The 72,089-nt window shown below is 40.5% G+C and overlaps 2 protein-coding genes and 1 long non-coding RNA gene across 3 annotated transcripts in view; 2 read left to right on the forward strand and 1 right to left on the reverse strand.

Annotated features, from left to right (window-relative positions):
• The first annotated feature begins 3,699 nt into the window (after positions 1-3,699).
• Positions 3,700-9,779, forward strand: LOC110074604 (lymphotactin). Its single transcript, XM_020784938.3, has 3 exons — positions 3,700-3,844; positions 6,026-6,146; positions 9,228-9,779. Exons 1-3 carry the CDS (start codon positions 3,775-3,777, stop codon positions 9,334-9,336), a joined length of 300 nt encoding a protein of 99 aa, XP_020640597.3. The 5' UTR covers positions 3,700-3,774; the 3' UTR covers positions 9,337-9,779.
• Positions 9,780-13,074: 3,295 nt separating this feature from the next.
• On the forward strand, positions 13,075-20,183 carry LOC110074599 (lymphotactin). Its single transcript, XM_020784921.3, has 3 exons — positions 13,075-13,377; positions 15,560-15,677; positions 19,538-20,183. The coding sequence occupies exons 1-3, from the start codon at positions 13,308-13,310 to the stop codon at positions 19,668-19,670; spliced, it is 321 nt and encodes a 106-aa protein (XP_020640580.2). The 5' UTR covers positions 13,075-13,307; the 3' UTR covers positions 19,671-20,183.
• Positions 20,184-64,226: 44,043 nt separating this feature from the next.
• LOC140705399 (uncharacterized) overlaps positions 64,227-72,089 on the reverse strand; it is an 8,060-nt gene continuing 197 nt past the window's right edge. Inside the window, exons 1-2 of the long non-coding RNA XR_013544016.1 lie at positions 70,286-72,089; positions 64,227-64,303 (exon numbers count right to left, since the gene is read on the reverse strand). The exon at positions 70,286-72,089 is cut by the window's right edge and continues 197 nt beyond it. This is a non-coding gene — a long non-coding RNA (uncharacterized LOC140705399). The remainder of the gene's footprint in view (positions 64,304-70,285) is intronic.

The raw sequence follows: 72,089 nt of genomic DNA on the forward strand, positions 1-72,089 counted from the left end.
GCAGTGCTCCATATACCCTAATTAGCCATCTGCCACTAATCTTACATGGTAGGAATGGACATTGAGCCACTAGTTCATCTGGTCATGCTCATAAGAGCAGGAATTTATTTATTTGGTCAATATGACCACTCTAGGCGGCTAGATTTCTAGGCGGTTATCTCTCTGTAGGAATGCCTACAGAGATATAATAAGTTGACCTCATCAGATTCTCCACCCACCCCAATGAGATTCTGCCCAGAAGAGCTGTTATTTTGCCCAGCACAGTGTAGATATCTCTAGACAACTACAACTACAACCAGCATCCCTGCAGTCTCCAATGCCTCATGGCATCAATGAGCTGAAGATAGGGGGATGATAGTTAAGGTCCTCCTTATGTAAATTGTTTTTAATTATATTGTTGTTGCTTATGCTGCTGTAAGCTGCCTAGAGTAATCTTAATTGATTAGATAGGTGGGATATAAAATAAATAAACAAAAAACAAAAACAAACAAACAAACAAATAAATAAATAAATAAATAAATAAATAAGGTGGGCACATGTTCTTTATGGTTTAGAAAGGGCAATCTTCTACTTGAAGGGCTGGCAGGGAACAAACCCCCTTCTGAAGGTGTTCTCTGTTTGAAGGGCTGGCCAGTCAGAGTCTTATTTAACAATAAACCAAGAGGCTGGAGCTTAAGGATCTTGAAAATTGTGTATATACAGTGAGCACCTAGACAGCAGACTCAGCAGTCACACAGATCACCTGGTCACTCTTGTTGCCAGTTGAATGAAATGTATGGCAGTTCTGTTTAAATTGTAAAAATCACTTCTGGTTTTGCACATGTAAGTATACATCAGCATATGCAATTTTATGCAAAGCAAGACCATCTTTAGTTCTCCCTTTCTGGGATTCAGAGTCTCTTTTTCTGATGGCATGGAAATGGCCAGGCTAACAAGGGTGGAAGTTCCAGCCACCTTATTCTGTGCTTGCCTCTATAGCAGCAGCTGAAACTATTCTTATGTCCTTTCTATGTCATCTTTCCAAGTCTTATTCTTGCCGGGCACCTTGTAGAACCGAGCTTAGAGGTATCATAGATAAAGAAGATGCGGGTAGTGCTGACAGCTGCAGCCACCACTATCCTTTGGACCTCCATTACCTCTGGGTTCTCCTCCCCTCCAGGCTGCATAAATTAGGAAGACAGCAGCAATCCAGATCCCATTCCAAAAGGGAGACAAGGAGGTCGCTAACCCCTGCAAAGGCGGCTGACAGAGAAGCAGGAGAAATAAGGGGAAAAGTAGATCTGGTGCAGAGTCTCCATTCCGCACTTGATGTTTCCAGTACCCACCACCAGCATCTTCATAGCTCCAATGACAAAGGCCTTTGAGTTGCACACCCTGATGTTGAGGGCCAGGCCTCAAGACACTAGACATAAGGGTGTCAGGTGCAAGTCGCTTGTTTTAAAGATTAGCACAAAACAAGACAGGAGCAATTGCTGCGATCATCCTCTTGAGGGCTCCAGGCCTTGGCCCAAATCCACAGATCCAAGGGTGAGTGTGAGGGAGGTGGCTGTTGTTTGTTTAGTCGTTTAGTCGTGTCCGACTCTTCGTGATCCCCCCCATGGACCAGAGCATGCCAAGCCCCCCTGTCCTCCACTGCCTCCCGGAGTTTGGTCAAGTTCATGTTGGTCGCTTCAACGACAGCGGTGGCTGTAGCTATATCGCTCAGGGCTGGTCTTGACTGGACCAGGCAGCAGAACTGAACATGGCTCTAATAGCATGAACGCGAAATGCATCACATGCACAATATGCCTCATTTCCATGGGGCATGCTTATGCATCCATATACCACACTGGTGACCCATGATTTATTCTTTCAGAACTTGGAAATGTCATATCTTTGACAGACAATTTTAGCATGTCCCGGGCAGGTGGAGTAGCTACATGATGGAGGGTTTCTTTGAAGGATTCATTCAAAACAGGAGCTGGTTTGAGTTCTGGTTTATTCTTACAGTGTTAAACACCCACATGCAATCTGTTCTAGGTTTTTAGGGGCTACTATTGTAGTGGTCATTTTAATTGTCTGCAATAGCCTTTCCCACCCAGGCAGATGTCTGATGAGTTGAACTACAGCTCCCATAACCCACAGCCACCAAAGCTTATAGCTGATATACAACATCCATCATCTCTTGCTTGCCAGTGGGTACAAGCTACTGTTTAATGCAACACTCTATGTAGACAGCAAATGTCAACATTTTATACACGAATGCTTCTTTGCACTTCCACCTTGAGGATTTTCATCTCAAATTCTTTCTATTCACAATATGAAGGCATTCAAGATTTTTTGAAACTTATTTTAACGAACTGAAATGAAGAATTTCCCCCTTTGTAATGTATAGTCTTGGTTAAAGTTGAAAACTGAGAGCTAGGAACATTTGGCCTTCTGTTGATGAACTGTAGCTCCCATCATCCCACATCATTAGCAAAACTGGGTGAGACTGCTGAGAGTTTGTTTGTTTATCTACTTATTTAATATACCACCTAATTAGTGGGTTCGTACTACTCTGGGCAGAGTTGGAGTTCAGCAACATCTGGAGGATTGCAGATTCCCCAGCCCTTGTAGTAAATTGTATGGACAAGCATCATCTGATACGGCAACACAGTGTCTAGTCTATTGATTTCAAAGGGTCTACTCTAGGTATGGCTTAGGCTGCAATCTTAAGTAGCCAAGATGACTGAGGGCTAGATGAGCTGACGCTAAGCCAGCTGAGGCTGTCTTGAATCCAAACACTTCTCAGCCTAAGGGTACTAGAAATTATTTAGGACTATTTTTTCTCTGACTTACGTTTATGCCAGTGTAGTGCCTGTGAGTCCAGGCAGAGAATGATTTAGATCTGGAGAAACTGTTCCTATCTCATTCCTCCCCTGCTTCCCCACTTTTTGGTTCTTCTGCTAGCTGATCTCAGCCAGCACACAGCAATGCCACCAGATCCAATTGCTCCATCAGATCTGAAATCAGCAAACTGGTTATGCCACCACAAGAGGTTTCTGGCCATTCTAAGCCTTCTGCACTTGGCATAATGTTGAGTTTGGATTATGTTGCTCTTCTGAAGCCAACTAAAGGCAATCATATTTAGCTTTAAGGAAATAAGCACCATTAAAAGCAAGGATATTGAGTTTTGTATGTACTGTCCAGAACACTCTGTTCTAGACCCCTCAAGTCCTTTGTACATGTTACCAACTGTTAGAGATTGCCATGACCCAATGCATGACGTAAGAAAGGCAGAATCAATGCAGAACATACTAAGTATGTGTCAGGCCAGGAGTGTATTGCGCAAACAGCACCTTGAAGGATGTTGTTAGTCAACTGGATTTGTTTTTTAATGTTTCTTTCAGGATAGCAAATTTTCTCTCAGTAATGAATGTCTCAATTAATGACATCTGAAGTCTACAGAGGTCCTTTATTTTTCTAAATTGCATTATCTGATTTGTGTAGTGGAATGTGACACACACCCTAGAGATGGCACATTGCTGGTTTTGTGCCAAAAATAAAAATTACTTGTGAATTTTTTTTCTAAGTGACCATATTGTGGCAGGAAACTCATGCTGAGGGACTAGCATAGAAGTGGATTTTCCTCATACGTCTTCTTTTATGCTTTAAACCTTCTACTTCTCATCCTTACCATTACACTCTTTGGTACAGGAAGTGCCCACGAACTGTCCACTGGACAATAAAAGTTCTGGTAAAGAGAACCTTGAACCATTTCTCTGCTTCCCTCTCGTAAGGAAAAGACCCACCATGAAACTTTTTGCAGCAGTCATTCTCGTTATGGTTTTGCTTCAGAACTTCGATGTGTTCATGGTCAGAGGTATGTTGTTGTTTGCTGTTGTTGTTTTCTATTTCCACTGTAGCATAACAACTGCTGTTCAAAGTTTGGAGTACAATTCACACTTTCCTTTTTGCCAGTAACAAAATTTGCTTTATTCGGGTGGAAACCTCTCTCCAGATCCTTGGTCCATTTTGTTCTGTACCCTGTTTCTAGGGGTAGTTAATATATGACACAAAACCCTCTTTAATAAATGCTTATAAAAGGAGGAGGAAGAAATTTCCTTATGTTTGGTTGCACCCCTAAAATATTTAGATTTGATATGAAGATATTGTTCTGAACCACAGATATTATTATCCAAATAGTTGTCGTGATTATTAGCCGTGTGGCCTTTAGATATTGTGCAGAACACTTAATAATATTTGGATTCAGTCCAATGATCTTCCATTTGCAAACAAAGAGAATTCTGGAGATCACTGTTGCTGAGCAAAGTATTTCCATAAGTATAGGAATTGTCCCTCTGTGCCTTAAGTGTACAGATGCTAACCCTAAAAGCAATACCCAGCATGGTGTAGTGCAGTGGTCCCCAACCTTGGGCCTCCAGATATTCTTGGGCTACAACTCCCAGAAGCCTTCAACACCACCTCTTTTGGCCAGGATTTCTGGGAGTTGAAGTCCAAGAACATCTGGAGGCCCAAGGTTGGGGACCACTGGTGTAGTGGATAGAGTGATGGATTATGACTTGAGGGTCATGGGTTTGAATCCTGATCCATCCATAGAAACCCATGAGTGGGGAATGGAACTGGTAAAATCGCTCAAATATCTCACCCCAAAAGGAAGCTAAACCTCATGATTGAAGGAAGCCTGTTTACAGAGGCAAGATACGGGCAGTTTTGTTCTCTCCATGTTCTCAGCTTACTTCCATGTATAAGATGCCCCTCAATTTCTAGTGTAATGATTTTAGGAAAAAGTAGTGTCTTATACATGGAAAAATATGGTACTTGTCCACGAGGTCTGGTATCCAGTTGCTAATACTAAATGAGGAATTTCAAGGGAGTTTATTTGCCTTCTTGTGATCCCTTCTTGACGAGGAAGACTGCAAAACAAAGGTCAATGATTTGAAATGTAATTTTACTTTTAATATGTTGAACTTAAATTCTGTGATGCACCCAAAGGGCAAATTATCACTTATTATATATGTATATGCATATGCATCTATGTGGGTCCAGATGACAATTTTTAGAGTATCTATTTTAATTGTATTTTAATTGTTTTATATTTTAATTATATTTTAATTGTTGTAAGCTGCCCAGAGACCTTTGGGTAGAGTGGGCGGCATAGGTTAAATAAATAAATAAATAATGCATGTATATGTATATGTGTATGTGTATATATATGTATGGCGTAATTGATAGAATGACGGAGTAGGACTTGGAAGCCCTGTGTTTGAATCCCTACTTAGCCATAGAAGCTTACTGGGGGTGAAGAACTGGAAAACTATTCCTTAAATATTTCACTTACCTTGAAAGTCCTATTGGGTTACCATAAATTGGTTCCAACTTGCAGGCACATAACATTACATACATATATGCATATGTGTATGCATATTATTTATACACTGGGATAGGAACTGAGCCCTGTGTTCTTCATGCAGTTAGGGAAACCTTTTTTGATATTCTCAAACAGGATTGAGTCAGTTATGAGAGCAGGAAAATTTCATGTCCCCTGAAGTTGATGGGCAAATCTATGAAAGTTGTGGGGTTTTGCTTTTTTTTTCTTTTTCTTTTTGCCGAACTTCTAATTTCTCTGCATCCAAATGTGTTTAGGCCTGTGTCCATAGCAGCTGGTCAATGCATCAAAATCTGAAGTTTACAAATGAAGCAGATTCCCAAAAAGTCTGCACACAAAAAATTGTTTTTGCCCAGATTTTTCCTAGTGTCTTTTCTTCGTGTGTATTCCTTTACATGTGTTTTTTTTCTCACGTGCGTGTAATTTCCCCTAATATGTCAATTTTGGGGGTATAAATTTCCAAAGAATACTTTCTTGTGCATTTTATGGGTTGACCTCCAGACAGGATTTGGGCACACAAATAAGTTTTCTGACATTCCCATCTGAAATGAAACTGCTGCCCTGAGAAAAGGTGTCTGGAACAAAAACCTTGTTAATAAGGAATGATTCTGTTTATTGGTGTTATATTGATCTTATTTTGCATTCTTGTTTTAGGAGCCCTTGGTTCCCGAACGATGCCATCCAGCTATTGTGAAAGCCTACGCACAAAAGAAATAAAATGCCAGAGAATTAAGAGCTATTCAATGCTGCAAAATGAACCTAAAAACAAAGTATTGTGAGTATAGTGTGTTATCTTTAACTACAAACTAACCCACATGCTCAGAAAACAAAAACTAAATCTCACACAGATCTCACTCATATTTAATCAGAAGTAAACTTCATTGACTTCCATGGGGCTTGCTCCCAAGTAAGCATGCCAAAGAGTCCATAAAATGATTTGGAAAAATGGTGGAAAAGGGATCATTTCCTCAGAGAATTGTTCTTAAATTATCCAGTCAACCCTACAGTTTTTAGAAATGATTCCTTCTTTCTCCTCCAACTTGGAATGTGACTACATTGGAAAGTACTTTGCAAATTGCTCCAGAATTTGCACAGGTGAATTTGAAATATTTCTCAATGATCGCATGACATGAAGGTCAATGAAAATCAGACCATCGCTTTTTATTTCCAATCTGAACTCCCACCAAGCCCACCACTGGGGCTTCTACTTTTTTCTAACCACAATTCAAATGGTGTTTTGCCTGTTTGAGCATCTGTTTCATTCCACAAAAAGGACTGCCGTGTGTGAATTTACGTGGTTTTCTAGTGATGTAGTAAGTTGCAACATGATTTTTTGGGATGACAGGAACGCCTGCCCTGCAATCATTTTCCCTAGTTACCCCAAGGTATTTATTTTGTTTACTTTTTAAAAATGAGTGATTGACTCTAGTCCTAGATCATCTTATTACTGCATTGCTACATTGCTACTAAAAGGGACGTGGTGGCGCTGCAGGCTAAACCGCAGAACCCTTTGTGTGCTGCAGGGTCAGAAGACCAGCAGTCGTAAGATCGAATCCACGCGACGGAGTGAGCTCCTGTCGCTTTGTCCCAGCTCCTTGCCAACCTAGCAGTTCGAAAGCATATAAATGCAAGTAGATAAATAGGTACCACCTCTGTGGGAAGGTAAACAGCGTTCCGTGTCTAAGTCGCGCTGGCCACGTGACAACGGAAACTATCTTCGGACAAACGCTGGCTCTACGGCTTGGAAACGGAGATGAGCACCGCCCCCTAGAGTCGAACACGACTGACTAAAATGTCAAGGGGAACCTTTACCTTTACCTTACATTAGTTTAGCACTTGGTCACCTCTGCATAGACAGAAAATAAGGATAAAAATTCATATAAAATCAAAACAACTCCCACAAACTCCAACAGACTACAGTGTTCCCATGATATCCATATGTATTTTTGTATGTGTGTATGAAGAATTTTGGGAAATTGTCTCCTTTTCCCTACTGATGTGCAACCCTTTAAGCAGTCTCAGTGGCTTCATGAGAAACCATAAAAAGAGAGCTGGGGATCATCAGAAGTGGTATCAGAGGAAGTGGGCCTGTGGGTGCAGATTTTGGATTGAGGGGCCAGTATAGACACTGGCACTGAAACAACCAGGGGTTTTCATGTGGTCACCTAAACTGAATGCAATTGCAAAAGAGACTGTGAGTGAAACCAATGGAAGGCCAAATTGCTCTGATTCGGCTTGACGATGTAGTCACACCCTATTATAATAGGCAATATGTAACAGCAGATACAAGTATGCTATGGAAGTGTGTCACCACTGCCAGTTTTGTTTGCTCCTTTGTACAGGCCGTTTGCTGGTTTGGAATTCTGGAGTATTTTGGAGCTGGATTGAGAGGTCTAAGTTCTAGCCCCATTGAAATACAGACTTCACAAATGCAACCTTATGCCTGTTATTCTTTCTCAGTCTGACCTACCTTACAGCAGAGGTGGCTGATTCTCATGCTGGCTAGTGAGGTGGAAGGCAGAGGAGCCCATGGTAGGGAGAGTAAAGGGCAAAAGTGGTTATTCAGAAACACAAAAACAAGTCAAGCAAGCATCCACACATCCACATGTCGGCAAACAGGCAGGCAGGCAAGGACACTGCCTCACATCAACCCTTCCCTTCCATCCCACATGCCTGTTGAGATGCAGAGAATATACCTTTTCTCCAAATTAGGAATGCCCCACATGCTGGTGATTCTCCTGGTGAGGGGTTTCAAAGCTGGGCATTTGAATTATCACACCATGAATGCCCCAAATCCTATTACAAAATACCATGTGTGGGGAATTGTGCAAGTAGTTTCTGCAATTTTCTGACCATTCATCATGGTTTGTGGCTACATTTGTGGCCAAATGTGCAACCAAGTGTGCAATGTAGATATGGACAGGCACACAATGGACAGCAGAGATGAATGTGCATATCAGCTAGATATGCTATGTCATTTCGAGAGGATTCTGACTGATGAAAATCCCAGCTGATGTATAAGAATTACAGTGGAAAATAGATAGCCAAGGAAAGGATTAAGCACTAGACTTAATCTCCCTTTCCTCATAAAGGACTCCCTTTAAGGTAGATCCAAAAATTTAGGGAGATGGATTGTTGTATTTCAGCAAGCAAAGAGCAGGTCTTTTGTAAACTCAATGGCTCTAACTGCCCACTCAAGACAAAACTAGCTTGAAATACTCTGCATTACAACAGGGGTAGATTGCAATATACTGTTCCTGGAAATGGCAGCTACGTGTAACACTCTCTGGTTTGTTCATTCGTTCGTTCGTTCGTTCGTTCTTTCTTTCTTTCTTTCTTTCTACCGACCTACCGACCTACCTACCTACTGACCTACCTATTTATCTGTCTGTCTGTCTGTCTGTCTCTGTCTGTCTTTAAAATGAGTATTGCTAACACAAATGTTGCAAAATGTACGTATGCATGAATGTATATGTGCATTTACAAACACATACAACAAAATCAATAGTGAAATAAAAAACTTGAATGCTACAATTAGTACACCCAGACTTTTCTATTCTATTATAAATCCCACAGTCCTTACTCTGCCACGTTCTAGTAGTGATCTATATATCCTAGAACTGAACCGACCATCATGCGTCAAGCAATAAAGTTTGGCTTTCACATGCGTCAGCTCTTATAGAGAGGAGGTCTTTTATGGTAAACAACATCCACCATTTTACACTTCAAGATACAAGTGATACCACCTTACCTGTGCCAGGAAGATGTTCACAATTCAAAAATAGAAGTATGAGCCACATCACTTTGTTGATCTGAAGAATACAATCTTGGTAACTTCTATTTTATTCTCTTGTAGATTAATCCTGAAGAAGAAGAATACCAAGGTCTGTGTGCCAGCTGAACTTTCATGGGTGAAGAAAATCATCCTCTGCTTAGATAAAAAAAATGGTACCTACAAATCCTAACAGAATTATGACTCGTTTGAAGTTTTGACCAGTTAAACTGCAACACGTCAAACCATTCTCCACTCATCCCTGAAAACCAGGCTAATTGAAGCAGGGTCTTTTATATATTTAACCTTAGTTGCTTTGGAATTCTATATATATATATTTATTGATAAAAGCCAGCTTTTTAAATAATTTTATTTGTAGCTAATATTACATAATGTGCACAAAATATCCAATGGAAAAACTGATTTTTTTTTATTTTTTTGACTCTTCTGTCTTTCGCTGTTGTAAAAATTCTGGTCTGGTTCCTCTGGCACCCTTTTTTGGGTACCTGAGAGGGTACCATTTCCAGTTCATCATTTCTCCCAACCATTATCTCTGATCCTTTATGTCTTTTCTGTAATTTATACTGGAATGAGTTTTGAACTCACAATAAATGATACTGTGGAGATCCCCTCCAATCTTGTGATTCTCTGATTGTGTGAAGGGAAGGGTTAATGATTTGAAGTCGGTCAAATGTTGGCCAAAGCTACTGTAAAGCAAAAGTCTGAATTGGATACCACGTGGGGGGGGGGTTACAAATGGTCTGTCCACAGGTGAGTTCACTTTGTTGGGTGGAGCTTCTTTGCCCTTCCTCCCGGAATAGCGCGAGACAATCAAATCTTGCAAATGTGAGCCAGGAGGGGAGGGGGAAAGAAGTGGCTTATTTACCATATACAGTATTTCATTGTATAATATACCCCGATGTATAAGATCCCTCCACTTTGATGATTCCTGCTTTCCCACTCCACTTTTTACAAAGAAAGTGGAGAAGGACAGCACTTTCCTCATGAGAAACTGTAGGGGGAAAGCAGGGATCGAAGCGCTTTGATCCCTCCCCCCTCCTTACTTCCGATTATAAGATGAAACTCAATTTTTAATCTAAATATTTTAGACAAACATCTTATACACGGAAAACTATGGTAAATGCACTCCTCTCTCTTTTCAGCCTCTTTCAAGGCTCGCAGCTGAGGAGGAAGGATGTGCCCTTTGGTATGACAGTGCTGACACACTTTCAGTTTGGAGCAGGGGATAGCATCGGCACCCCCACCACACACACACACACACACACACACACACACACACACACACACACACACACACACACACACACACACACACAGATTGAGAGTCAGGGGAACATCTTGGTGTTCACCCCAATTTAATTCTATTTTTAAAGAAAGGAAGATTTTTTTGAAAAAAAAAAAGAGAGAGAAGGGAGTGGGCAAAGGAAAGAGTGTGTGGCAGGGGAAGGCTGGCTGTTAGGGCCAAGCCACAAGTCCCTACACTAATTGCCATTAGAGGAGAGTAAAAGGGGTCTATTGCCCCCCTGCCCCTACCCCAGCATACATTTTTGTTTGGGAGTAGGGTGGTCAGTAACAACAACAACAACAACAACAACAACAACAACAACAACAACAACAACAACAATAACAATAACAATAACAATAACAATAACAATAATAATAATAATAATAATAATAATAATAATAATAATAATAATAATAATAATAATAATAATAATAATAATAATAATAATAATAATAATAATAATAATAATAATAATAATAATAATAATAATAATAATAATAATAATAATAGAGGCAAGTAAAGGCTGTGAAAAATTGGAGTTCACCTGGTCCAGATGAGCTGCACGGATTTTGGTTAAAGCATCTAACAAGTCTCCATCAACATATAGCAATGCAATTTAACCACTTCAAAATTCTACAACTGAAGATTGGATGACAACAGATGGCACATTTCTGATAATAAAAGATCATCAAAAGGGCAATGAACCTAGTAATTATCAACCAATTGCATGCTTTCCAACAATGTTCAAGCTCCTTACAGGAGTACCTGCAAGAGCAGTATCTAAATACTTAACTGAAAACTCCCTATACCCAACTGAACAGAAAGGGAACTTTAAAAAGTCAAAAGGCACGAAAGATCATCTGCTTATTGATAAAATGATACTGAATAATGCAAAAAGATGAAAAACAAAGTTTAACATGGCCTGAATAGACTATAAAAAGGCATTGCCTCACAGCTGGATTAACAGCTGCCTAAAATGTTTGGGATTAGTAAAAACATCCAGAAAGTTCCCAGCTCGCACTAGGCAGGAATGGGAAGCTTGGCCAGAATTTGGCCTAACTAAACCTCCAAGAGCACAGAGTGCTGTCCTCTGAAGATGCCGGCCACAGAGAATGGCAAAATGTTAGGAAGAACAACCTTCAGAACACGGCCAAAGAGCCCGAAAAACTCACAACAACCACTAAACCTCCAAGCTTTCTAATGTAGGCCTTTCTCCCAGTAAGCCACATTCAGATACTTATATGGTGATTGCAAGGCAGGTAGAACTCTCAGGATTATGATATATGTAATCCAGAAAATCCAAAAATCCCATATCCAATAATTAGCATCTTGGGAGTCTTGTTCCTGTGTTAATGACATGTTGTCAGCTTGTCTCTTCTTTATATCCTCACTGGGTCATAACCCCTCTCATCAAGGAGATTAAATATACATACAGAGTATTTGCAGTCTTTGTGTCTGAAGAAGTCAACTTTGATCCATGAATAGATTGTGATCTTCCTATCTCCCTTTCCCCCTTTTAGTTTTGCCAACTTGAATCCAGAATTTCTCCAGCTCTGCTTGGAGCTGTCCGTGGTTCTGCTTCCCAGTCAGAAGAATTCCTTCTCCCTTCCCAGCTCCATCTATTCAATTATTAGGGAACAGAGTATTGTGGCTTGTCACGATCCTGTTTTGTATAGCATATTAATTGAACACTGCCAGAAAGAAACAAATAGATTGCAACTTTGACAAGTTGAAATACCACTGAGGTGTAAAAACAGATTCCTACTTTGAACACATGCCATCTTGTTGGATTTTCATGGTTAGTACTTGGATGGGAGACAACTAGGGGATGCCAAAAATTTCCAAGTGGGTAAGGAAGTGATCTTTGCTGACGTTATTTTGACCACATTCTATCGGCAGTTAGTCAAACCACAGAAGAGCAAATTGTGGTCAGTTCTCCCTCCCACGTAGTACATGCAGGAGGTAGCAATTTGCAGTGCTACAAGGCTGTGATGGACTTTTGTCGTGGAAGATGGCAATAGATTACTGTAAAATAGTTATATTTTCTATTATTAACTTAATGAAAGATGAATATGGGATAAGCAGAAGATATTACAGAAGCAAACCTATACCCACTTGCAAATCCCACTTAATTCAATGGGAAGGGATTATCATCATGGGTTATGACACACTTTGTGTGTAGAAGGTACAGGTTCCATCCTTAGCATCTCCTGTCTGAGACCCTGGCCAGTCACGGCCAACAACACTGAGCTAGATGGTCAATTGCCTAATTCAGTGCAAGGGATCTTCCTATTTTTTCACTCATGCCTGCTATCTTGGAGCTGTTAATTCTCTTGTTCAATTAAAGAGCTTTAATCATTAGAGGTTCTTAAGAAAAGTTTGTCTGGATTCAGCAATAACAACATTTACAGGGCTAGAATAATTAAACTTTGAAATATATCCTTCCTCCATCCTCTATTAAGAACAGACTTTCTGAATCATCTTCTGAATGATTTGCAGGGTGCACTGTGGCTCCACTCAGAGGTTAAACCATAGATACTTTACTGGTTTCCACTGTGGAGAAAAAAAACTTTCTTTTGTGCCTAAAATAAAACTGACTTGTGAACTGCTCAAGTAGCAACCACATTGTGGCAGGAAAGTGCGATTGCTGAGGGGCTCAGGTAGAAGATGGGGATTTTTTCCCTCCCCCCTCTTAAAAACCAAGTTCATGGGTTTTTCTTAGATTTTCCACCTCTCATCAACACCATTACACCCCATTGCACCGGAAGGGTCCCAGAAAAGTCCAGTGGCCTATAAAAGTTCTGTTGAAGGAACTTTAAATCATTTCTACTCTAATCAGTCTAACGAACATATCAGTCATGAAATTCTACATGGCAGCTATTCTTGCTATTGCTTTTTTGGAGAACTTCAAGGTACATATTATCAGAGGTATGTTGATGCTTTTCTTATTCTACAGTAGGATGAAACTATAATTTGTAGTTTGTGACTAAAATTGGTACTTCATTTCTGACCAGAGGTAACTTCAGCTTCCAGGTAATCTGAACTTCGCTTCAGATTCTAATTGTTTTACTTTATACCTTGTTTGTTGCAACTATTGATGTGAGATGTAAGTTTTAAACCACCGCCAACAATAACAAAACCACCACAAATATAATTATAAGTGGGGAATGGAGAAATTATAATGAAGGGGGAGGAAGAACTTCCCTTCTGATTCTTTGAACCCCTGAAGCCTTTAGATTTTTTAGAAAGACATGGTCCTGAGTAACAGATGTTTTTATTATGCAAATGCTGTGATTCTTAGCTTTATGTTGTGTTCTGTGCTAACAAATCATTTCCAAGTTATGACAACCCTATGTACTAATGTCTTTTGAAAAGTCCTGTCATTAACAGTCCTGCTCAGATCTTGCAAACTCAAGACTGTTACTTCCTTTATTGAATCAATCCATCTCATGTCAAGTCTTCCTCTTTTTAATACCATCTTCAAGTTTTCCTAACATTACTGTAGAGGAGATATTGATTTGACTTTCAAGAGGTCTCTTCTTCCAACTGAAAAATCTTCCTCTGACTCTTTTCCATCAAACAATGAACCGAATCTGTTGGTCACTACCAGCATCAACCTCCTCAGTCTATTGGGAGTTTTTGTAACTTGTACTGATTTCACAAATTTTACTTTAATTCAAATGAACAATTATATTTAGCCTTTTGGATCTAACCACAGACATAAACAGATACAAACATAATCTATTCAGTTCATATGTAAGTGTAACATCCTAGTGGATCCTTATGATGCCATAAGCAATATCTTTAGAATTATCATGGGAAAGTGCATGATTACTGGCATCAAATTAGTTCAGTAGAACATGAGGTTAATCTTTTCTGATTATGATTCTGGTCTTGACCTCTGTGGGTCAATCTGACAATTGTACTCGTTGGTTTTGTGGGAAGTATTTCCATTTCTTAAAGTTCTCATATATGTAGATTTTTATTTTATAAAACATTTCTAGGACAAAGTATAGTGGACTCTATGAATGATTCATAAACAACTAGCTTTCCAGAATGTTTCATAAACAAAAAGTAACCTTTTCAGCTCTGCAAAGACCTGCATTGATTGTAAACTACCTTGAGCGCCTAACTGGTGGAATACAGTATGTCACTGATGAGTACTTTAAATGCATCCTTCAGACATAATGCATATGAATAGTGGGTGAGATGTGCCCTCCAATAAGAGCAGGCAGCTCACCAGATTTGGAGAAAGGTGGTTATTTAAGAGACTGCACAAGGTTCTGTTACATACCTGCAGTAGATTTTAGAGATGTCCTTCAGCTGTCACCTCCAGGCATAGGAAAGCCATTTTAATATAAGGTGCTCCATAGTGGCTCGATCTGACTGAAACACACACTCTCTCTCTCTCTGTGTGTGTGTGTGTGTGTGTGTGTGTGTGTGTGATCTGCACATGTACCAGTGTTCTGTCCAGCTGACAATGCATGTATGCAAACACCCACACCTTTTCTGTACACATAAACTAAAACAACATAACTGCATTTGAAGGAATTATGAAACCTGTAAAATTTCAGGTGGCAAAGATTCCAGGATCTCTCCTCACATCCCAAGAGTAAAAATTGTGGTTGATTCCATTATGAATTAGACCACCTTCAGGAGTGAGATTCAACTTAGAGATGGGGACAAACTGGAGTTCTAATTAAACACACATACTTCTGCGATGAATGTTGTTAAACTGGTGTTTTTATACAGCGCACTGCTAAACTGTGTAAAATGCTGCCACCAGAGTGATTCCCATCAATATGGATTGTTCTATGATTCTTTGTCCTTAAAAGAGAGTTAAACAAGCTCATAGTGGATATGGCTGCCAATGCCCATCAATCATGATGGCAACAGATTGCTTCTACTATCAGAGGCAATAGTACTCTGAATAAAAAGCATGAGGGAGTGTGACACAGGGGACCATTCAGTTCATGTCCTGCATTGCTGGTTTCCCAGAAGCACCCTGGTTGGCCGATGTGAGAACAGAATGTCTCTGATCCAGTACAACCCAGTTCTAGCACTGTTTCTATGTTCACAATAAACAGATTATTTTATATCTCTGTTTTAGAAACTGTTGGATCTCAAACGATGGCACTGAGCTCCTGTGTAGACTTGCGTCCAACCGAAATAAACATCAGAAGAATTTCTGGTTATGAAAAACAAAACAGGCCTATAAAAGCTGTCATGTGAGTATCTAACCTTCAAGTATAATGTAGATTACAAGTCTGGAAACAATTACTTCATCCCACCAGCAAAAAATAAAAGGACATAAGCAAATGTATTTTGTTATGTGAGGTTTGCGGGATTTGAAGTTTTAACCTGTATGTAAACCATCCAGAATAGTGCTTACAGACAGACAGACAGACAGACAGACAGACAGACATTCACGAAGGGTTTCACGGCCGAGATCTAATGGTTGTTGTAGGTTTCTCGGGCTCAGACATGGCCAAAGTGCCCAAAAAAACCTACAACAACCAGACAGACAGACAGACAGACAGACAGACAGACAGACAGACAGACAGACAGGCAGGCAGGCAGGCAGGCAGGGAGACAGACAGACAGACAGACAAATGGATAGATGGATAGATGGATAGATGGATAGATGGATAGATAGATAGATAGATAGATAGATAGATAGATAGATAGATAGATAGATAGATAGATAGATAGATAGATAGATAGATAGATAGATAGATAGATAGATTAGCATTCTTTTAGGATGGAATGTGTGTACATATGCATGTGTACTTGTGCACACATGTGTATGTATGTATATGTGTGCATGCAATAGACAATACCCAATTTCCCCTAATAGATGAAAGTATTGACATTTGCTGTTGCATAAACCATGCATAAATCATGTCTTCGGGTAATCAGGCATCATAGCTCTCAGTCAGTCCTCACACAGAGCCTATGAATTGATTTAGGAGTTCACCATTCCTGTTGGATGTGATGTGATTCACATTCCAGCCTATAACCCCCCCTTTCTTTCTTTCTTTCTTTCTTTCTTTCTTTCTTTCTTTCTTTCTTTCTTTCTTTCTTTCTTTCTTTCTTTCTTTCTTTCTTTCTTTCTTTCTTTCTTTCTTTCTTTCTTTCTTTCTTTCTTTCTTTCTTTCTTTCTTTCTTTCTTCCTTTCTCTAGTCCCACTTCTGCCAGTCCTTCCTTCTTCTGGTCCCACCTCTCTCAGTCCGATGAGGAATTGACCAGGGGTGCTGGTGTTAATATGGGAAATAATAACAATGACCTAATAGTAAGGTGATAGGGTGATCTAGCATTAATCTCATATATGTAAGAATATTTTTTTTAAATGAAAAATTTGGAAGATGATCAGAGGAGAGGAAAGAATGTGGGGCATGTTCCCCTGATCCTGAACATCATGTCCCAATTGTCTACGTCACTGAAACACCACCTACAGACCCCATCTTTACAAGAATGTATCACAACTAACCACATGTGGAAAAGCCGATTTAAATGGTTCCAGATTGAAAAAGTAGAAGCCTCCAGTGGCAGTGGAATAAAAGGTACATTGATTGATTTGAATCAGCCTTTGCATCATGTGGTCAGTAAAAAAATTGTTTGAATTCAACTGTTTTATAAGCAGAGCAGATCCCATGGTATTTGGCCATGTAGTTTCAGCCTAATATAGTAATAGAGGTCTGACATTCTTCTTCTATATCAGTGACCATCCATTGGCTTTTTAGAAGCTTGTAAGCAGGCCCTGAGCAGAACAGGCCTCTGCTGGATTTCATATTCAATGTCTATGTTCAAAGCCACGAATCCCATTGCCTACTGTCAAGGTTATGCACAATCTAAGTAAACTTTAATTTAGAATTCCAGATTAGGAGCAGTCCCAGATTTTCAACTAAACTACTGAAATGTAAGTCTTATAATTGGTTAAACATATTGCGATATGTGTTTCAACTTGATCGTTAGTTTTTAGTGCCATCCATACTTCTCTTGGCATATACACAAACCATTATGGCTTTTATTTTCATTATTCTTTCTATTTAAAAAATAAACATTTGTAGTAGTGCCATAGGGCCTATGAAACTTGGCATGGTCTAGGTAATCAACATACTGTATATTACTCCCATCAAGCCTTTGGCCTAAAATAAAGGAGAGAGGGAGAGAGGGTGGCAGGATGAATGGTAGGCAAGGTTTGTAGAATAATATATATTGAAAAGTTCCCAAGTTCCAAATGCATGTAAAAATGAGTTAAAAATAATTGTTCACCAGACTTATTATAGGTTTTCCAAATTCCAGATTCTGATGTCAGGTTTTTATATTATAGCTTGAGCTGTTGGGACACTGATATCTACTTGTCATGAACAGCTACGGGATTGTCCACAGATAGCAGGAATGTTCACAAATCTTTGGGTCTGAGTCCTAAGTCCAAGTCCAAATCTTTGGTACCAAGTCCCAAGTCCCAAGTCCCAAGTCCCAAGCCCCAAGTCCCAAGTCCCCTATTCAAAACAAGTGTGTGTACCCCCTTGCTAGAAAAAAGGGGTGGATGGGTGGGTTCCACGTCATGAGTCGGGTCTGAGTCATTGGAAGAAAAATCTGAATCAAGTTGGAATCAAAACACCAGTGCAACTTAAGTCTGACTTGGCAGCAAATTCTATGACTCGAGTCCCCATTCATGACAAATAGGGGCCACAAGAACCTGCCTGATCCCAGATCATTGGTTCATCTAGCCTGCTACTAGATGAGCCGCAATGGTTCAGGATTTCACCAGGACTTTTCATGGCCCTACCTGAAAATGACAAGGATTAGACATAAGATGTTCACCATGCAAAGCATACGCTGTGCTGTGATTTTGACCCTTCATAAGACAGTACCTGAACTTGATAGTTAATCCGTTGTTTTGCTTGATGCCTTAAAATTACGGATGGGTGGCATAGGAAGAGGGGGAATGGAATCAAAGTGAGGGTCACTTTGATCCCTTTCCCCCTCTTCCTATGCCACCACTGGGGCACAGAAAGAGGGGGAAAGCCCAACCGAAGCCATTCTCCAGCCACACTGGCTTTGCAAAGGCAGCACAGCAGGGAGATCACTGTGGGGCATAGAAAGAGGGGAAAAGTTTGATCCAAGCCATCCCCCAGCCCCTGAGGTGGGTTTCCCTTCTGGCGGGCTTTAGCAAGCTACCAGAAGGGAAAATCCCTCTCTGCTTATGCCCCTGAGGAACAGCTGATCCACGGGGGCATAAGTAGATAGGGAACAAAAGGATAAATATTAAAGGGTTATTTTCATTGCTTCATATTCATCAGGATCTCTGAACTCTGAGAATACAAAGCAATGACTATCTGACAAATCGTTGTCATATTCGTTGAATATCCTGATTCATTTTTATATTTGTCCCTATGTCTACTTATAATTCAAAATATTAAACACTTTACAAATGCAAACAACCTTAGGGAATGGATCTGAAAGGTGTTATAAAACAAAAATAATACAACAATATACTAAAGAAGAGAAAAACATAAGAAAGAGAGAATATGTAGTTCTTCCATCGACAAAAGCCATAATAACAAAGCTGTTAGTGGAATTTGATCTCTGGTGGGTGGTTGTCTCAGGCATGTGATTCTCATCTTGTGATATCCCAGTTCAGGTGTACTTGTAGGTCTGAACTCCTCCCAAAGTGAAGGTCACAACTATACTAACAGAGTTACAGAACTGAGATACACCATAATTACATAACTATCTGAAAGCATTTCAGATAGAAGTAGCAGTGCCACCTTGTACATTGTTCTGCATAGTTCATTTACCATTTTGATAACCCTCCTACTAAATTGATCAGTAAATTACATATCAACTCTAGCTTTCCTATGTATTAAATAATATAAAAGGTTTATCACAATGAGCAGCATTCATTATTTGACCATCAAAGGGAGTAACTATATTCTGTATATTACCTATCATCCCCCACTGGTGCCAGAAGGGATGTTAAAATACTGTGTTGACATATGTCATATTTCACCATGGAAAGAGAAACCCAGAAACTATTAATTTAAGGAAAAATAACAATTAGCCTTTTATTCTCCTGCAGATTCATCACCAAAACTGGTGTCAAGGTCTGTGTGCCACACAATCTTCCATGGGTCAAGAGAACGATCAACAAGCTGGATCAAAAGAAGGCCAGAAAGCAAACAAGACTTACAGTCACCCCCAGGGCCAGCTAACCTGCAACAGATCAACTCATCAGCAGTTTGAAAATTGTTGACTGGAAATAAAGTTTCTGAACAAATGTCCAGTTTCGCTGGAATCTATATGTCTATTAAGACAGAGCCAAGTGAAAAATGGATATTTAATGCTGCTTTTAGTTTTTATTAATTTAGCTTTAAAAATTTATATTTATCACAAGAAGCCAGATTTATTTCAATGTTTTCTGTTGTAAATGTTATAAACCAGCAGCTGTAGAAGTCCATTTTGACTTATGGCCACTCTTTCCGGGGTTTTTCCAGGTAGAAAATACTCAGAAGTGGTTTACCATTCCCTCCTTCAAGGGCTGCCCTGCGATTGTGCAGCTTGCCCAAGACTATTCACCCTGGCTGCTCACCCTGGAGGAACAGTGAGGAATGGGACTCCTAACGTCTGGCCCTGCAATCAGATGCTTAAACCACTGAGCTATTCAGTCAGCACAAGTGTTATGAGAATACTGGGAAATCTTTATTAAACATTTTCCTTTTCACTTTTTTCTGATCTCATATTTCTGACTGGTGACATCCTACAAACAGATATACTGTGTTCTGTGATTGTGCAGAATGTAGATGAAGAGTTATCAAAGTAGTTCTCAAAGTAGAAATGTAAGCATGACATTAATCTTGAGTTTCAGGTACTATCATAAGTAACCTGAGAAACCAGGAACAAGACAGGATGAAATAACCTTCTCCTAATGTGTACCTTTACTTAAACAAAACGGTCAAATCTACAATATATCCCACATAGCTGTGTGCCCATGTAATTGTCATGTACCTGCTATAGAGGTATAGATCTCCTTATTAAAGGATTACCTACGTCATCATGATAAATATGACTGCAAGTAGTTTGTTATTGTTCAAATATGTGAGGAAACAACTGGGGGAAGAAAGCAGTATCTAGAGAGAAACTGAGTACAGGAGCATTTTTCCAATGCCCAGGATGTCTTTCAATTAGGTTTGTCTCCAATTAAAAAAAAGAACCTAAAACTGATTTAAGTTCTTACCAACTGATGCAATCACTGGTTAAAATAATATTATATTCCATGTTGATGATGCGGTAACGTTATTTAAACAAGGCTTCATGGAGGACAAAAATTCATCAGCTCGAGTCCTATTGCTATTTGCATAAGGTCTTTATAACTTATTATAACTAATTGATGAGATATCAGTGTGTGTCTCTGTTGCAGAATCAGATATATCACAAGGCATACAACCAGGACAAACCTTGACACCTTGTTAGCAGAAATTAGCTGGGGCAAAGTACACAAACTGTACAGGAATAGCAGTAGGATTCTGGCCATGATTCTGAAGACCATTTTCAATGTCTTGTGGGAAATAAAAGATTTCCTGGAATTAATTAGGAGATATTGATTTGAGTCCTGCATTTTATTCAGCTGCTGTTTAAAACACATGATAAAATAATTTCTACAATGCAGTTAGCAAATCTATTATTTTATATATACAGAACTATAATATATATTTAGTTTTTATTCAATATGGATAGGGAACAAAGCAAAGCACTAGTGAAATGAATAGAAAGTTCACACCAGCAGAGTGATTGTTTTACCACATCAGTGCTTAGACTGGAAAAGAGGAGAAACTATAGACCATAAAATCTTGATCTTTCCTAAGACTACACTCAGTACTACAGCACAACACACCATCACTTACCCTTCTCACAAATAGAGTAGCTGGCCATAGCCCACCCTTCGCTTAGCATGCCATTGCAGCAACAGTCCTGATTTTGAATGGATTGATGAATTTCTATAAATCAATGAAATTATTTCAATGAAATGATGCAAATGGAAGTTGAGTTGGAGGTTCTTCTCTCGCCGGTTTCCAGATTTTCTCACCTTTCTGGTCCAGACTTATTGACCTTGCCATGGACCATGAGTGAAATGTAGGACCAGCCTAGTTCTGTAAACCTGACCTGTTAGTCTCAAACCATTGCCCCGAGTCCCTTCGTTGGGAGAAAAACAGGTAATAGATAAAGTAAACAAATAAATATTGTAAGTAGATAAATGAACCCAGCACAAGAAATGGAGGTCTGCTATTTATGCCATTTCTCGCAGATTTTCTAAGGAGTGCATTTTAACTTCTTGATAACAGTTTTAACTTTTCCTCATATCTTTTCATTATAAACTATATAGCCTAAATCCAATGCAATTCTGGCTGAGTGAATTTGTTTCTGTCTATGGAGTTTTCTTGGCAAAGATACCGGAGTGGCTTGCCTGTTCCTGCTCCTGAAACTGACGCTCCAATACTTTGGCCATCTCATGAGAAGACTCCCTGGGAAAGACCCTGATGTTGGGAAAGAGCAAAGGCAAGAGGAGAAGGGGATGACAGAGGACAAGATGGATGGACAGTGTCACCAAAGCTACAAACATGAATCTGACCCAACTCTGGGAGGCAGTGGAAGACAGGAGGGCCTGGCGTGCTCTGGTCCATGGGGTCACGAAGAGTCGGACACGACTTAATGACTAAACAACAAAAGGGTTGCTCTGGGTTACGCTGCTGTTCGCATGCCTGCAAGTTTTGTAAGCAGCTGCTTGACCAATTGTTTGTTCTAAGTTGCCAGGTCATCAAAATCTCCTTCTTTGAAAAGTCAGGGCTAAAACTGGAGACTGGAGGGAAGATCCTTGTGACGTCATAGAGGATTGGCAGGCAAAATTTGGGAGGGAAACAAATAGTACATTTTCACACTGAGTCTGTAAGCCATGGTGTGAACTCAGAATAGGTTGAGAAGGTTGCCCAGAGTTTAAAGCCATCTCATGCACCTCAGGCACTGTCCTACACGTGCTGACGCTCACTCTGAGAGTTAGGGCCCTGGTGAAGCACACTGATTTAGCAAAGCTTCCTTCCCTGGCTTGTTTCTAGACTTCCTGTTCCCTTTTAAAAAAACACTTTTTCTAAAAAAAGAAAAAGGATTTTGTGTTTTGGCAGAATCTAGAGTTCCACATCCTTGCTAATAATGTTCACTTGTGTAGACTCACCATCAATTATCAGAAGCAGAAAAAATGAGAATGAGACTTGGCCGTGGGAAAACCAGGCATATTTTTCATGTCCTCTTTACTGTTCCTATAAACTGCTTTAAATCTCTTCCCTCCAATGTCTCAAGGCATAGATTAATCCTGTTTACTACTCTTGATGTGCACAGCTTCTGAAAATCATCTAAGCCTGCCTAATCCTAGGTGTTTTGTTTTTTAGGTTTTCCACAGAATGTTAGAAAAATCTGCTGTAGTATTTTGTATTGGCTATAGCTGGACAAACAGAAAATAGATTCAATTTCATTCTCAGTTCCTTCTCATTTAGACTGACATGGCACAGCAATCAGAAGAGTCTCACTATGAAATCACACCATCTACTTTACTGAATTTCATTATCTCAATATAGCAGTTCAGCAGTTTGCACAATACAGAGTCTCTGTCTTAAAGCTCAACAGAGTTTTCTGCAGCCTTTGAATCTCTAATTTCAGTGTGAAAGTTCCAGCACATTCACTGCTAAGATTGCAATGGATTCTGGTTTTATCTACCTCCAGACAGGTTTAGTTGACCTTACACAATTACCTTGGGTTTTTTTTTAAAGGAAGTTGTGGAAAGGAGAATCAAGTTCAAACAAGTAGGATGCCAAAGTCCTATGCCTGCCATGATGGCACTGTTTTAAATTGTGCCTTGGAGGTATTCCATGTTCTGATGCCTGTGCGAAGCTAGTTCAGTCCAGACAGGGAATTGCTGAACCAGACAAGAACTGATTACATCTCTCCATTATGCCCCAGTTAGTGATGTACAAGAAATCAGTCTATATCTGCTCCATATGAGTTTCACATGTATGAAATCAGAACTCTGTTTTGTTCAATTTTCACATCATCGTACAACTTAAAAAACACACACTCATTCAAATTCACATACATTTTTATATGCATCTTCCTCTTACATTTATTTTGCACACATCTTGCCTCTAAACTATTCATTTTTTGCAGATGTTTCTGTAAAAAAAATAGATCTATGTATCTCACTGTAGCTTTTTGGAGGTAAAGTGGAATATCAATACCACAAATAAAGAAAGAGGCAAACAAGCACATAATGCACAGCTTTTTTTGTACAACGTTTTAGCAGAGAATTGCATCATAAAATTTAGAAACATGTAGAATTCTGAGGACAAGTGTTCTGACCTACATATTATTTAGGACATGTGAATTAGGTTGGTTTGCTTAAAAATGTGGACTAAATGAAATCCTGCAGTATCTCTTGTGCTAATTTAATATCTTCAGCTGAAAACACAGCTTCAGATGACAAACACAGAGAAAATTTAAAATGTAACATGTCAATAAATCCTCTTTTTCTAGCAGTACTTGCCTTCCTTGGAAGAAGTGAGGCAGTTGACCAAAATGTGGAAAATTAATTTTTTTGGACTGCAACACTCGGAGTCCCTCACACAAAATAGACAGTGGCCATGTTGGCCTAGAGGGTCTGGGACCTGTATTCAGAGAGAGAGAGAGAGAGAGAGAGAGAGAGAGAGAATTTTCCAGGCTCTGCAGATTATAAATGGAATGAGGGTTCATATTGTACCCACTGAAAAGAGAGTTTCCTGATCATGCCACCTTTCCATTTGACATGAAATTTCAACTTGAAATGCAAATTACCCTAGAATGTACTGCTAGAAAAAGAGGATTTATTGACATGTTATATTTTTAATTTTCTCTGTGTTTGTCATCTGAAGCTGTGTTTTCAGCTGAAGATATTAAGATATTCCAGCCTTTATATTTCTGCTCTTGTTATTTTAATTCTAGAAATTGTTTTACATATTTACTGTTTCAATTTCATTCCCTACAGCATCCTATTTTGTTTTATTTTGTTTTACAGGTGGGTAGCACAGAAATCATCAAAATTAGTTGTTCTGTGGGCAGATCATGAGAATTACCCCAAACTTCAGTGGGATCATCCCTATTGATAATGAGCCATCATGAGTTGATCAAATAAAAAAAAATAGAATGGTTGTTAGAATAACTTCTCTGTAGATTTCACTTCCAGATCAATGGCTGGCACAAATAAATCAACCAAAAACCATTTCATTGGATGGGTGAAGTTAAAATGTTTTTGTATGTGAGAGATGGGGTTCCCGATTTAAATAAGAACACAAAATGGCTCCTCAATCTCAGCATGTCCTTTATCATTTCACAGCTGCATATATGGCTATGCTGTATGGTACACACCATTATTGTTACATCAAGGCCCTTGCATTGACTATTAAAAGCTCTTCCTTTTCTGTTCTGCATTAAGATTCTGCCCCTGATTCATCTTGGTCAATGCTGGCTAGACTGATTAGCCAGAGCCCTCCACCTGGCTGGGGAATTCTGAGAGCTGTAGCCCAAAAAAGTAACTTTTTAGAAGAAAGGATGGATGGCCAGAGGTCAGAATTCTGGAGGGTGTGTGTGTGTGTGTGTGTGTGTGTGTGTGTGTGTGTGTGTGTGTGTGTGTGTGTGTGTGTGTGTGTGTGTGTGTGTGTGTGTGTGTGTGTGTGTGTGTGTGTGTGTGTGTGTGTGTGTGTGTGTGTGTGTGTGTGTGTGTGTGTGTCCAGTGTGCCATGCTTAGGTCAAACTTTAATGGATGAGTTTCAATTGTTGAGACCCGAGGATGTGGACAGGGTGCTTGGATCTGTCTGTTCTACCACCACGCCACTCGACCCTTGCCCATCTTGGCTAATTGGAAGATCTGCCAGAGGGGTTCACACTTGGGTCCAGGAGGCCGTGAATGCCTCTTTGAGAGAGGGAGTGGTCCCTACCGCCTTGAAAGAGGCAGTAATTCGACCATTCCTTAAAAAGCCTAACCTGGACCCAAGGCTGGTGGTTAACTACCAACCAGTAGCGAACCTCCCTTATTTCGGCAAAGTGTTGGAGCGGATTGTGGCCGGGCAACTCCAGGCGCTGCTGGATGAAACAGATTTTCTGGATCCATTTTAATCAGGTTTCAGGCCGGTACAGAGACTGCCTTGGTCGCCCTGTACGATGACCTTTGCTGGGAGAGAGACAGGTGGAGTGTGACCCTGTTGATACTCCTGGACCTCTCAGTGGCTTTCGACACCATCGACCATGGTGTCCTTCTGGATAGGCTGGCTGGGTTGGGAGTTGGGGGCACTGTTTTACGGTGGTTCCGCTCCTTCCTGGCTGACCGTGTCCAGAGGGTGGTGCTGGGGGACAGTTGCTCTGCCCCATGGCATTTATGTCACGGAGTTCCTCAGAGCTCGATACTGTCCCCCATGCTGTTTAACATCTACATGAAACCGCTGGGAGAGGTCATCAGGAGGTTTGGGCTGAGGAGTCAGCAATATGCTGACGACACTCAGCTCTACCTCTCGTTTTCCATCAATCCAGGTGAGGCGGTTCCTGTGCTGAACTTGTGTCTGGACCTGATAATGGACTGGATGAGGGTTAATAAATTGAAACTCAATCCAGACAAGATGGAAGTGCTGTTGGTGGGTGCTTCGCCGGACAGGTTGGAGGGCCATTTCCCTGCCCTGAATGGGGTTACACTCCCCCTAAGGGACAGGGTCTGCAGCCTGGGGGTGCTCCTGGACCCCAGTCTAACTTTGGAAGACCAGGTGGACTCGGTGGCCAGGGGTGTCTTCCTTCAGCTGCGGAAATTATACCAGCTATGGCCCTACCTGGACGAGCGGAGTCTCATGACAGTTACACACGCGCTGGTAACATCTCGTATTGATTATTGCAATGCGCTCTACGTGGGGCTGCCTTTGAAGACGGTCCGGCAACTGCAACTGGTCCAGAATTGAGCTGCGTGGATGGTGACTGGTGGGGCCGCTAGAGAGCACATCAAGCCGATTCTGTTTAATTTACATTGGTTACCAGTTGCTGCTTGTTTTGACATATAAAGCCCTAAACGGCTTGGGCCCTGGATACTTGAAGGACCACCTCCTTCCATATGAGCCTACCCGGCCATTAAGATCTAGCCAGGGGGCCCTTTTGAAAGAGCCATCCCTCAAGGAGGTAAGAGGGATGGCTTGCAGACAAAGGGCCTTCTCGGCAGCTGCCCCCAGACTATGGAACACCCTCCCGACTGAAATTCGTCTGGCGCTGACACTGATAATATTTCGGCGCCAGGTCAAAACCTTCCTGTTCCAGAAGGCTTTTAATTGAAATAACATCAACTGTGGGTCTTGATGATGGCAATTTTAATTGTATTTTAATTGTATTTTAATCATTTTATATTTTATTGTATTGAATTTTAATTGTTGTAAGCCGCCCAGAGACCTTTGGGTAGAGTGGGCGGCATATAAATTAAATAAAATACATAAATAAATAAATAAATTTGAGGGGGATCATATGTGTTTTTTGATATTTTGTTGAACATGCTTCCAACACGAAGGGGCAGGGTTTCAAAACCAGAGGTTGTTGGTTTCACTGAACTGCAGAACCTCCTCTTTAAAAAATTAATCAAGGAACTTGGCATGTCATCATTGTTTTAGTATTTGAAGCTGCTTATATGGAACTATTGTACAAGAGGGCGAAACCCTAGTGGTTCAGAGCTGACATTTACTCATGCTTGGAACTTACCTTTGCACTTTGCCTGAGTGTTCTTTGCCGGCTTTTCCTTTTCTTTCTTTCTGTTTTGCAATTAATACTTAAGCTCTTGAGCACATTAGTAATGCTTCACTGCGGTAACTGGGCTTTGCATTTTCCCCCAAGCCTTTTCTACCCCCAGAAGGACTAAGAATGTCCTTGGTCTATAATATACCCATGAAAAAGGACACCTGGGTTAATATTTCTAGCTGACCCATGATTGTTTGGTGTCCTTTGCTTGAAAACCAAAGCATTAGGCCCATATATGGGCAAACCAGCAAGCCTACTGCTAGTTATTCAGGACTGAAAATAGATAGATTTTATTGTTGTGGTGCTGGAGGAGGCTCTTGAGACTCCCCTGGACTGCAAGGACAACAAACCTATCCATTCTGAAGGAAATCAACCCTGAGTGCTCACTGAAAGGACAGATCCTGAAGCCGAGGCTCCAATACTTTGGCCATCTCATGGGAAGAGAAGACTCCCTGGAAAAGACCCTGATGTTAGGAAAGTGTGACGGCAAGAGGAGACGGGGATGACAGAGGATGAGATGGTTGGACAGAAGCTCTGGGAGGCAGTGGAAGACAGGAGGGCCTGGCGTGATCTGGTCCATGGGGTCACGAAGAGTCAGACATGACTTAAGGACTAAACAACAACATTGTTAGGAACTGCAAATTACTGCTTGGAAATGACTAGCAGTGGACCTAATCCAGAAGGAAGAGATTTGTTCCTGAAGCATTATGTTACATTGTTCGGGGGAAAATAGACAACTCTGGAAAAGCAGAAAGGGATCTGCATGACAGAGGTTAAAACTCTTCTCCTTTTAACTGGCACAGAATTATAAAGAAGCATCTATGGGCATGTAACCTTTCCCCCTCTGTAATCAATCTGCTGATTAAAATAAGGAGGCAGTGAGTTCTTTGGCCACCAGGGGGCGTACAGCTCCTTACGTAGTACTTGCTTATCAAGTAAGACATCTGTATCCAGAATTACTTTAGTTAAATTCACAGGACATGCAAGTGCTGTAATATGTCTCTATGTGCATTTCCTCCGAACGTTCTGAATTCCCATCAAATAATAGTTTTCTCTAATGTGCAAATTTAAAAAAACAAACAAGAAGGCATTTTCTTTGTGAAAGACAAGATACAGAACCTTAAAAAGCTAGATCACATGGGAGAAAACATAAAGGCTTATAAAATTTATACTGTAGTACACTAATATACACATGAGCACTTCCAGTGTTGTGGATCATCACACAGAGTGCTTCTTTCACCCCTGGGTTCACAATAACTTTATTTCAAGGATGAAGGCCAGTTTTTACTGGTCTGAAATTTCTCAGATGTTTGTGGCATCTCCATACAGTGGCACTCTTTTCAAATCATTTATTCTGCAAGGAACTCGGCACACGCTCTGAAACCCCAAATTTTACTGAAGCATGTGAAATATAACTAGCTAGGTTAGATGGATTTTTAAAAAATATATTTGAAAGTCTGTGGTTTTTAATCTTTCCTTCCCTTTTTCAAATAAATTTCTTTATACACATAAAGTTGGGGGTTGGTCCAATGTTGCAGCCTATCAAGGTCATAATTCTGCCTCCTGTGTCTTTAGTCATCCCTCCCAACCTCATGTGATCTGTATCCAGATATCATTATAACCCTTGCTATTATTGTACTGGTTAGTTATATCAGCATTAACTGCAGTGCTGCATTGCTACTAATTCACAGGTTGCTGCTTACGTCTCTCACTGAGCATCAGTCATGTCAGTTGGTGCTTAATGAGGGGTACTAGTGGCAATTGATTAACTCACAGCAATTTTCCATCACAGTTTATGACACTGCATTTAACTGTTGGCATAATTATTCAATGGGATTCTGGTAGGTGCTGAACAGCATGGAGCCTGGTCAACAACACAGGTACCTGCAACTTCCTTCCAGTCTGAGACAATGCCATTTCTAAAGTATTGGGTACTGTGGTTCAACCCACAGCCTAAAAGTGGCATCATCCAGCCAACATTTTACCATCTCATCAGCAAGCACAGCATGGGAGACTTTGCCACTGTTCTTCCTTGATGTAAGGACTGCTGAACTAAAACAACTTGGAAAATATTAACAAATAAATGAGAAAAGGATTGCAAGGCACTGGAATTGAACATATCTGTCAAACAATGAGCTAGTTAGTCAGCAACCACCACCCCTTCCACTTCACCCCACCTCCGCCTCCCTAGTGAATCAGAACAGTAGAATCAGCAGCACCTCCATGTGGGCATTGACTCAGAGTTTGGAAAAGTTCCTCTTCTTGAACTACAACTCCCAGGAAGCATGCTGGCTAGGGGATTCTGTTAGTCATTATTCCCTGCCCTACCAAAAAGCATTTCTAAGCTCTGGATCAATTACATAGGTACTTTGATTTCCATATGTGTAGTAGATTATAAAACATGCCGCTGGGACAGTTCTGTTTTTAGTGGCTTATATACAGTATGTAGTTACTGCTTCGGCACAGACAGTTCCTTGATGCAGGAACTGTCTATCCTGGATGATTGTGACCTGAAGACCACATTATGCACTCTCCTGAGGAACAGATGCAGTGACTTGCCCGTCCAGCCGTAATGTGGCACTCCATACACACCAAGCAAACTGGGTTTAATCCACTCTGCCATCCTTACTTATCTGGTTCCTTTTCCTAGGTTTGCATTCCTAGATTTCTTTTCTGGACATATGATGCACTTAGAATCCCATGGCCCTGGATTTGGGGATTCTGGCTTTTATTTGTAAACAACCCAGAGTAATGTCTTCACTAAAGGGGCAATATAAAAATCAAAGAAATGAATACATTTAAAGCAACAGAACATGCAGTTTTTCATCCTAATGGGAAAAAAACACTGTTAAAATTGGTTCCTTGACAGCTCTTGACAGCACAGAGTTACTTGACAGCTCTGAATGGTAAATAAAGCTCACGTCTTGGGAAAAGAAGGGTCTTAAGCCTTCAGTTCTTCCTAAGCCACCACAATGATATAATGCTGCCACCGCCATTGTGCCAGTGCTGCTGCTACTTCTGTCACTGCTCCTGCATCAGCCCTCCTCTTCAGACTGCGCGCGCGCGCGCGCGCGCGCGCGCGCGTGCGCACACACACACACACACACACACACACACACACACACACACACACACACACACACACACACACACACACACACACATTGGTTCAGCAAAGTGAAATATAACCCTTGCAGAGTGGATCCTTTCTATATATAGAGCTACAAAAGCCACAGCTCAGCACATACCTCCATCAAACTATTAACATTTCCATGATTCAGGGCTCAGTAATAGAGAACAATCACGAAGAAAGCAAGCTAATGTTCCATTCGCACGAGTGCAAGCACCAATGAGACTGGAAGGGCAATGCCAGGGCCTGGACTTAACTCCCTCCTACACACACCACTGCCTCCCCTCATCATGGGAGGGTGCTGACCTGGCAGAGTGCAGCGAAACATCTCCCTGAGGTGAGAGGATTCCCAGTTTTACAGCATAGGGGATGGTCTTTAAGCTTCCAGAGTGTCAAAAGTCCAGAGCAAACACAGAAGCAATCTATACAATGCCCTCAGGAAGTCTGGTTTCTGTGCATAACAAAATGCATGGTTCTAATAGGGTTCTGGCAGGTACCTTTCGAAACCTCACGCTTCCCTTTTAAAAACCTGTTAGTATGCTTTGTCCAGAGGCGCTGCCCTGCTGCTATGCCACACTAAAAAACCCCTTCAGATGTTACAACAATTAGAGATGTGGGGTTTGGGGAAAACCTACAGATTTATTTGGAAGCACTCCTACACAGCAGGTACCTCATGTGGCAAGTTAATGCCACTATCCTGTAGTTTGAGCAACAGCCAAAAAAAAGAGAGAGTCTCTCATAGAATCAAAAGCAAGGTTTAATTTTTATATGAGCATCTTAATCATCATCCTCATCATATGCCATTAAGCCGATTCTGACTTAAGGCAACCCTTTTCAGGATTTTCCGGCTAAGGAATACTCAGAAGTGGTTTACTTATGGGGGCATCGTGGGACTGTGCAGGTTGCCTAAGGTTGGCCCTCCCCATGGGAGGCACAGCAGGGGAATCAAACTCTCAACGTCTGGTTCCACAGCCAGATGCCTAAACTGAGGTTTCCAGCCAGCCGAATATGGTCATGGAGAATGTGGTTTCGTTTTAGTGCTATCCTTTCCTTTTGCTTGAGCTGTCTTAGGCTGTCTGCCTGCCTGGAGATCATTTTTTTTTAAAAAAATTATAATTTATTTATTTTTTTCTAAACAATGAAGAGACAATCGACCATATTGCAAATAGTAAATACAAAGCTATTTCCCACATTTCTCCAACTCACATATATACCATTCCCCGTCATCATTTAAAGAAATATTGACCAACAATCTAAATTTCTTTTCAAACCACATGTCTCAAAGTCTATTTTGTCGGCATATTTTAATAATGGCTTCCAATTTTCCATGAATTTACTATGGCTTATTTCTCCTCTATGTAATCTAACTTTATTGGTCATTTTTTTCCATCAGCAATGTATGCCATATTTTACTTTTAAATGCTTGCAATGAGAGATCTTGGGCTTTTTTCCAATTTTTAGCTATTTCAGATCTTGTGGTGCCTATAAGATTTGCAACTAATTCTTTATATTGTAGTTTCTCATTTTCCCCCATGAATAATGAAAATAACATTAATGTTTCGTTAATATCTATTTTTTGATTAGTCAGTGTTTCTATCCATCTAACTACCTCCTGCCAAAAAGTTTCTGTTTTGGGGCAAGAGATCCACATATGTTCCAGAGTTCCTTTTTGCCAACAGTACCTCCAAAATTATCAGATATATCTTTATTAATTCTATGTAGTTTTGTAGGGTATAGATGCCACCGATGCACTACCTTTAGAACTGTTTCTTTTGCACTTGTTGATATAGATTTATATGGGTATTTTTTCCAGATTCCTGTCCAAATTTCCTCAGGTATATTAATATTTAAATTTTTTCCCCACACTGTTTTAGATCCTCCACCTTTTCCATATTCTTTCTCAATAATGCTTTTATATATTAGTGAGGTTAGTCCTCTCTTTTTATTTTTATCTTTTTGTATACAATATTCTTCAAATTCAGTTAATGTTCTTAGAAAGCCAGTTTTTTGTTGTAAGTGAGTAGCGAAACTTCTTATTTGTTTTATTTGTAGCCAATTGGTTTTTATTTGCTTTGTTTTCTCTTCTATTTGTCTGATAGTAAATAGTTCCCCTGAATCGAATAAGTCATTAATTCTATATATTCCAATTTGCTTCCATTCCTTAATTTGTGCATATTTCTCTTTAGACTTAAAATCTGGGTGATCCATGAGGGGATACTGGAGGGGCCAATGTTTTACTATATTTTCTCCATATCCTTAATGTTTCAGAAATGAATGGGTTCTGTATTTGTTCTCCTTTCCCAATTTTTTAGTAGTGTAAATATACTTGTTTACTATGTCCATTTTCATTTCACTTTCCATTTTAACCCAATCAGAATTTTTACAAGTCTCGTCAATTTGTATAAATTTAATAATTTGGTTTATTTGTAAAGCTTCATAATATTTTTGAAGCTGTGGTATCCTTAATCTCCCCCTTTTGACCCTGTCTATATTTGACACTATTTATGAATCTTATCTTCTTTCCCTTTCCTGCAATAAAATTTTCTAGCTTTCCTTGCCATAGTTTTACTTTTTTTGTATCTGGCTGTAATGGAATATTTTGGAATAGAAATTGAAATTCTGGTAATATATAAGACTTAATCAAAGCGATTCTTCCCCAGCATTGATAGGTTCAAATTGACCCACTTTGTCATTTTTCTTTTGCGAATTTAAATAGATTTTTATAATTTCTGTAGATTAACTGATTAAGATTTTTTGTTACCCATATTCCTAAGTATTTAAAACTTGAATAACATAACTCCTGCCTGGAGATCATGGAGGAAGTCTTGAGGAGAATTCCTCCAGACTTCAGCTGGTACCTTCAGACATGGCAACCGTACAAATGATTTATCTTTGTGAATGGATATTTTTGTTGCTCTGGGAGTATTAATATTAGGAAATGAACCAAGAGGAAACTGACCATATTTCCTACTTCGAATAGCATAGGCCTGTAAAGCCATCCTTTATTTGAAGGTCTAGCCAAACTGGATCATTTAAAAAACCATTTAAAAAACTATAACAAAGAGAGAACATGAGAACTGAAGTTGCCAATCAACAGTTAGCACCCAGACAGCAGCCTCTCCAAGCATCCTGGTCACTACTTTCCTCCCTATGATGACGTGCATTGAATTTTGGCTTAAATTATAGCAATTATTTCCTAAGAATTCCTCAGGTCAAGGTGGCCACCCAAAAATTATGAAAGCCAATTAATAGAAATGGGAAAATTATTAAATGCATAAAATTTAGAAATCCTTTTTTTTATTTTGGTCATCCAAGGTAAAATAAGCAGGAAAGGAACTGCAGGAAGAAGAACCTACAGGAGGCTAGTCTGGCTTCACTAGAATCCCATGGTTTTTTAGAGCTTCTGCATCCAAACTCAGAATAGCCATGATGATGTCTCTGGCAGGGGGAGGAGGAGGAGGACTTGTTCCCAGTTTGTGTCAGGTGACTCAGTTTGTAAATACATGTAAATTAATACATGCTTTAAAAAAATCAGACCTCTTGTCTCCTTTGTCCTCTTCTTTAGGTGATCCGTTTCCCCCTTATTTTGGCATTACAGTGGTGCCTCGCTTAGCGATGTTAATTCGTTCCGAAAAATTGCTGCTAAGCGATTTCATTGCTAAGTGAAACGCAGTTTCCCATTGAAATGCATTGAAAACCAGATAATCCGTTCCAATAGAAACGAATTGCTATCCTTAAGAGAAAATCGCCATAGGAAACATCGCTAAGCGAAACGTGGTTCCCCAACTGAAATGCATTGAAACCTATTCAATGCATCTCAATGGGGGCAAAAAATACAACAACAAATTAAAAAAGAGTCAGAACAAAGTCAAATTTGGTTAACAAAGGACTTATGTCATAATAGATGTCATAGGATTGCACTGTTTCCCAGCTGGCTTCTTTGTTGATGATGAATGGGGGAAATAATCCAAATAAAAATCATGTGCATGGTATTTGACAGGATACAAAGGTCAATCCAGATTAACTCTATTATGAAACAAGGCCTGAAGTGTCAATATTAATATTAAGAAAGTTCTGAAGGGATATGTAATCCTTTTCTGCATTAACAGACTGAATGTGGTGTTTTAGTGATTTGGAGTCTTTTTCATTCGTTACAACTTTCTGATGTTCTATCAGGTGACTCAGTACATCTTCTCAAAGGCAAAGATAATGATCCTCATGAGAAGCAGCAGGAGCAGCAATATATATGAGGCTCTTCTATATAATGAAAGAAAGACAAATTACAATTAAGTGCAGCCTGAAAAGTCAACCTTATCACACAAGTCATCATCTGTTGAAACAATGCATGTTGAGGTAAGAATAAAAATATATAAAAAAGCAACCTCTTCCCTAAGCATGGTTGCATTCTGTGCATCAAGCACTTAGGATTTTTCCATCTGCAACTTCAGGAGGGGAAGAGTTTCATAACATTTGAAAATTGTGTGTAACAGCCTGTGTGTTTTTTGTGAAGCCCCAGATCTCAGGATGATGTGCTGAGTGTCATATGGGGTGTGGGATGTATTTATTATCACAGTTGTGTCCTTTTTCTCTTAGAAGGCTTAGGCTGTTGCTGCACAAGCAGTTCAGTCTGATGAGAGTGCAACAACTACATAGAGATATTGTGGCATAAGCATTTGCAGATGAAAAAAGAGCTTGGAAGAGCTACCATTTTGGATTACAACTTCTCTAAGTAAGCCTTGCATAATACAAGTTGTAGTTGCCCCTGAGTACTTTTTCCAAGCTAGAGCCCACTTCATCCTAGGCATTAAGGCTTCCCCACATTTGTTGCTCTCTCACACATACATATATGCATATGCACCAACCTTGATGGTGGGGTTCAGATGTCATACACCCCATATGTTACAAAAACACAGGAAAGTAGGTCACCAGAAGGGTGCATGCTTGAAGGAAACACACATTTGTCATTTGTGGTTGCTCAGAGCAGTGGGGTGACTTTACAACTGCCCAGTGGTGCACCTATTATTTTGGGCCCCTGAAACGTGTACTGTTATGGGAGGGGGGGCTTTGCAACCAGCAACAGTGGTCTGAGTAACCACTGTTATGTTCTTCAATGGGATTGTTCCACAACAGATCACCACAATTTTTTTTAATGTGGACTAGTTGCTTTGGGGGCTTCTCTGGGATTAGGAGCCCTCACATTTACGTTCCATTAGTTTCATAGTAGATCTGCCTCTGCCACTTCCCACTTGCTTTTTCATATGCACAGGGGTGCAGAGGTAAAAAAATGTAATCAGTGTAGGTCAAAGGTCAAAAAATGCAAAGAACAGAAGTTAAGTCTGTCAGATTTTTACACAGAATACCAAACCACAGAAAACAAAAGAGAGAGACTTACAGGACCAAGATATTTTCTCCCTAAGATGAAAGACAAGAGATCGCCCCTGCATTCAATGCACATAAGCTAATTAGACTGCCAGTTAAATCCTACTTCAAAGTGCTGGTGATACTAGGGGATTCTGGGCACTATAGTTGAAAAATGTAAGGTTGGAAAGTTAATTTTTAAAAGTTAGTAGTAAAAATTCCAAAGCCCAGGAAAGCAAGCAGTCAGTGATAGTTTCTTTACAAATTGTTACTTATAATTTTAATAAGAATACTTTTGTGTCTATCCATGACAGAGAAAGAAGTGGATAGCTTATTTGAGTAAAATAATGACGAGCATATGCGGATTAAAATTTAGAACTGGGAAGTGAGAGTCCTATGTACTATTATTCCGCAACTTACAGGCTGATTTTTTTCAATATGGTCAGGTTAGCAAGATTTTACATCCCAAAGAGGATTAGATTCATGCTAAAATCCATGCTAGAAAAAAGTGAGGCTGGTCTTGGCCCTAAACAGGTTCAACTGGCTGAATGGCAAGGCAGTTGTTTTAAAGTTTTGTCTTATAGCCAGTTTTTTCACTAAGCTATCATGACTCATAATGTTTCACTTTCTCTTTGTAGCGTTAGCTAAAAATTGATTTGGGCATCAGGTAGAACAATCAGATGGCTGCTTGGCTGGATGGCTAACTGTAATGAGCTTTAAATTTGCCTTATGTTTAGAGCCAATTTTGCCACATCATCTGAGTCGGTTTTGGCTAGCAGCATCTGTGAAGGAAGGGTAGCCAACTCATTCATTTTTCTAAAACACTGTTGTGAGCTTCGGATGAAATTTCCAAAGTGTAATATAGGGTTCAAATAACTACTACTAGCATCAGCAAAGGAACATTTCTCTTGAACTTCTATGCCTTTTTGTAGAGAGTTAGCTCAGGGGTTAACTAGATCAGTGGTTCGTAACCTTTGTTACTCGGATGCTTTTAAACTGCAGCTCCCAGAAACCCCAGCCAGCACAGCTGGTGGTGAAGGCTTCTGGGAGTTGCAGTCCAAAACTCCTGAGTAACCCAAGGTTAAGAACCAGTGAACTAGATGACACATTGATTCCATATCTAGAAGCAGTGGACTATTAAGAGGAAAATACTGCCTATTTTTATTCATAACTGCATCTGTGTTTGATGAATTACCGTAGCTTGCTTTTGCTTTGTAAGTGTTCAGTTAGGAGACATCACCTTTTATTTGCACGTTTGTTGCCTCGGGTAGGCAACACTAAAAGATTAATGTTGCCCAGAGGAATGATGTTGGAGGAATTATGTGTGTCCCTTAAATGTGTGATCTGCCCCTAAGTAGTACTGCACATGCTTTGCATGTAGAATGCTCCAAACTCAGTCTTTGACATCTCTGGATTGAAAGAAACATCCTGCTTGCAAGTAATGAGGAAGACTTCTGCCTGGTGTGGTCATGAGAAGGATAAGGTTTTGAAAGTCCCTTTTTTCAAGGTAAAAACATTCACCAAGTAGAATACAGCCTCATTTAAAATACTGTACAGGTCTAGGTAAAGGTAAAGGTAAAGGTTCCCCTTGACAATTTTTGTCCAGTCGTGTTTGACTCTAGGGGGCGGTGCTCATCCCCGTTTCCAAGCCATAGAGCCAGCATTTTGTCCGAAGACAATCTTCCATGGTCACATGGTCAATGCGACTTAGACACGGAACGCTGTTACCTTCCCACCGAGGTGGTCCCTATTGATCTACTTGCATTTGCATGCTTTCGAACCGCTAGGTTGGCGGGAGCTGGGACAAGCGACAGGCACTCACTCCGTCACGTGGATTTGATCTTACGACTGCTTGGTCTTCTGACCCTGCAGCACAGGCTTCTGTGGTTTAGCCCGCAGCACCACCACATCCCCCCCCCCAAAAATACAGGTCTACAAACCTTCCAAACCTTTTAGACATCACCGTATTATGCTATCTCTGTTAAATTACACTGTTGAAGTTATACAGCTTTGATTCTAGTTGCTTCTCTCTCCACGGCATACTACCCTGTTTCCCCAAAAATAAGACAGGGTATTATATTAATTTTTGTTCCAAAAATGCATTAGAGCTTATTTTCAGGGGATGTTTTATTTTTTTCCATGTACAACAATCTACATTTATTCAAATACAGTCATGTCATCTTCTTCTGGTTGCTTCACAGTGGTGGAGGGTGGGGTTTCACTTAACTGGGGATGATTTTTGGGGTAGGGCTTATATTACAAGCATCCTGAAAAATCGTACTAGGGCTTATTTTCAGGTTAGGGTTTATTTTAGGGGAAACAGGGTAGTTCTTGTTGATCATTTTTCAAGGAACTTACACTTCGGAGAATGTGTGTATTAGTTGTGCCTGATGTATAGGTAGGCTTTCCCAACAGATAATCCCTGATGATTTTTCTTTTATATTCTTTGATTTTTATTTTTGTCTATTTGTAATGTTTTTAAAAATTTTATTGTTGCTCCGATTGTAAGCCGCCTAGAGTGGTCTAGTATGACCAGATAAGCGGGATAGAAATAAATAAATAAATAAATAAATAAATAAATAAATAAATAAATAAATAAATAAATAAATAAATAAATAAAAACAATGACTGAAATCTAGTAGTAAACTGCAAGTAAAGTAGGCCCATTAAATCAGAGGGGATTTTGGGAGTCAACAATTATGGAAGTTCCATTGATTCAATGGGCTTACTCCAGTTGCAATTTAGTACTGGATTTTCACCAGTGTGTAATTCATAATTAATTAAAATACCACATGAGATTTTAAAAACATATAAATCCAGGGGGCTTCAAAGTAGCCATCTCCTGATCTAAGCTGCTTCAGGTATGCTCTGCAGCAACAGTCATGATGATCATCAGCCGGTATAGCTGCCATGGCTGGGAAATGTGGTTTGCCATCAGATACATTTAACAGGGTGAATGACTGTCCTGGAAAAGATGGTGTCGGTCAGTGTATACATCAATGGGGGAAAAACTGAGCTAGATAGGAAAAAGAGGCAGCATCTAATGAGAGTCCCCTGGACTGCAAGGAGAACAAACCTATCCATTCTAAAGAAAATCAAGCCTGAGTGCTCCCTGGAAGGACAGATCCTGAAGCTGAGGCTCCAGTACTTTGGCCATCTCATGGGAAGAGAAGACTCCCTGGAAAAGATGCCGATGTTAGGAAAGTGTGAAGGCAAGAGGAGAAGGGGACGACAGAGGACAAGATGGTTGGACAGTGTCACTGAAGCTACCAACATGAATTTGACTCAACTCCAGGAGGCAGTGGAAGACAGGAGGGCCTGGCGTGCGCTGGTGCATGGGGTCACAAAGAGTCAGACATGACTAAACGACTAAACAACAATCAATGACAGTGGCCAACAGTTATCATGCAAGCTGTCCCTGATGAAATCCCTCCTCCACACACCTGTTAAAGGTACAGTACTCTTTTTCATGTAGCTGCTATATCACCCTAACTATTACAAACGCACTGAGATACAATCTGTATAGTGGAGAACTTTGAAAAAAACAACAACAGCAACCACCTATTTATGCATACAGTTGCTTAGGTACAGTGCAAATGCTCCCCTTTACTGTTGAAATGAGAAAATCTCTGAGTGCATTCCATTTGGAGCTATTAGTCTTCACGCCTACACAAACTAGCTGAGGGGACTTTCCCTCACAGAGCACCCCTCCACACCTCAACTCTTAACTCTCGCCTCAGATTTTCCATAGCTTCCTCTGCATATTGGCACTCATTTCTTTTCCTGTGTCATGAGTTAAAAATACCACCCCTAATCAGAAGACTTCAGTGGCACCACTGGCACCCATTTAAAACACCCACTTTGCAGAAGTGTGTGACTCCGCCGTGCCCAAGGCAGTGCTTAGTCAGATTCTGTCTCTAGGTAAACACTGCACTGGGTGATATCTGTTGACTGATTTCAGGAGAAAGACTGACAAATTATGCAGGGCAATATTTGGGGAGCAAAGTAATAAACAATTTTGGAACATAATGCATTTTTCACAAAGAAAATGTGAAACAAATAAATGAAGCTGTAAACAATTTAAAAGATATTCAGTATGGTGTAGTGGATAGAGTTATGGACTAGGACTCAGGAGGCCTGGGTTCGAATCCCTTCTCAGCCATGAAGACTCACGGGTAAAACCAGTTCTTAAATACAGTATTTCACCTTGAAAATCCTATTGGGGTCAGTATAAGTTGGTTCTGACTTGATGGCACATAAAAACAAATAAGCATTTTTAAAACCGTACTCTTTAGGGGAAAATGTTTCCAAAGCAGCTTACAATGATGAACAGAACAAGAGTCTCCACAGGACGTTTTGGGGATAAGTGGTCAAAGTTAATTATGCAGACACATAGTAGTGTGTTTGCTTGATTCGTATGCATAGTTTATGCCACCACAACATGGCTCACTTGTCTGCGTCTCTTAAAAATATATATCAGTGTAGATTTCTGGGATTCTTACCTACCCATCAACACTCATGACTAGGAAGATACTCCTACAACTCCCACAGTTCTTTATCATTGGCAATACAGGCTGGGGATTCTGGAAATAGCAGTCCAAAAATTCTGGAATGCCAAATGTTCACTACCCCTAAACTTTACAGTCTAAAAGACACATTGCTGTTACATGCCACTGAGTTGCTTTTGACTTATGGTGACCCTAATAAGGTTTTCGAGCATCTGAAATATTCACAGAGTGTTTACCATTGCCACTCATGGGGATTCAAGCCCAGGACTCGTCATGAGTCCTAGTGCAACACTCTAAAAGACTTGACACATGAAAAGAAATCAAGTCATAATGCCAATTCTTTTCAAGTTCCATTGCTGATCATAAGCAGTTGGAATTAAAACAGTTGAGGTAGGCTAATGGAATTGCTACCAATAGGTTACAGCGAGGGATAAGGAACATGGTGTCTCAGCACACATTGTGATCACATTCTCTTCTTTCCTTCTAAATTCTAGCTTTATGCAATGGCTACTGAGGGGCTAACGTTTTTGGAGAGAACGAGCCACTAAAATCATATTCCATGGACATTCCTGGTGTGTATCAGAGGTCTAACTGATTACAAAAAGGCTTCAAGAACACCTCATGTTCTTTCACTGTGGTACCCAATTGGGGAGGGGGGCTACCACCTGTTCTTCCAAGATTACACATTCAAGACTTAATGCATCTTTGCTCAATATAAATTTCTAAAAAAGAGATTACAAGAGCAGAAGTGGATTTCCATCTGTTTGTTTGTTTATTGTAGCTTGTGTGGCCCCTGTAAAGGCTTCAGGAGTTAACCTAGAGGCAAAATCCAGATCTGGACTCCCGGAGGCAGTTTGTGTCGTTCTGTCAACTCCTGCGACGTTGCTGGAACCAGTTGTATTGGCTCTTGCCTTTCCATTGGACCATTTCAGCAACGTAGAGAGGGGGGATCTGCTGCTTGAGTAACAGTCTATCCTCCATATTCCTTTACCCAGGCTTCATGCTCTGGAGAGGACACTCCTTGATACAGAGCACATTACCATGGTCTCTCAAGACTGAAGGATGTCTATGATAGGCCCCTGTCTATTCCTTGGGGTTGAAAATTGTTCTCTGAACCTCTCAAGCTTGCCTACCTCTCGAGCTTGCACTGAAATGGTAAAGGAACAATCGTCCATTCCCTTTCTCTCTCCCCCCCCCCATGTAGCTTCTGGCAAGCTCTTTTTCCACGCACGTTGCTTTTTCCATGTCCCTCTTTTGTCTCTGTAACTAGTTTGACTGCCTAGTTGCTGCTCCTGAGTGCATAAAAATATTGTGGCGCTGCAGACACAAGCAAATCTCTTCAAGGGAATGCTAAATTTTCATTTTAGGACTGGTGCAAGGACCCAGAGGTCAAATAAAAGGAATCCTGTTGGTAGAGACACGCCTGGCTCTCTGTGATGAGTCAGCTCTTCTTGTCCTAGCCGTTTCCCCCCCGTTGGTCTAATAAAAGATATCGCTTTACTGATTTTATATCTTTTTATTTGCTGGGAAGGGCATAGCAATGGCAACTGTCAGTAGCAGTTCAGGCAGGAAGAACAAAGGAGGGGTGAGAGGGGAAGCCCTGTAGCCTCACCTCCCCCATGTGAGCATTGCTGTCCTCGCCAGACACCAGCTGCCAAATGTGAAAGATTCATGATCTGAGTGTCGACATTGAAAGAGGCCGAGAGGCTGAGAAATTCCCTGACAGCACCAAGCAGCTTGGCATGCCTGTCCTCGGCCCAACCTTTTCCTCCTCTCCTGTAACATCCATTGCCTGCACCCAGGCAGGTCTATGACTCATCCCAAGGTTAGTAGTGGTGACTCACGTTTTCAGTTACAGCATTAACTGTGCCAAGCAAGAGTGGCAACTGTGGGCTTACAGGAGCCCCTCCTCCTCTCCCTCCCTCTCTCTTCCTCTGTTTTCATTGGTATAAAGATAGAAAGGTCACAGTTGGTGTTCCAGCTACTAATGCTTTATGCAACCTTATGGTGTACATGTCCCGATTCTCATTTCCAGGTCTCAAGGAACTGCCATATTTCTTTAGTTTTCTAGGCAAGGAGACAAACCTCAGTGGAAAAAACTGGTGCAGGATGTTTTTGTGTGTGTGTGCTGAAAAGTCACATGTGTCTTATAGCAACCTGATAAGGTTTTAAAAGTAAGTGAAATATTTTTGAGCTGGCTAGAGAGCCCAGTGGTTTAGGTACTGTATCTTATTTAAGAGCCAGAAGGCAGGAGTTTGATTGCCTATTTTGCCTCCAGGGAGAAGAGCCAGCCTGTATAGTCACTGCACAGTCCTATGATGCCTCCAGATACTGTATATTTATGGATTGGTTTTGCTACTGCCACACACACCCAGTGAGCTTCCCTGGTGAAGTGAGGATTTGAATCCAAGTCTCCTGAGCTCTAGCCTGTCGTTCTATCCACTGCACTACCCTGGGGATTTTGTGTATGAGGTGGCTTTAAAGCATGGGCACCCCATCCACTCACTGCCAGGCTTCACTAGCCAAGACATTGTTTCAGTATCTCAAAGCAATTTTACCTTCTAGAGGAAAAGACTGTCTTTATTGTAACATCATCTTGATTCAATATGCATTTGGCAAAGTGGCTTGCTTTCACTTTTATAATTGGCCAATTGGGCGTGTTGTGAGCCATCAAATCATATCCAGTGATGACCCTCATAGAGTTTTCAAGGCAGGTGAGATATTTAAGGAGCGGTTTTACTAGTGGCAACACACCCACCCACTGAGTTTCCATGGCTGTGGGAATTTGAATCCAGATCTCCTGAATTATAATCTGTCACTCTAATCATTACATCACATTGTGTATAATTGGGAGATAGCATGACTTTATTTGCATGTCTGATGTCTCAGGCATCCAGCAGTGAAAGATTTGCCTTGTACAGAAAGATAATGTACAAGGATGAAATACACATCTGTCTTAATGCAGGATGTGCCCTCCAGATGGGCCTTTGCACTGACTCAGCATCAAGGGGTTTGTATGTGTGTTGCTCCAGATGGCAGGATGGGCCTGGGTCCGTGCACCCACTGGCTCTCTCCAGTTTCCTTCCTCACCCCTGAAGTTTTGTGCAGCAACTGTGGGCCCATTGTACCATTTGGAGCAAGGCAGAGAGTAATGCACCAGTATTATAACTTCTGAGTCTTATTTCTGCACAATAATTGGCGATGCCAACACAAAGCATTGAAAAAAGCTCACTCTTCCCTGCCCAACCTCTGTGACATCACAACAGTCTGCCCTCTTAGTCTCAGGTTTTGGTTCTGAAATCTCAGGGCATGGGGTGCTGCTGACCTGTCATCCCTGGTTGTACAAGTAAACATGCCATCAGGCTGTCTGATATGAATTCAGGCCAAAGCATACAGAGCCTACAGCCTGCCTCTTAGGACTACACTGAGCATGACAAAGGAGAGGCACTAATTGACTCTCTCTGGGTCAGTCCAAGACAGTTTTTTGACCGATGAGATGGACAACATTGTTCTCCCCCTATCCCCCATGCATACAATCTGAGAAAGCTGGCAGTGTATCTTACTCAAACACTGCCGTCGGGCTGCAACCTTTGCCACACATGGAGTCAGAAGTTCAACTAAAGCAGTGGTTCCCAACCTAGAATCCCCAGAAGTTCTTGGACTACAACTCCTAGAAATCCTGGCCAGCACAGCTAGTGGTAAAGGCTTCTGGGAGTTTTAGTTCAAGGATTTCTGGGGAACCAAAGTTGGCAAAGCTCAGAGCAGATACAGTTTTGAACTGTCACTTCCCAAAGACCTGTGGCTGTGGTGACGGGAGTATCCTGTAAGTTGTAGTTCAACTAATCTTCTGAAGCTCTGAGGGGAACTCAGGGCATCCCATGTAATACAATTCTGTCCTAAAATACGTTTCCACTGTACTGTATCCCAGGAACCTCTTTCTTAAGATGAGATCCCCTGCACTCTGTTTAGGCATGTGCAGTAGGTTTTGATCTGTTTGTCTATTTTGTTTGCTTGTTTTTAAAGTCTCTAGTGGCTGGCAAGAAAAAACATCTCAAATCAGGACTAATGCTGCCAAGAAGTGTGCATTAAGCTATTTTTCATGCCAAGCCTCCAATTAAAATCTACTCAATGTTATTATAATCCTCTGGGGTAAAATATGCAGATGGCCTACAGGTAACAGTCTATCATGCCTAGCAGCTTCATGGGGCTCAGTTTTGTTTACGGAAATGGTGCTGATGGTGAAAAAAATTGGAAAAGTTACTCCTCTAGACTGCAGCATTTGGAATTTGCTGTAAACAAAAAAAAATTAGTATTGTTTACAAGCTCCAAGGTAAGTATTAATAATTCTTCTTTTTCAGTGGTGTAATCCAAGTTTGATGAAATTCTTGTGGCAGGGATCCCACTATCATGTTCTCTTTCTTGGCTGTTCCCCAGTCCATCTGCTGCAAACTGGGAGTGGAAGAAAGCTATTTGTATAAATGAACCCTCTCTAGAGGGAAAAGGACTGAGAACTGGCCCTGGTCCAAGAGAAATTGGAAATATGGAAGTCTGGAGCATAATGAAGATACATGCTATATGGATCTAGAAGAGAAACAGTTCCAGCTCAGTCTGGAAGCTGCCAGGAGCCAATATTCTGTGCAGTTTAGAAGAAAAGCGGCAGAGACAACAACATGTCACCTATCCGGAAGAGCAGCTGGCTGAAAAAGGTCAATCTTTGTGACAACTTAAACATTCAAGACTGATCTGGAGATTAAAATGTCTTTATTTAAATAGTAGGTGGCAGAAATGGAAACTGTGCAAAGCCCTCTTGCTTCTGCTCCAAAGAAAGCTCTTATGACCTCAGAAGTACAAGAACTTATATCTGTGTCAGTGAACATAGGCCCTGAGAATGTGTCCTTCCTAGGCTTGTGCTGGTCTGGTTGGTGGAATGGAATCAGTTGAATGAAAGCTGTGTTTGGAGGAGAGATCAGGAGAGAAGAAGGAGCCAGTCTTGATTTTCCTGCCTCAGGTGCCAAACCTCTCTAAGGGGAATGCTCCAAAGAATCTACAATTCAAAGGATGATACAGAGGAGAATGTCTCATTATCTTTCCTTGCTGTTGTATCATCTGCATATTCAGAAGAGGTTCAGTGGGAGGTACAGTGGTGCCTCACTTGACAACGTTAATTCGTTCCAGCGAAATCGCTGTAGAGTGAAAACGTCATCAAATGAAATTAAAAAACCCATTGAAACACATTGAAAACCACTCAATCCATTCCAGTGGGCTGAATACCTGCTCGTCCAGCGAAGATCCTCCATACGGAGGCCATTTTTCGGTGCCTGAATAGCGAGGTATCCATCCTAGAAAACAGCGGCGGGCCATTTTGAAAGCCATTTTGAAACCCAATGATCAGCTGCTTGCTGATCGTTGTAAAGCGAAAAATCGGTTCCCAAAACAGGGAACCGATCAATGTGAAACGAAAAAATCCAATCTAAACATCATTTTGCAATTGTTTTTGCGTTTGCAAAGCTTCAACGTTAAGCGGATTCACCATTAAACGGGGTAATCGTCCAGCAGGGCACAACTGTATTCCATGGTCCTTGCAGATGTATTTCTTGGTCGGGGAGGAAGAGGTTTTAATTCTGTTTTGATGACACCACCACCCTTTAGTGAGATCATTCTCAAACTGGGGGAGCCATATCCTTCCAACCCTAGATACCTATTGATCAGAACAAGCACCCACCCACCCCAACTTGGCAGAAAAGGTATTCTCCCTCCTCTGTTCATGAGCTAGCTCTGCCTCACCCCACATAGAGGAGCAAGGGAAGGATACCCCTAACTCCAAGTTGAGAGGTTGTTTATATCTGGCATCCTGAAAAAAGGCAGCTGTGAGATATGCTTGTCAGAACCTAATAGGGGTGCCTGACTCCCTCAGGTGTTGTACAGGAATCTATAGACCTCCTAGGAAGCCTATGATTCATCATAGCTGACATTAACCCAGTAAAGGGTTAATCCCGGAATTACCAGACAATCAGTGACAAGCTTTGCTAAATTCATCTGGGTATCTGATGTAAAGTGTCTTATTCATTGTTGCAACAATTTCAAGCATTGCCAAAACTTGTCTATTACTACAAATCCATTTATTTATCTACATATACTAGGTTCCATATGAAAAATATAAAACCCAAAATTATTAAAAACATGTGACTTTTAAGAAGTCAAAGTCATGTCACTTTATCTTGTAAAATCATCCTTCCAGCTGTGAACAAAGTTGTGGGTACAAATGCTTAAAATATGAAAAGTGAACCTAAGTTGTATTTGAATAAAAAACATAGGAATATTGAAATATAGGAGCTAAATACAGTCAAAAAGATCAGAGCTTAAGTACAATAAAATATCAAAACGAACGTTTTAAGTTACATTCTGAAATAGAGGAGTATTTCCATCAAAATACAGACACTTTCAAGAGGAAAAATGAACAATATGGGCTTATAGCCTAATAAGGCAGAGAACACATCTTTAGAATACATCAGTATTCTTAAGGATAAAATTATCAAAAGCAAAAAGTCTTATAACTTTCAGTGGAAGGCATTAAAAGTATTTAAGTTTTAAAAGTAAAAATATACAGAGTAAAAAAGCACTATTTAGTTCCACGCATGTTGTTTACACACAATGAAAAACATTTTCTCATCCAGCCTTATGTAAAATCCCTGGCTGTCTTTGCCACACTGTTATCTTTCTGCTGCTCTGAAGATGTTCACCTGGCATCAGTTCCATGCTTTACATGCACTTTGGATAAAATATCTCTCCATTCAATAACAGTGTGTGTCTCTCATTGTATCTCATTCAATAATACTCTTATGTGATTTCATCCTGGATTTATACTTTAAGCAAACCAAAACAACCTGCCTTATCAGCAAGACTGATATTGCTAGTATAGGCCATTGCATTGTTCCTCCTGCAAGGGCAATTGGTACCCCAGTGGTCCGACAGAAAACCAATCCACTAAGGTGGCACCAAGAGTGTGGGTCATGGTAATGTCAACAGATGGTGTTACAGGATAACATATAATTTTATACTCCTTTTTAAAACACTTTATTATTAGTTATGAGGCTAAAACCTTATAAAACAAATGGCAGCTTTTTTCTCTTCTTGACTTGCTTATCATTTTACAAACAGCTTAAAGTAACATTAATCTTCCTCCCCCCTTTTATAATACTGTATTGTGTAAAAGCTTCTATTGTACAATATGTTATTATTTTCATTTGCCCAATACAGGTTTCTACCGGTATTTGTGGCATCTCGTTGTTAATTAACACTTTAGGTAAAACACACACAAGAAGCATCTTAAAATACAGCTCACTTTTCTTGTTCATATTAGATCACTGTTCTGTTCTTTACAATTTCTCCCAGAAACTGACACAAAATGGAATGAGCCACTTCTTCCTTATTATCCTATCAATAGCTTTGTACCAAAACAAACTGTGTTGTAATGTAAACTATCTCCCCAGGTGTCGTTTTTTCAATAGTACTTTCACTTTTAATGCACCTCAAAAGCACCTTTTGAAAAGCAGTTTTCATTTTTAGGGCAACACCTCTGCACCCTATAAACTCAAATTTCCTGAATTATTGACATTCTGAGAAGATGCATGTTTATTCACCTTTCCATTCCCCCCCAGTCTGCCTGCTTGGTGTTGTTTTGAGGATCTTTTTCTCCTTTCAGCAAAGTCCCTGACTTTGTGTATTCATAGTTCCATAGACACAATGCAGTGGCAGTGGGGCTTCATGTTCCATGTGAGATGCATATATATGCTGGGACTGATATTTTCCTGGTGTGGGTGGATGAAAGGATACAGGTAAACTTTACTAGCTAGTCCTGTCATTCTGGGATAGAGCAAGATAGATGCTTTGAGAGATCCCTGACAGCTCTTTTCCTGTAACAACCTACTGCCAAGAGGCCAGACTGGCCCAGGGCATTTTTTTTTTTTTGCCTGAGGCCCAGGATGGAAAAGTACTACCATGAACAGATGCCTGCTGGAATGACAGATTCACAATATACAAGCCACACTGATATAAAATTATGATGACAGAACCATGTTTCTATGTCATCTTCATGACTCAGAATGTGGAGTTCTGCCAATGTAGGGCATTTTGCTGTAAATCGTGCTTTGTCTAATTGGGATAACTGACAGAACGGATGGCTCAGGGAGTAAGATGTTCCCCCAGACCCGCAAACAACAGCTAACTTAGTGCTGCTAACTATCTCTGCATAACAGATTGGGCTCAGCAGGCCGTGGAAGGCAAGCTTGCTTCAGAAAAGAACCTTTCTCTTTACGAATTCAAAATAGTACTTTGGCTGGCTGTGTACTACCACACTGATATTGTACACCAAGAGAACTCAGCCATCAAGAGAAGGCTGGCTTTTATGCTTGCCAATTGAAGGGCGTGTGAATTATTTCAGTGGGTAGGTTTGTTTGTTTAGATTTAAGATACCCACTTTTCTAATGCCTAGGAAGTAGTAACAGCTGCTTGCAACCTTTTAAAAATTACAGTGCCATGAAACAAAGTCCAAGAAAAGCAGAGTCTGAAGATAAAGCATAAACCATATAAAACAGCAAATTATAGGCAAAGGTCTGTGACGATAAGCATGATGGCAAAACACAAATCAAAGGGAGAGCATCTGTACCTCATGGATTAAGATGCCTCATGAGATTGGTGCTGCCACTGAGAAGACCCTAGTACTTGTCTTACCATCAAATATGATTCCCTGCAATTCAGGATGAGCCATAGAGATAGGTCCCTCCTTTTAACATTTGGGCATGGACAGAAAGGTATGGAAGGAGGTAATTAAAGAATGGTCTTTGGTTAGATGGTCGGTATATTCAATCATTCAGTCAATCAATCAATCCTTTAAAATTTTTATTGTTGCATTTCAATTTTTGTAAAAGAAACAGTAAGTCATCTCAAGAATGCTGGTTTTTAACTTACAAGCTTTTAGATGTTTTTGGATTTTTTTTCAAACTTGATTTTTAATCTTAATATACATTTGTTTTTTAAATTTTATATTTATAAAGTGTTTTTAAATTTGTAGTTTTATCTGTTGTAAGCCGCCTTATGGTCCCCTATGGGACCGTAGCATATAAAATAAAATAATTATTGTAAGTTGCTTTGAGCATAGGGAAAAGAGGGGTATATGAATATTTTAAGAAAACCAAGATATAATCTCTTATATTTATGAGGTTTCTTAGGGAGATGTAATAATGGTTAAGCCACAAGTTTTAAGGCTGTAAAGTATGTACGCCTCACAAGTACATCTGAGACATTTGAAAGATGAGCACAGTTCATGGTGACTAACTGGAGCAGCTGGCATGCTAAGGAATTACTCGTTCCTTCCTTCATCCTTCTGTCAACGTGTATTTTTAAAGTGGCAGGATCAGAAAGAAGATGAAGTAGAAAAGGCCCTGAACAACCCAGTGCATTCTCCTTCTCAGCTTGGTCAGCTCGGAACCTCCAGGCAATTCTGAGCTGACTCTCCTTCTGGGAGAACTGGATGTGGCTCACTTTGTTATGATGCAGCACAAAAACAATTTTCCTGTTCCTGCAGAGGTTGAGGGAGGCTAAGGATAACCGTGTAAACACCTGAAAGAAGCCAGGTGTCCAGGTGTCCTATCTTCCTGACAGGAGACAGAGAACACTCCCCAGTTGAAAGGCATGTGAAAATCTTTCAGTCCTAGTCTCTTTATAATTCTTTAAATCTCACCTGCATCTCTTTCCCCTCATCTTCAGACAGGGTTATGACACTTGGAGGAAGGGAACTCTCCATGGAAATGAGTGCATTTTTGTATACTGTTTCTCTAACACACACATTTTATATTTTATTCATGGTGTGCATATTTGTATGCATTTTTCCATTAGGTAAAGGTAAAGGTTCCCCTTGACAATTTCTACAGTAGTGCCCGACTCTAGGGGGCAGTGCTCATCCCCGTTTCCAAACCATAGAGCCAGTGTTTGTCCATAGACAGTTTCCATGGTCATGTGGCCAGCGGGACTAGACACGGAATGCCGTTACCTTCCCACTGAGGTGGTACCTATTTATTTACTTGCATTTTACATGCTTTCAAACAGCTAGGTTGGCAGCAGCTGGGACCAGCGACGAGAGCTCACTCCATCACGTTGATTCAACCTTATGACTGCTGATCTTTCAACCTTGCAGCCCAGAGGCTTTAGGCTTTAACCCGCAGCGCCACCACATTAGCTAAAGCCTATTCTTTTGCAGGTTAAGCCAAGCAAGGAGGCATATTGACTTGTGCATAGCTCCTGTATAAAATCTAACATGGGCATACCTTCACCAGTCAACTTAGACCACTAACTTCAGTTAGTGTAAACTTATTTTTCATCCTCTGTTGGTTGAACTGGCCATTGAATTTTATTTCAGCCCTGGTAACAGGACCTTCTCCAGTGAACCAGAAGACTACAGGTAAACGTAGGTGGCATTGGTTGGTTGGTTGGTTGGTTGGTTGGTTGGTTGGTTGGTTGGTTGGTTGGTTGGTTGGTTGGTTGGTTGGTTGGTTGGTTGGTTGGTTGGTTGGTTGGTTGGTTGGTTGGTTGGTTGGTTGGTTGGTTGGTTGGTTGGTTGGTTGGTTGGTTGGTTGGTTGGTTGACTTGACTTGACTTGATTTGATTTGATTTGATTTGATTTGATTTGATTTGATTTGATTTTTAAACTGCCCACTTGGCCAAAGGCTACTCTGAGCAGTTTACAACATGATAATAATAACAACATTCATAAGAAATAAGGCATAAAAACACTGCATAGGACACATAGCTGTGTCCTTCTACAGAATAGGAAGTCTAGACAGCTGAGAAGGAGCATTTGAAAGTATATTTGCTGTCCTGAGGCAGCTTCCACACTATGCTTAATTGTAGGGATGGCCCTAAGTTCAAAATTGGAGCAGATTTAAAACCATTTATTGGCTTCTAAAAATGCCTAAGCAAATAAAAAGTTCTTCACCTGGAGCCAAAAATAGTAATAATGTTTGCAGGAGACGAGCTTCCGTGGGAAGGGCATATCAAAGAGATTGCATCATTACTGAAGAATGGCCTACCTTGAATGGAGGTAAGAGTAAAACAAGGCTTGACAAATCACACGGTTCAAGTAAGAAAGGTATGTGAGGCCTAAATCTTCCTTCCAAAAGGGAACTTTTCAAGTACAGTAGTATGATTGGGTGATAGTATGTTTTGGGGCTATGATTCTTAGACTCTGAAGCTAGCACAAGTCATAGCAATGTCCTCTAGGACATTACAATAATTGGAGCCCAAAGAAGTAATGCTTCCTACCTTTGGTTAAAATGCAGCCATTTCTGCTGTATATTATTTATGTAGACCCACCCATTGTTTTGCACCGTACCCACAAAATTGGTATAATAAACCAAAGGTTTGTGGCAATTGGATTCTTCCTTGTAGCTGTTAGTATCACCTCACCCTGATCTGTGACATCACATTGCTATCTTGTGACTAGAGCATTAGAGTAATGGCAAAGCTGTTAAAAATAAATGCTGCAATATTGATATCCAAGTAATGGATGGGATAAATTTGATAGAGAGATGGGCTTAGATATTAGCTTTTCTTGAACTTTCTTGTGAATTGCTTTCTTTTTAGTCTATCCACCTCCCCAGTATCGATAAAGGATATGATGTTATTATTTGTTCTCTCTTCTTTCCTGCTGAAACAGAAGGTGAACCATGATGGCTACTCTATGCTGCTCTCCACCACACCACACACATAGAAGCCATCAGTTCTAGTGTTTACACTGCTTTATCTTGGATGTTTGTTTGTTTGTTTGTTTATTATGCCGCCCACTCTACACAAAGGTCTCTGGTTTATTATAGCAATAAAGGTGTGTGGTTTCTTTGTACAGGTACTTACCATGGGTATCCAGAGTGATTACTCCTCATTAGAAATGGTCATAAACCACAGTTCATCCCAGTTGGGTGCTGCGCTCCCACAGGTGTTCCAGGGGTGCAGCACACTCCCCTCTCCAACCTCCTTTGCAACCTCACCCTTTCCCCAGGCAATGTGCACTTCCCTCCCCACCTCCTCACTGCGACTGCCCACTCACTCATCACAGCGTGTGCATCCCTCCTTTGCATCCTCTGGCGATCACCCACTCTGATGAGGAGGCAGGGCAGGGAAGACTGCTATGCAGTCTTTGAGCAAACAGCCACTGAAGGAGGTGGAGGAATCAAGCATGCACTGTGATGGGTGAATGAGCAGTCACACTTAGGAGGTGGGGAGGGAGAAGCACATTGCCTGGGGGACGGGTGACCTCACAGAGGAGGCAGGAGAGGGGAGTGCTCCATGCCCGTGGAAAACCTGTGTGGATGCGGTGCCAAACTGGGCTGAACTGCCAAATTGTGGTTTATGCCCATTTCTTGTTGCTGTTGTTAGTTGTTAAGTCATGTCCGACTCTTTGTGACCCCATGGACCAGAGCACCACAGGCCCTCCTGCCTTCCACTGCCTCCCGTAGTTGTGTCAAATTCATGTTGGTTGCTTTGCAGACACTGTCCAGCCATCTCATTCTCTGTCGTCCCCTTCTCCTCTTGCCTTCACACTTTCCCAACATCAGGGTCTTTTCCAGGGAGTCTTCTCTTCTCATGAGATGGCCAGAGTATTGGAGCCTCAGCTTCAGGATCTCTCCTTCCAGTATGCCCATACCTACTCTTAATGAATAGCTGTCAGGTCACCACACTAGCCTGCTATATTCTACCATTGTCTTAAAATAAGTAGCACAAACGCTCTGCAAAAGTACACTAAAAAATTGGCAAGAATCTACTCCTTTTCTTTGGTAGGCTTCAATGGGCTGCACTTCTAAGGAGTTGCGCCTGGGTAGCAAGGCACCAGTCAACATGTTGAAGAAAGATAACCCAGTACAGCTAAAGTCCTTTTTAAGAGGTAAGTCTGACTGCTGTTCATGTGTTTCCTAAGAAACACTGCTAGCATCAAGTGTCCTCCAAAAATTCTGGATAGTTACAATGGTTTTACTGCCAAATGCTCACGAGGCTGCCAAAAGTCTTGCATTTCCTGGCATCTCTGCAATGGACCGAAATAGCTTGGAGACCTTTCCATAGCCAGAAGAAAGCAAGATGAGAAAAGTCCCTGCTTCTAAATTTGAAAAGAAAGCTGTAAACAACAAGCAAACAGTCCAAACATATACGGGAAGATGGTTTCTTTGATCCCGTTCACTAGGGAGGGATCTTTTGGCAAGGGTTAAAAAATTAACTCTTGCAAACCTGTAATACATGATGCTTAGGCTTATTCAGGCCTAAGCATCATCTAGATATCACTTATTTCTCATAATTAATTGGAGCAATTTCAAAAGGAGGACACCTGGACTTCAGACTATGGACATTAGAAGTCTTGTGTTATGCAAAGTGTTTTGGGATATCTTGGGCTTCGACAGGAGATTAAGATCCATTAGCTTTACAAAAGATCTGCTCCTGGTGGAGACTAAAACGGCTAGAATGAGTTCATTTGTATGAATCAACACAGCTACCTAATTCAAAAAGGAAGGGGACATTTTTATCATCATTATCATCTTAGAAGTGCAGTTATCAGAACCGTCACATGGAGAATATGTATATAAGATGCATTGTTCCAGGACTTCCTATGCTCTTTTTTAAAAAAGCATCCCCCCCCCCAGCTTCTGCACACCTCCAGGAACCTTTTTACTGTGGAATTCACCCCATTCTGCTGCAGTAAGATACCAACATACTTTGATATCTTGCAAATAATTTCATGTTCAATGAAGTTACGGTTGTCAAGTAAGATTGCCTTTTTCTATATTTAGTAGTTGAAGATCCTTCTTTAGTAACTGTTGCAAATAGTTTAGGAAATGCCTGAAATGAGCATCACAACTGAGTAACAGCTGATAGCTATTAGCTGCAGAATGCACTCCATTAGCTGCTGGTCGCTCTGAGCTAGTGACAACTGCTAGTTGCTATCTATAGACTGTTGTTATTTTTGTTGTTGTTGTTATGTTCTGTCAACTCACCTCCAGCTTTTGCAAACCCTATGAATGAGTGACCTCCAAAATGCTATTGTAAACTCACAACCGTGGCTTTCTTTATGGAGTCAATCCATTTTATATTACTATTCCTGACTTCTCAAGTGGATTTTGGCATCTCATGATGTGCCCAGAGCAGGAGAGCTTTGTCATTTTGCTTCTGGAGAAAACATGGGCTTGATTTTATCTAGGACCCACTAGCTCATCTTTCTGGTGACTCAAGTTATCTACAAAGTTCTCCTCCAGCACCATATTTCAAATGAGATATTTCACCCCTTATTGGCTTTCTTCACCATCCAGTTTTTACAACAGTGCATAGTAATCAGGAATACAAGAGTGTGGATGATCTTGGCCTTGATCTCCAGTGAAACATCCTTACACCTAATTACCCCTCCTAGTTCCTTCATTGACTGCCCTTCTGATACTGCAGCTACATTGACAAACACTTTATGATTTATATTCACGAAGGCGAATGATTTGCTCCTCAATTAGCACAAGTGAATATGATGTATTTTTTAAAATTATCACATGACTCAAAGGTCAGTGCAAGTAGCCATGGTCTAGATGGGTGGGGTAAAAATCAAATCAATCAATCAATAAATAAATAATGTCAGCCTGGCCCCTTTTGCATCTGATTCAGAGTTGTTTTTCCCCCCTATCACTGGGGCTTCTACTTTTTAAAAATCAGAAAAATTCGAACAGTGTTTCCACTATGTGATCATGACTTTCTACAAAAGGACAGGGTAGTATGACTGGATGGTTTTATGGTGATGTGTTAAGCTGGGGCCTGTTGATTTGGGACAGTGTGATCACCCATCCCTGCCACGTTTTTTCCTAACTATCCTTATTTTAAAAGAAATTAAAACAAACTGCCAAGTTCAGTTCTAGATAGCTCTTTACAGGGAAAGAAAAGATAAGAAAGAAGATCTGGAATTATCAAAGGAAGGAGGACTTGGGTTGTGGGCATGTGTCAAATTGCATCAAATTGAGGATGAAATCTGTGTGGATAACTGCCACTGAAGCAATCTGAGGGCTTTGTGTAATCACTCAAATCAAATACAGCCATCAATGAGACTGCAAACCAAGCAACAGCAAAGCTGAATCACTCCAATTCAGCTTGTCAGTGTAGTCTCACCTTGAGTCTCAGTCTGATTTCTTGGCTGCAATCTCCATTTGAATCGTTGATTGAACCAAAGTATACCAAATTTTTCACTATTTCATTTTCTTAATTATACATTTAAGTTATATAACTCTTCTGTAGTCATGGATGATTTTGTCTTCTTAATGTTCAACTGCAGTCCAACTTTGATACTTTCACTTTCATAAGAAGTCATTTCAAGTCAAGAAGTATCTAATGTCAGTAATAGACTGGATGAGGGTTAATAAACTGAAACGTAATCTAGACAAGACAGAGGTATTCCTGGTCAGTTGAAAGGTCGATCCCACTGTAGGCATCCTTCAGTCTCAAGAGACTGTGGTTACGTGCTCTGAATAGAGGTCTTGGAACAGCATCTAGTGTGGTTGAAAAAGCCAATACAAGAGTAACAATCCCTTCCACACTGAAGACAAATACAGTCTGTCCCCTGTCCAGCTCCCTGATCTTGTTGGGTTTAGGACTGCCTCTTTGCCTCGGCCTGCTGAACAAGTGCCTCTTCAAATTGGGAGAGGCCATGATGGAACACCTGCCTCCAGGATGAACGTTCAGATGTCAAGGTTTCCCATCTGTTGAAGTCCATTCCTAAGGCCTTCAGATTCCGCTTGCAGATATCTTTGTATCGCAGCAATGGTCTCCCTCTGGGGTGCTTTCCCTGCACTAATTCTCCATACAGGAGATCTTGACCATCAGCCATTCTCACAACATGCCAGAGCCAATATAGATGTCCCTGTTTCAATAATGTATACATGCTAAAAATTCCAGCTCGTTCTAGGACTACTCTATTTGGAACTTTGTCCTGCCAGGTGATACCAAAAATGTGTCAGAGACAACGCACATGGAACATATTCAATTTCCTCTCCTACCATGCACAAAGGGTCCAGGACTCACTGTGTACAGGAGTGTACTCAGGACACAGACTCCATAGACCTGGCTCTTGGTATATGCCGTTAGCTTCTTATTAAGCCATACTCTCTTTGTGAGTCTAGAGAACATGGTTGCTGATTTGGAAGGCCGATTTTATTATTTATTTATTTATTTATTAGATTTTTATCCTGCCCTTCTAGACAATGTTAAGGAATAGGGATATAGCCTGTGCTGGATGGAGTTACATTTCCTCTAAAAACACAGGTTTGCAGCTTGAGGATGCTCCTGGATTCGTCTCCAGGCCTGGAGGCCCATGTTTTGTCAGTGGCCGGGAGTGCATTTGCAAAATTAAAACTAGTGTGCAAGCTGCACCCATTCCTGGAGAGGTCTGATCTGGTCACAGTGAACATGCCTTATTTACATCCCAGCTGAATTACTGCAATGCACTCTGCATGGGACTACTTATGGGAAGTGTCAGGAAATTTCAGTGGGTCCAAAATGCAGTAGCCAGTTTGCTAACTGGGGCTGGAGACAGGGATCACATGACTCCCCCATTACCCATTTCTGGGCTGAATTCAAAGTACTAGTTCTAACCTATAAAGCCCAAAACACCTTGGTCACAAGGACTGCATCTCTGTTTATGAGCCTGTTTGAGTGTTAAAATCATCAGGAGAGGCCTTTCTCTGGTTCCCGCCACCTTCACAAGGGTGTTTGGTGGGTACATGGGAGAGGGCCTTCTCTGTTGCTGCTCCCAGACTTTGGAACTCCCTCCCACAGGAGGCCAGGCAAGCCTCATATTTGCTGTCCTTCAACAAGCAGACAAATACCTTTCTCTTCAGGTAAGCTTTTCATGGATTTCCTCCTGAGTGGCTTTTTTAATAGATTGTTGAACCTTACTGCTTTGAATGTGTTTTGGTGTTGCTTATGTTTTTAGTATGTTATTTGTTTGGTCCTTTTTGTATTTGTATACTCACTGTTAGCTTTAAATCCCGTCTTTTTTTTTTAATTTAATTTGAATGATGTAAGCTGCCTTTTTAAGGAGAAAGATGAGGTAAAAATATTTTAAATAAATAAATAAAATAAATTCTTGCTCTCTGTCAGTAAGATGGTATAATCTATGTATCTTAAATAACTGAAGTTTTTTCCACTGATTTTCATTACTCCTTCATCTGAATCTAATCCAGCTTTCCATATGATATGTTCCATATACTGTATGGATTGAACAAATAGGGAGATAAAATGCACCCCTTTCTAACATATAGGAAACCATTCTGTCTCTCCATATTCTGTCCTTCTTGTTCACTATACAGATTACACATCAGTACAAACAAGTGCTGAGGCATACCCATGTCTTTCAGAACAATCCGTCATTTCTCATGATCCACACAATCAAAGGCTTTCCTGTACTGTAGTCTATAAAGCATAAACTGATCTGAAATTCTGTGGTGCACTCCAGTATTCAGTGGATATTTACAATATGATCTTGAGTGCTTTTTTCTGTTCAGAATCCAGCATGAACATCAGGCATTCCTTGTCCCACATTCATTCATTCATTCATTCATTCATTCATTCATTCATTCATTCATTCATTCATCCATCCATCCATCCATCCATCCATCCATCCATCCATTCATTCATTCATTCATTCATTCATTCATTCATTCATTCATTCATTCATTCATTCATTATTTTATATGCTGCATTCCTCCCTATAAGGGGAGAAAAGCAAAGCAAAAAGCGTGCTGCTTATATACCGCCCCATAGCGCTTCAAGCACTCTCTGGGCGGTTTACAAGTTAATTATGCAGGCTACACATTGCCTCCCCAGCAAGCTGGGTACTCATTTTACCGACCTCGGAAGGATAGAAGGCTGAGTCAACCTTGAGCCAGCTACCTGGGATTGAACCCCAGGTCGTGAGCACAGTTTTGGCTGCAGTGCAGCGGTTTAACCACTGCACTGCGAGGCTTTGTTGCAATACATTGGACATCACTTTGCAGGCATGGGGATTTATTTCAATGGTCCATTCATTGCTGCACTCCTTGTCATCACTTTTTGGGGGGATTGGAATGTATATTTAACACTTCCAGTCCATGGGCCATTGTTTGGCTTTTCATATACATTGGCATATTCTTCTTAGATTTTGACAAATCCAGTCTCTGCAGCCTGAAATAGTTATATTGTTTTTTCCATCTATCTCAGTGGTTTATTTTATTCCAAGTGCTTTCAGTGCAGCTTTCCCTACACTGCCTAAAACTGCGGGTTCTTCAACACAGGATTTCTCTTCAAAGGACTCCATCATCTTTTTACTCTTCTTTGTAGTTCTTCAGTATATTGTTTCCATCTCTTTATTTTATCCTGCTCAAACAGTGTGTTTCCCTGTTAGTTTTTCAGCATTCCTAATTGTTTATTTATTTACCATTCCAAATTAGGTTTAATTTGTTTTCTTGGATCTTCTGGAAGAGATCTCTTGTTTTTTCCTCTTTTGTTGTTTTCTTCTATTTTTTTTTCATATCCTCGGTGCATGTTAGCCAATATATGTCCGTTTGACTTTAATCTAGTTACATAATTAGCAACAATGCTATCCATGCTTCTCCTTGTTCTTCCCCTCTAGTTTACTGAATGCCTTCTGATTTCTTCCAGGAGTATCTCTTGCTTCATTCTTCTTCTTTCAGCACTATCTCTTGTTTAATTTTGGATTGTCTCATCATGGGATTTCCAAGGTCAGAAGTATTCAGCAGTATGACTGTTGCTTCCTTCCAAGGGTAGTTTGAGTGTCACTGCTGTTGGCTGTGAAAGATTGTCTGCCAATGTTGTCTTCAACTACCACTGCTGGTCAATCGATGTCCATTGTAATCATCCATTCTGTTCTGCTGATGTGACTGTCACTCGTGAAAAGGGTGGATGCATCTTAGTCTCATACCTCAGCTGTAGCTGTTCCACTGTGGATGACCCTGTTAGATGTCCTAGGTCATAATGGAGTCCAGCCTGCTGATAGTATTGCTCTCTGACACACTCAGAACCCCTCACCACATTAAGATGTACATTCAGGAGGAGGTCTACAGATTGTACCACCAAAAACAATCATGAATATAGCTAATCTTCTCTAATTTCAGCTGATAATCAGGGTTGGGCCTGGTTAATACTTTTTATGGGTGACAAAAAAGGAATAGGAAATAATCCTGATCAAAATCCTGGAGAGCTGCTGGCAGTCAGAGAGGGCAGTGCTGGACTAGACAAACTAAAGGTCTGACTGATTAAATGACAGTTTCCCACGAGTGGTGCCTGGAAGCTGAAGAATTAAGGGAGAGTTAGCCAGAGAAGGCTAGACACATTATGGTTTTTCAGTTTCTTGCCAATAAGAGGCTTTGGGGTGGACTCTAAAGGCATTTTGTGTGCTTTAGGGAAAGGGGGAGTAGATGGTGTTTTTAAAGCTAAAACTCTCTGTTTGGGCACCTGTTCCTTGCCCTGCCCAGCTTGTGCAACTGTGAACAGCCTAACTTCAGAAGTGCTATAGATCTCTAGTTTTCTTTCTTCAGAAGACAAGTGATCTCTGACCTACCCTGAAACCTCCAACTACTCACAGAACAGGGGACCATGCGAAATTATGTTAAAGAGGTGGAGCAGAGCATAAGGGTAAAGATAGAGGCAATAGTATGCCAAACTGTAATTTAACGAATACTCCTCCATTCTTCTCATCATGGTCACAAGCAGCAGATCGGAAGTCTTTGCTTTAGCCACAGTTTAGTGTGCCATTTGAACTTTAAACTGTGATTAATATTGACTTTGATTTATATAAAGAAGCCTATTTCACAAAATGTGGCCTGAAGCTAATTCACTTCAAGAAACCATTGGTAAGATAAAGCAGGGTTTGGGTTTCAGATGACATGGCAACCGTAGTTAATCTCAAATGGGAAAATGTTTCCAAACTCCTTGCGTTGTGTTGAATGAAAAAGAGTAGTGTATGACTCTCAGGTTAACCACAGCTTATTCTTGTCATGCTTTCTGGAATTGAGGACTGATGCGTTTAGCAAATAATCTATTTATTGGAGATGGGGGAGATAGGCAGATATGCAGTCCAGCTCTTTGTTTCTCTAGATCTACATGCAGAATGGCACTCCTAGGGTGCCTCTTTCTTTCTTTGAGGTCACTTCCTGCTTCTCTCTCCTCCTATCTAAAGAGAGAGGCAGGCAATGGCTACAGGCCAACTCTAACAGGCACCAACAAAGAAGCCAAGTCTAGCAGGCATCTATAACTAGGTTTAATTATTATTTCCCCTCTTACACTGTCCCCAAATGGATGTTCTTAATAAGAAGTAAGTTTCTCTTTTACCTTATTCACCAGTATCCAGTATTATTGCTCCTCTTCAAAATTTACAGGCCCAGGACTATGCCACTTAAATTCTTTTGGCAAAAATTCCAAATAATCTTAACAATGCTACACTTTGCTTCACTTTGACATTTAAAGACAGCCATGGCCAACTTAGAACTAGTATACTGGTTTTGTAATCATCACTCAATGTCCTGTGAAATTATTAATATTCATCTCTCTGTCAGGCATACATAAATTACAATCAGGTTCTCTGTCAATGCTATTTTATATCTGTTGACCAAATAAAGGTTTGCAGCATTTGTGAATATGTGGTGCTAAATCTCCCCATCACCACCACTAGTGGTTTGCTAGAATAGCTAATTTTGCAGAGGGTTGGAGCAAGGTGCGTGTGAGATCCCAGAACTGATAAGGATGGAAAAACCTCAGCAAAGCAACCTCAGGACACATTTGACACTTGACTAATCCATATTGCATTCATTGCACAGCTATACTCTTATATAGTCACAAGTCTAAACTGGAACTATCTGAAGAAATTCTGTGACAGCATCAAAATGCATAAATCCTTAAAAAGAAAAGTCCTTGGTTTTGACAAGTGACAAATGACAAAGGTGGCCACACTGGGTATCTCTGAGTTACAACAGCCCACTTCAGAGTCCCACACCCTTATAATTTCCAGTATGAGCTAAATACCATTCCTAGCATCCCAAACTGACTTTCATGGCCACTGATGTTGGCTCTGCAAAGCAGTGTATTTCAAGCACAACAACAAGACAGTGAAGTCAGAAAAGAGACGAGAGAAGACAACAGAAGTTAGAAGACAGCATCCAGTAAGCAAGAAGGAGAGCTGTGGTGTGAGGGATAAATGAGAAGTTGGAGGGAAACGCCCAATAAACAAGCAAGGGAGGGGAAGCATCAGGGAAGACTGCAGGAGTTCTACTTATAAGACATGAAAATTCTCCAAGAACCAAAACCCTATTTTAATATTGAGCCTAATGGGGAATAAAAGGTTCAACTGATAACACTTTGCAACTGTGATCAGGGAACCAGTTAGGCTGTGGGTGCAGGGGGTCTGCCGTACAAAGCAAGAAGGACAAAGGTTTGCTCAGTAATGTCAATGAGCTACTTGGAAACCCTGGGTCTAATTAGACAATATGGCTAATTGCTGAGCCATATGTCTTTGCAGGACCTCCCCATTATCACACAGCAGAAGCTGAAAATATGTGATCTAATGGAGACTAGTGGCTGTGATGTCAGGAAGGCATTGAATCAATTCCAAGATTTATTGGGACCTTTAAAGGAGCTATTCAAGGTGCTGAACCCTATCCCCAAAACAGGTTTAGCATGGTGGATAACTTCCTTAAAGTGTGAACTAAAACCTGGAGCAGATTTACTGCTCTCCCTACAACAGAGTCACCATCCTCCGCTACATGGCATACAGACAATATTTGCACTTCCCCACTACTTGTTTTTTTTAACTCCTAGGCCAGCACTGATCCCAGCATCAAATGGTCAATGCCAAAACAGCAACAACGACTTCTCCTCCTCCTCTTTGTGTTCTTATTCCTATCAAAAGAAGGGGAATGGCATTCCTAGAAGCCTGCACAAGAGATGCTTTTTCTCTAAAGCAATGGTTCCCAACCTTGGATAACCTAGGTGTTCTTGGACTGCGGTTCCCAAAAGCCTTCACCACCCGCTATGCTTGCTGGGGTTTCTGGGAGTTGCAGTCCAAGAACACCTGGATTACCCAATATTGGGAACCATTGCTTTAAAGCAATGAAAAACATATGAATTAATCAAAGGAGAGTCTCTTCCTTTTAAAGGAAGTGAACTTCCAGTCATTTTTTTATTTTTGAACAAATAAACCTAAAGACATTTTTGACAGAAGCAGCAATGAGTGTCCCATGGAGTGTCCTTGAGGGGGGTGAAAAATGACCTCTGGGCCCAGCCCTGAAGTTTTAAGAATTCTTCTGTGATAGCATCAGACTTTCTACACTGTCTGGAGGCACGCATGGAGGTTGGGGAAGATAACGGAAATAACGGACCTCAGTGATAACATGTTGGATGTTTCATGTGCTTCCCATTGTCCTGTGTTCACACAAAAGAAATGAGGATCAGTTGCAACACTAGCGTGTATCTTTGTTTTAATTTCAAATTACAACTTTGTCCTGCCTTCCCACAGAAAAACACCCTGGGAGTTTTTAAAGAGCAGGAAAGCAGCTGTCGGATAGAGGAGAAAAAAAAAACCTGAAATGGCCCAGGGCTGGAACACTTAGGGAGGGAGGTCTGATCTTTTTTCTGCTTGTGGCGGATTTTGATTTTTCTAGTCTAAATCTCTCAGAGTTGTTTGTCTGCAAGGGAAAGTGCATGAGTACCTGCACATTTTGTCCCATAAAGTGACAATAGCCCATTTCCAAACGCAACGAGGGCCTGCACTGAGTTTTTTTTTCAACATTATACAAATGCTATCACCTTCTTCAGCTGAAATATCTGCAAGTTTCACCCAAATGTATTGCTATTTAATAAGATAAGGAGACTGATATCCAGTCTATTGTGCTCTATGATTTTTGTTCTCTGTTTCTTTTGCTCCTGTATCATGTAATTATCTCTCTTCTTTCTTACACTGTTCACTTTAAATAAACTGCTGTTTCATCATGAAATTCCTCTCTTAAGCTTTTGCCAATAGATGGTAATCTATTTTATAGTTGCTCATCTTTACAGTGCATTCCTATGACCTCCATATTTTAAAGATAAGGTCCTCCAGTACAGCTATCATTTCTCAGATCAGCCATGAAACCCATCATAAAAGGCTTGGGAAATGTACCAGACAGGAAGCTGGACGGTGAACAAAAACCTTCTTCTGCCTCTTAAATAAGAACAGAACAGCAATAAGAAAGTTTTGATTCCATTGAATACTAAATCTAGTGCCACCTACTGATGAAGCTATATAATGACACAGTCCACATAGTGCCTATCAAATAGTTTCATAAAACTACCAAACCAGAAGGTTATTCTTAATTGCTGTTCCAAGACTGTACAATTGTTTTCCATTGAAGCAAGGAAAGGCAACCTGGTGACCTTCAGAAGATTCAAACTCCAGTTCCCATAACCCCGAATTGTTAATTTTACTAACTGGGATATACAGGAAGCAATTTTTGAAACATCTGGAGGACACTAAATTTACAACTGCTGTACTAAAGAGCTATATAAAGCATAAGCCAAACAACTATAAAAGCACAATGAGACATTGTTTATCAGGTGCTTTTTTTATGGAGAGTTATACTTGGAAAGATGTTTTAAGAGAAAGCTTATTCTATCAGATATTTCATGTGCGAGACTTAAAACTTACATACCAGTGCAAATAAGGATAGAAAGAGTGAAAAACCAGAGAGTTAAATAGTCACGAATAACAAACATGCCAGATTTGACTTGTGGGTTAATCAAATTTCAGCTTTTGTGGCATCACTAGTAACAGTGAGAACAACTGCAGAGTTACTGCCCACTCACAAAATGATGCAGTGTTGCTATGTAGAAGTATTCTGTTGCTAGGAGGAAGGTGGTGGCTCTGCAGGTACTAACAACAAAAGGATGTTAGTGCAAGCCTGTTTCTTGTGTTCTTGTTTTATTCCTATGGAAAAAGAGGAGGATACAATTTAGGAAGCTGCCTTACACAGAGTTAGACAGCTGATCCATCTAGCCCAGTACTGTCAACATTGGCTAGCAGTGGCTGTTCAAGGTGGCAAGTAGGATTCTTCCCTAGTCCTGCTGGAGGATACCATGGATTGAACCCTGGGATCTTCTGCATGCAAAGATCTTGAGCCCCTTTCCAGAACACAATCTAGTATTTCCTGCCGGTCTCCCATCCAAGTACTATCCTGGTTGGTAGCCACTTAGCTTCTGCAAACCAATGACACCGAGTGTATTCAGGGTACAATAGTGACTGTTCTCCAGAACTGACTGTTCTCCAAACGTAGAGAGTGGAGGGTAGAGTTCAGACAATATACTCTCCCTTCTCATGGATCTGGCCCCCATATATCCTCAATGATTGTACAGGGCTTCATTTTTAGAGTTCTTTCAAACATGACTTAATGACTGAGTTGTGCATTGATCTTATCAGAAATGTCCCTGACATCCAAAGCACATTCCTGTCATCCTGCTTTGTCTCATTTTCTCTCATGAAAATATTTTGTCTTACACAAAACTATGGTCTATTTTATATATATATATATATACCACTTTATAGCAGGGGGAGTGGAGTTTAGTGCTATGGTATTTCCCCAGGTTTAGCACTATAGCAACAGTCAACAAAGCTTATGAAAGCACTCATCAACTGTAGCCAACAATGGTGGAAGTTTGTGGACACTAGGAAGTGTGAAGCTGGTGGTGCCACACATAGCTGCCAAAAAAAGTATAAAAGCCCTTGAATACTAGGTCATTAACTATTAGGGCACAAGCCCCCTATTTAAAAAAAAATCATCTCATAATTTTCCAACACTACACAATGGAAAAGGAGGCAAAACAACATTCTGCCTGGAAGACTCATCAGTATTAAGATGTGGAAATAAATGTTCTTGCAGCTAAAAAAAAAATCTTGAAAGAGACTCTTAACAGTCATAGTTTCAGAAGAGGTAGCCATGTTACTGTGTGCGTGTCACGCAAAAATGAATGAATGAATGAACAAACGAACAAGCAAGCAAGCAAGCAAACAAACAAATAAATAAATAAGAAAAAAAACATTGTGGCATCGTAAAGACTAACCACTATATTTTTATGTGAGCTTTCATGGACAAGTCCACTTCCTCAGACAGTCAAATAGTATATTTTCTAAGTCCTCATGTAGTCAAAGGCTGTGCATATTTTCTGTCCAAAAGACAGAAATGTCTCTCAGGCATGTGGGAATGTACCCAAATGAAAAGCGTATTGGAGGTGTACAACTGACAGGCACGAGAGATGGATGGAGTCAAAACACAGAGAGACAGAGAGCGAAAAAATTCATCATCTACCATTTTTCTAGTGTTCAGTACCTTGTTTATGTGTACCAGTATAGCTATTCCAAGGACATGTAATTCAGTTGTTTAGCTCCAGCACTAAGATGAGCTCATCTGCCAGAGAAACTTGTTTTGCTCCAATTGCTGTCTGCTTGAGATTTTTAAAGAAATCTCATGCATCTTCCATGCCCCCCTTTTCTCTTTCTCTTTTTCTTTTTGCTTCCTGAGCTTTTGATTTCAATTGGAAACCCAGGCCTGTGGGACAGGAAATCTTCAAAGTCCTTTTGGATGAAGGACAACACACACATCCCCTCCCATGTTTTGCGTTTTGCAGCTGTTGTTTCTCATAATAACAAAGGTGCCAAAGTCTTTATAGGTCAGGCAGTATGAAACTAAGATCCCACCAGCCTTCCAGGCTTCTTAGAAAGATGGAGGGAAGATGGAAAGAACCATCCAAGGGCAGACGTGCAGAATGTGAGAATGGAATAATGTTAAAGAGATTTAGCAAAAGGCGTATGTGGGGGGGGGGGGAAGCATGTTAGTATGGGAAAGAGGTTAAATGGGGCCAAAATATTTACTTTGTGAAATCAAAAGAAATAAGGAGTTAGGGAATAGCATATAAAGAGATGTGAAAAGCAGCTCTGTAGATCTGAGAACAATCTGGTCCTGGGCCAAGGCTGGCAACAATCTAACACTCAATCATCAACACCACTCTTTTTCGGCTAACAGACACTCTCATGCTTCTAACAATATGCCAGACATTTAAATACGTAAACGGAAAGCAGAAATGAGAAACATTTGATTCTTGGACTACAACCTCCAGGATGCTGTTACCAGCACAGACAGCATCTATACTGGTCGTTGAGTTCTGTGGATTGTAGTATACCTCTCCCACACAGAGTCCATGGTTCACTGGTAGGATAAGGAAACACACCACCAAAAATAACAAAACAAGCAAACAAAAGTTAAAAAGAGGAAAGAGAAATAAGAAAAGCTTAAAATAATATGGAAGACAAGGGGGTGATTTCAGAGGTATTTGTCCCACTGTTTGGTCCTCTGTAAGGAAGGACTAGTTCTCTCCTTTTGTCAGCAGTCAGATGACATAGGTGCCAGCATGAGCCAGGTGATCTCCAGAGTGTTCATACCAACACTTTTCTGGGTCCCTGTCAGGGATGACTATTGTTTCAGTGTGTGTAGGATTGCTCCATTTTGATTCATTTCCAGTGTGTATAGTCCATGGGATCAAACCAAAGTGGAGCCGATTGCTTTAGATTCCTCTTCCATTTTCTGTTTCCCAGTATCATTAAGTCACTTAAGAAGACAGCTTAGCCATTTCACAATATGGGGAAATTTAAAATTTCCTCTGGTTCTCCATATAGGAGCAGAGGAAGAAAACAAAAGTATTTTAAAGCCTATTAGAACAGTGCTGAACATGTACTTCTGAAAAATAATAGCAAAGCTTCCTCCCAGAAGGTGGGAGAGAGGAGGAGGCGAGAAGAGGGGCATTGTTGTTGTTTTCTTTCTTTTCTTAAGAAATGTGGGCCAAGTAGGGTCTCTTGAGGTGTAAAGGCCATGTGGATGCAAGGATCACTGGAGCTCTATGAAACTTTAAGCAACCCTGTTTAGCCTGTACGAGCCCACTCCAGTTAAACCATGTAGCCAAGCCCACAGATTTGAATAAATTTTGAATATCATATTTTATATGCAGCAAACAAACTTAGAAATAGCTACAGTAGTTTAAACTGAAACATAGGATTTTTTCATCATAATATTGGGGCAGGCTACTCTTTGCCTGCTCAGTCTGATATCCAGGTCATCCCCACTGCTGTTGGACATCTCCAAGTCCTCTACTCTTCCTTCTTCATCTTCAGACCACACTTGGGTTGGATATCAATTCAAACAGAGTAAACCCACAAACAGAAGCAAGTCATATGCAGGGATGTGAAAATCTCTCTGTTTTAATTGTACTGGATATTTTCTAATTCCATTCATGTTTTTCCCCATCCTTGTTTCTCCTTGGGTTGTAAGACTCTGTATTTTCTTTCTGTGCAAAAGCACCAAACACTCCCCAAATTATTACTTTTAGAAAATAGCACCCCAGCCTCAGAGTCCTCTCCTTTTGCTTCTTCCAGCAGCTGGCATTTAGAAGCATGCAGCCTTTAAACCCAAGGGATCCTTCTAGACACCAGAATCAGCTATCACCTATATATGTATATATTCCCCTGAAGGATTTATCCTCAAAGGCAACATAGAATTCCTGCGGTAGCTCAGTGTAATTCAGCTCTTCCACCAACCTTTGCATTGTTTTATTAAATCATCAAGAAGATTTTAAAAATTATTTGTTCAGCTCTTTTATAAGTCTATTTTAAAATATGCTTCTTAATATATGCATGTTTTGGTGTATCCTTGAGCCAAGAATTGCACCACACATGTCAGAGATATGCAAAATCGGACAGATGAGTGCATACTGATCTGCACATTAGTCAGGGGAATGTGAGATCAAGCCAGCTTGTGCCAGGCTTTGCACAGAACATATTTGACAAGCGTTCCTATTTTGCAGCTGATTTTTGATTTATTTTACCACAACCATACCCAACCACCCCCATCCCTTCTCTCTCTCTCAGTCCCTGCAGCGGCTTACGTTCAGCCTGTATTTTATAAAAAGAAGTGCGGGGAGGAAACAAAGTATGCGCACAACTTCTGGTGTTGTGCCCAGGGTCTCCTGGGTGCTTTCAGCTGAATAATTACCCCCCAACGGACATCCACCATCACTATATTAGCAGCCAGTAGAGCAACAACAGTTGTGCTAGAAAGCCATCAGCGGTTCATCTCCTCCCAGCTGTTGAATGGATGAAAAACAAAATTGGAGTTACAGCAGCCAACACCGATACGAGGCTGTTCAGCAGGTGGCTTCTACAGTGCGAGTCTAATTATGGCTGAAGCACAGAGGGTGCCTGTCGGCAGCCACGAATGGGACATTTGCAGGAGTGATTGACTCCTGAGGGGTTGGCATGGGGTTCATAGAAAGCTGCCTAGCGAAACTGAAATTCCGGGGTATGCCGAATAAGTGACACCATTGAACAAAGCGGGGGAAGAACTCCTACTCTTTGGATGACCTGCTGTTGCATTTTATATGAAAGCACTGCCAGTGATTGCCCATTAAAAATGTCTTTTTGCTAGCTAGAAGGAAGAAAAGACGCATGCTGAACAAATGTGCCTAATCTGAAGTATGATATATGTATGAATCTGGTGGGCGGAGAAGAAGAAAAGAAAATATTACATAGACTAGTTGTGGAAAGAGAAGGAATATAATAAATTAAAAGCAAAGAGAGAAGAGCTCCTAGTCTTTATTTTATGACTGAATTACTTGTTTGTTCTCTTAGATTTCTGTTTCCTATTTATGTCCTGCTGGTAACCTCATTATATAAGAGGACATAGTTCTATCACCACAATATTTCATATCGTTTTTCTATTCAAAACAGTAGAAGCTGGGAGTGGTTAATCCATTCTGGATTTTAATTCAAACGTTAAGGAAGTTGTCTGAGCTGCTGAAACTATTTGGGGGTAGGGTTCAGTGTCTTAGATAACTCCTGTAAAGTTCAAACTAAATCCTGGAGTGGGTTTGTCATCCTCTTGACATCAGATCAGCTTCCACTTGTCCGGAGCATAGAATAGTGGAAAGCACATAGTCTGGGGTTTCTTTTTTATTTTGAATGTTGTTGGGTTTTTTAAGCATACAGTCAGATGAAAAATGTGAAGTTGGAAAAAAATGTTGTGAAGTTGGAGATATAACTAGGGAAACAGAGAAATAGAGGAAAAATAGGTTGTGTCTGTTTATTAACAACTTAGTGACAGCCAGTGTCATGTAATATATTTTATATGTTAGGAAGTATTCAGCAGGGTTCCAGAGCATATACAGAGTACAAATCACATAGTAAGACAGTAGGTGACCATAGCATTCTCCTTAGACTAAACTAAGCAAACTTCTTTTCTATTTTTATACCCATCATTCCAATTCTTAGACCCTTTGACAGAATGCGCCAATCAGGTATCAAATTTCCCTGAACTTTCTCAAAGAGAGTAACTTCTCCAAAGTAACTTTTCTCTCTCTCTCTTCCTTTTCTTCAGCTGAAACCAATGTTGTTAATTAGCTTATATCAGGAGTTAGGTATGGCCTTGGAAATTCCTTCTCATGAAAATAAGACACATACAGTGGTACTTTGGTTTATGAATTTAATACGCGCCCTGGGACGGTTCGTATTGTGAAAAATTCGGAAACCAAAATGCGATTTTCCATAGGAACACATGCATGGGGGCAGCACTGTAAACCTCTAAGGTGCAATGCATCCTGGGGAAACTTGCTTTGTATTGTGAAAAAATTACATAAACTGGGGCATTATTTTCAATGGATTTCCTTTCATAAACCAAAAATTACATTAAGTGAGGCGTTCGTAAACCAAGGTACCACTGTATAGCAATGCTACCCAGTTAACAGGATATATCTTCCCACCCACCCCCTGGTCTGCTCATTTGAGACACAAGCTAACAAGTCTGTATTTCACAAGCAACTGAAACCATCATCCCCTATTTTTAAGTATCTTCACACACACACACACACACACCTTCCTTTTCTTCAGCTTCCATGTTCCTGGTGATGAAAGCAATTACAGTGCAGTCTCGGGAGCTTCTGGAGAGAAATGATAAACATTTAATTACTGAAAACTGTTGCTGATATCATCAGCGTTATGCAGTATAAGATAGGGAACCAGGATTCCAGCCATTATCACTTAGAGACTAAAACTAACCAAGTTACTATTTTTCCATTAGTTTTTTGGAACCCATACATTTGATTCATCAACAGCATGTATATATGTTTTCCCTATTGGCAGATGTTTGGAAACAATTGAACTACAAGTGTTCCTGAACTGAAAACTGGCCATCCCTTCTTTGTATCCAAAATGCAGTTTTGAACAAATGAATGAAGTCATGCAGTAACAACTGAATGCATCTACATTGCACTGTTATATCAGTTTGATACTGTACTACTTTTACCTGTCGTGGGTTATCTTGTGGAATCCTGTAATTTGGGATTTGGTGGTTAGAATTCTCTGCTAGAATGTTTCCAAGATGGGTGGCCTTGCAAAACAGAATCTTGATTCCAACTTCATCCTCTCCGTATATTAAAAAGGTATCCTGTCTACATCAAACTCTAGGTGTCAAAAGTAGGGTTCTAACTGTTGCAGAGTTTTGAATTGCTAGTAAATTTCCCTTTTTGCTATGCAATAGAAGTACAGAGATCCACAGAGGAGAATGGCAACAAATTCCTCAGAGTCCACCCTTTTCTCATTAGCTGGCACTTAAAGTCTCAATAAGTCACTCTGATATATTTGTAGGAGAAAGAATAAAAAACATTTCATTACTTACAGTCTGAATGATAAAAGCAAATAACTGACACCAACATATTAAAATAGAGAAGGAAAAGCAATCAGCAGAGAAGTAAGGCTGTCTTTGAAATCAAAGGCTGGAAGGAATTCACTCCAGTCCAGGAAAGTCCTTCCCAGTCATGCAAACTACAGATAGCATGTGAGATTGCAAACAAAATTCCCAGCACTATTATTCTCATGGTCAGGCTTATTTTCTTTGTGCAGAAATTTCTGTTGGTGTAAGAGCCACACACATACACCTACCTGGCCGACTGAAGTGACACCACCCAGCCTACCAGTTCATCTGTCCTTTGTGTGAATGAGGCCTTAGAGCAAAACCAAAGGTACAGGGCAGAATATTGCTGGAACTTGACATTAAAAATAGCACCAGGGAGTAAAATGTTGTCCTGGTTTATTTATCTTTAACCAAAGTTTGCTTTATGGTAAACCAATGTGGAGGGGGAGATGATAGACAACGGGAGGGAAAAAAAACACGTCAGTCTTGGATTACTTTATATGTTCTGTTTTTGTTGGACAGCTGCTATTTGGAGAATGGATGCCTGACTGTAAAAAGTGTAAATGCAAGAAAGTGGCCAACAGAACAGCTGCTGTGAGTCATGTCACATAGCAAAAGCAAAGACATCTTATAAACAGTCTGACATCTGCCTCCACTTTCTCCCACTCCTGAGAGAGAAACTGAAATGGCCACTAATTCGTTACTGAAGCGCTCAGAGTCTTTCTAGACAGTTCACTGCATGACAAGAAAAAGGTGCATCTTATCTCTTTTGCAGTGGCTTTGTCTATGCTTTCTATGTTTTGGTTCTGATGTATCAAAAGCATACAAAATTTCCCCAGATGTGAATGAGACATTTTACTGCCTGTGACAAAGGACAAGATGGCCCTGGTTCACATACACATTCCATGCATAAGAGTTGATCAGAAAGATGGTTTGATCTTAGTTCAGTACAATAAACAGCATTCTCCACCACACCTAAGGGATGAT

This window comes from Pogona vitticeps, chromosome 3, assembly GCF_051106095.1.
Source record: "Pogona vitticeps strain Pit_001003342236 chromosome 3, PviZW2.1, whole genome shotgun sequence".
In the NCBI taxonomy this organism is placed as follows: domain Eukaryota; kingdom Metazoa; phylum Chordata; class Lepidosauria; order Squamata; family Agamidae; genus Pogona; species Pogona vitticeps.

Excerpts from the sequence above, each read along its gene's own strand:
- LOC110074599 (XM_020784921.3), top strand. The coding sequence starts at position 13,308 with ATGAAATTCTACATGGCAGCTATTCTTGCTATTGCTTTTTTGGAGAAC. Across the intron at positions 13,378-15,559 it reads CAAGGTACATATTATCAGAG|AAACTGTTGGATCTCAAACG; the intron begins GTATGTTGATGC and ends TCTCTGTTTTAG. Across the intron at positions 15,678-19,537 it reads AGGCCTATAAAAGCTGTCAT|ATTCATCACCAAAACTGGTG; the intron begins GTGAGTATCTAA and ends ATTCTCCTGCAG.
- LOC110074604 (XM_020784938.3), top strand. The coding sequence starts at position 3,775 with ATGAAACTTTTTGCAGCAGTCATTCTCGTTATGGTTTTGCTTCAGAAC. Across the intron at positions 3,845-6,025 it reads CGATGTGTTCATGGTCAGAG|GAGCCCTTGGTTCCCGAACG; the intron begins GTATGTTGTTGT and ends TTCTTGTTTTAG. Across the intron at positions 6,147-9,227 it reads GAACCTAAAAACAAAGTATT|ATTAATCCTGAAGAAGAAGA; the intron begins GTGAGTATAGTG and ends ATTCTCTTGTAG.